The sequence below is a fragment of the Tauraco erythrolophus genome, chromosome 6, assembly GCF_009769465.1.
Source record: "Tauraco erythrolophus isolate bTauEry1 chromosome 6, bTauEry1.pri, whole genome shotgun sequence".
Lineage (NCBI taxonomy): Eukaryota > Metazoa > Chordata > Aves > Musophagiformes > Musophagidae > Tauraco > Tauraco erythrolophus.
Genome location: NC_141470.1, coordinates 28477571 through 28538518, shown reverse-complemented (window position 1 = coordinate 28538518; position 60948 = coordinate 28477571). Strand labels below are relative to the sequence as shown.

Below are 60948 nucleotides of genomic sequence, written 5' to 3'. Positions count from 1 at the left end.
GCGCTTCTGCACTGTGCTTCAACTGTGACACAAACAGGAATAAAGCTAAAACGTTTTAAACGTTTTTGGTACTTCTTTCATCACAAAAGGGACAGAATGGGGTACAAGATTAGCACCACTAACTGCAGTGTCAGTTATTACTGAATGTTTCATTCATTATTCAGCCTTTTACACCGTTTAAAACTCTTTTACGAAAAAAAAAAAGCAATAGACTCTTGAACAAAACTGCTTATAGATAGAAAACCAGCTGCTCTTCAGAGCTTTATTTTCCACTGGGCAGAGATGTGAGACCACTACAGTCCTAATGCTTTCTAGAAAGAGAAACATCCTCTTCTGCTGTTGCCCATGTTAAAATGGTAATAAAAAAAGCAAGGTGGGGGCAGGGTGAGAGGTATTATGTCTGCACAGGAATTTGCAAAAGTGCTTCAGTGTGGATATTTGGCCCCTGATTCAAAGCCGTAGTGGCAGAAGAAGCATGTGTTACAATCAGATCATCAGAAGAACCGGGATCCGTTCCTACCTTCTTGCTCCCCTGGAATGATACAAAGTTGAGGTTCTGTGCAAACAGGTCTGGGAGCTCCTCCTTCAAAGGAGTGTCCAAACAACATGCATGATTCACAACCAAAAGCCAGGCAGAGTGGTTAAGAAAAGCTAAATTTATATTAAATTATCATCAACCCCTAAAATACTGAACACAGTGGTTAAATAACTCCAGAAGGTCCAATGTCTCCAGTGAGTAACGTTAAAACCATTACACGGGAACAAACGGAAATCACTGACATTAGCTCGGGACAGACAGGAGAGAGGTTTGCTTTTTACATAGCAAATCAGTGCTCAAGAGACCATCCTCCAGTGGCCTTTCTACATTCGCAACAGCCTAAGTGCAACGAGGGTCTTCTCTTCCCCAGAACGGGGAACCATGATGCACCCCCCCCCACCCTGGGCAGCATCTCACTGGAGCCGTCTCTAGGAAAAGGAAACTGATTTATGCCCACATCACTGGTAGAGGAGAGGCTATGGGATGTTTTGTTGCTGCTTTTCACCATAATCATTTGAGGAAGGGAGCAGAGAGCAGTTATGAACGGTTGTTAGGCTGGAGCGTGCAGGATCCCTCGTAAGAAGCAGCAGAGAATATTTATCAAGGTGGAGATCACAAGCACCATGAGCTGTTAAAAAGACTGACTGGGTTTTCCTTTCCATTCTGCACTTGCGACTCAGACAGCAATTATTTTGACAGGCTGACAGAACCTCAAATGACAGGTCTGGGCAGATGTTTCCCTTCACCCCTGTCCCACCTCAGGATTCTGGTGCACACTCACATAAGCTATCGGGGCAAACTTCCTCCCCCCCCAAACCCAAAGAAAATCTGCTCTCCTAGAAGTCAGAGCCTTCCTCCCCTATCCACCCACTCACTCCCAGCTCTGATGCCTCTGCCCCTACATATGGTTTCTGTTTGAATCTATTCTTCTGCCTATGCTTGAGTCCTCAGGTGCTGTCCCTGCATGAAGCAGCTCAAGCAGACAAGGTCCATGTCAGTGATATGCACTCCTTTCTCAGTTCCCAGTTGAGTCCACGTCTCAATCCAAAGTGCCTCTGCCCAACAAAAACAATGCTTCCCAGGCTGGAGTCAAACAAATAAATAATTAAATAAAAATCTAATAATAATTAAAAAAAAAAATCCCTCTGGGAGTAAGGAAGTGTCCCACATCAACACAGGGAAGTTTCCAAGCCTTAGCTCCAGTTCATTTTCCACAGGAACATACACCAGTCAGCCCAATGGTGCAGTTATGGACAGTTTCCAGCCACCTAGCCAGGTCAAAGCTGCAACCTTCCCCTTTCAGCAAAGCTATCTCTGCTGTAAAAAGTACAGCCAACCCACTGGCAACTGTTGTGTTTTTCAGGGGTAGCAGGACTGTTAGTATACGAACAAGGTTAGAGTAGAGTAGGATGGATTTTCCCTTTTTTTTTATCAGCTGGAAAAACATTGCATGGGAGATGCATCCTCTCCACACCTCTAAGCCACACCACTAGCGTATGCTTTGCTCTCTTTATATCACAGGTGGGAATGTACTTGACCTCTTCCCTGGAGATAAAGAGGTTACAGAGTTTGCATGAGAAATTCTTCACTGTAAAGTTCTGCTTCCAAGTGTCTGGCTTAACACTTAGTATTTTACCATGATAGTATCTATATGACTTGAGGGGTTAATACAAATATCATTTTTGAAGAAGCATCAAGAGATATTTTCTCTGTCCTTTTTCCCTCTGAACAAACAGACGACAAGTCAAATTAAGAGAATATGAAAAGGTGGCAATAGTCTGTGGGAGCGTGCAAGCCCCAGCTCCAGATGCTGCTGGGGTGTAACTGCAAGGATAGGCTTACACCCTCTAGGGGATAAAGGCCTTGGAGGCCAGAGAAAAACCGAGGCTCATGCAGCTGATGGGAAAAATGACTTTGCAAGGAGAGCTATTTAGTGGTAACAGAAGAGCTTAAAGTGCAATTCTATCTGACAAACAGCTATTTTAAATGGCCCTTACAGCTCCCTGATTATTGTCTCCTATTCTAGGTCAAACAGGCTTAGCCTAGTAGTAAAGCAGTTCCTAACTGTCAGCACTGAGCGTTCCCCTAAGAAAGACTCAACCTAGGAGCTCTCTCTTTTCCCCTCAGTACAGTAATCAAAGGTCCTAAAGGCCAAGAGAATTGGGGACCTTGCAGAACTGGGACTGGTGGGGACTTGGCAAATTTTCTTTTTTCTTTTTTGTACATCAGTTATGCAAAGACAAGAGTAGAATTTAGGTCTTACTGAGATCCATTTCCTCCCATTTGCTCTGTAGAGCTAAGAATAATACCAATCTCTTCTTTCCTCAAGTACAGCACTCTGACTCCAGTACCCACAGGGAGCAGTTCTGAAAGGGCCATTTGCTGACTCTTGTTCTTCCAGAGTAGAAACGTGTTTTAACAGTAAAGGGGAGAACAGGAGCAGTGTCCACTGCCAGCAACAGACACAGTGCTCCGATCTGAGCATTCCTGAAAGTTTTTACTAGCAGATGGGAAAGTAAGCAGTGATGCTCTCAGGAAGCGAGTCACTGCAACTGTGGTTACCCTCTTTATGCCCTTAAAAGGTAACTGTGTCAGTGTCCCCTTGAGCCCCAAAGCACACCCCATCTATTCCAAGACCTCTCTTAAGTCAGAGACCCCTCAATACAAAGCCTCAAAGAGTGCTGCTAGTGCTGGAATGACTAGGGCAACTTCTGTGACTGGGAGCTAGCAATGAGGCAGCTCTGCTCTCTTCATGGGCATCGGCCATGAGCTGGACGGCACAGGACTTGCAGGTTGCCAGAGAACACAGAATCTGAAGCAGATTCAGGCCAGAGGAGTCACTGCAAAAGTTAATGTGGCAGCTTCCAGGAAAAGGGAACACATAAATAAACCACAGACAGTGAAAATGAGCCAAAAGGGTCTCTGGATTCCAACCCGCCCATCCTCCCTCTCCAACCACAATAGCACAGCTGCCCAAGCTCCTTGCTGAAAGGCAGTCAGTCTCTGGGCCCCTCACAGGACAGGCTGGTCTCTGCGCCCTTCCTTGCCTGGCAGGCAGAGTCCTGTGTTTTTTGTGCAGAGCAGGGGCTAGGGAGGGCACGAGCATTTCCAAAGTCATGTGTACTTTAGACCTCGCTCTCCGTGGAGGGCTTGCGTTGGTGTTTCCAGCCTGTGTCTGAGAGAGAGCCACGCCGTTCAGGAGTGGCTGCTGCTGTGTTAACGCTGCTGCATTCAGACTGTTCTTCCTGTAGCAGCTGCTCAGTTTCGGTGTCATCCAGTGAACCTGAACTAGCCTGGATAGAGACCGTGTCTGTCTTCATGCAGACGTGGTCCCGGAGGATCCCTCCTCGGGAGCTCCGAATCTGCTTAAGGTCATCCCACTCGGAATCGTCACTGGATAAAAGGCATATCCCCTCCACAATCTTGATCTTCTCCTTGGTGTAGCTGTGGTCAGGACCAGTCTAGGGAGCAGACAAACGAATGAAAAAACAACAATACATCTATGGCAAAACATGGCAAAGAGCAAAGCAGAGCTGCAATGTAGACAGTGAAGCACACAAAAGGCTGTATCTCCATGTAAACAGCCACTGGCTTTGACTGTCACAATGGCAGAACCCATTCTAAGTTTCCCTTCAGTTCTTCACCCCCTCCAGATGAATCCTCACTGCAAGAGCTCTCATTCCAACTCCAGGAGCCTTCAAATCATGGAAAGGGAATGAGGATGAGCTGGCTCTTCTAATTTAACTATATATTCCCTGACAGCAGGGAGCCAGAACAACACTGAGCCTAAAAAGGAAGGGAAAAAAAAACCCAACCCAAAATGGGAAGCAGGAACAGCCAGATGATTTCATGGTAAAAGTAGGCAAGGAATCAATTCTAGGTCTGCAATATCTTTATATCCAAGTCATTCTAGATTTGCCTCTCAGGAAAGCACAGCTGGAATACCACTGTTGAGTCTGAGTCTTAGAGTGATAAAGGGGAAGGAGATTATAGAGAAACAACGGAAACGATCAGAGGCTAAAGGGACCACACTGAGATTAAAGTAGTGAATCTGTCTAACTTGTCTCACTGACAAATAAGGAGCATTAGAACATCTGATCTATCCCTGGGGAGAAAGTGGAGGGAGTGGGGAAATATACATCTGGGTATATCTAGGAGCAGCAGAATTAAGAGAAAAGTTGAAAGGATTTAGATTCCCTGATAAATAATCCTGGTTTATCCTTAGTAGGTAAGGCTAAAACGGCAGGAAAGTTTGGGAAATCTATTGGACAGCACCTTTGAAAAACAAAGCCAAGGAAAACTCTTCTGTGCATAAGTCTGGCTGTGATCCTTGCTAGGGGAACTAAGTAATTGTAATGGTTTGATGTGGAGGGGGGGGTGGTTCTGGTGGCAGGAGAGAGATTTTGCTCCCTGCGACCTCCCCGGTTTGGATCCGGGTTAGGCTTAGTTCTGGCCACCGGATCAGACTGCCATCCCCCTCGGGGTTGAGCCAATAGGGCACCTCTGCGAATTGCCCTATTTAAGTCAGGACAAGGGAACCGGAAAAGGTGCTTCGCCCAGGATCGACCAGAGAAGGGAGGAGGGCACTGCCCCCGCTCCCTGGCTCCCGGCCGGGCGGTTGCCTGCGTCGGGCCGGCGCCGCCCACGGAGAATGGCGGTGGCGGAGCCAGCTGGGGAACTCGGGGGCACCCCACTCCCAGGGTGCCCACTGGGCTGAGTTCACCTGGAGAGGACTGAGATCTGAGAGAAACAGCTGCATCGACAGCAGGTCAGTGAGGATGGAGCGGGAGGAGGTGTGCCGGAGCCGAGTTTCCCCTGCGGCTGATGGTGAGATAGCAGGCGGCCCCCCTGCAACCAGGACGGCCTCGGTGGAGCAGCGACCCACTCGCAGCCCGTGGGGAGAAGATGCCTGAGCCCGAGGATGGTCGTGTTGGGGGCACGGCAAGGCAGAAAGGCATCTGGAGTCTCGTGACGACCCACGCCGGAGCGAGTGGCTACAGCTCCCTAAGTACCCGAGACTGTGGTAAAGCCCACACCGGAGCAATCTGTGGGGAAGGATTGTTTCCAGTGGGCTGGACTCACGTTGGAGAAATTTGTGGATTTTTCCTCGTGGGTAGGGGATCCATTGGAGCAGGGGAAAAGGGTGTAAGGACTCCTTCTCCTTTAAGAAAGAAGCAGCAGTAACAGCAGGGAATGAACTGACCTGCACTCCCCCAGTCCCTGCCCCCTGTGCTGCTGGGGGGAGGAGGTAGAGCCGGGAGGAAAAGGAAGGTGGGGGGGGGAAGGTGTCGGTTTTAAGATCTGGTTTTGTTTCTTTCTGTCCTCTCAAGTAATCGGTTTTTATTTCCCTTTGTCCTTCTAAGTAATCATTAATAAACTGTTTTGCTTTGAGAAAAAAGCGCTGCCTGTTTTGCCCAGGACCATGGTTGGTGGGTGCTCCCTCTGTTCTTGCCTCAACCCTCAGTCCTTTTGTTTTTTTTTCCTCTCCTCTCTACTTTATTGGAGAAGGAGAGACTGTGTGAGTTTTAGTTGCTGGATCAGCCTAAAACCACGACAGTAATCTAACAGATTATCATAAATAGTCCTACAGAAATTGTCTTTTCAAATTGCACATACTGAATATGAGTAGCCAAAGCCAAGACCAAAGCATTTGCCATAGACAATTACCTATACTTTCTTGACAGACAGTAGAGCTGGTTTACGGACATAAAAGCAGGGGAAAAAACAAGGAAGAGCAATTAGTACGGGACAGTGCTCGAGCCACACAGCAGAGCTTGAGTGAGGGAGGCAGGATCAAACACATACATAGCGTAGTGATACCTGACGTGAGGATGTGGACGGAAATCAGAAGAGGGAAGATGAGAAGCTATCTGAGTGATAAGAAAGCTTCTGAGGAGAAAACAGAGGAGAAACTAAGTGCTGCAAGATATCGTATTAAACCCTGTCCATCCTGTGCCACACAGGGTGGACCTCCGCGGGGCCTTTAAAATGCTCCAATTAGTAAGAGCTCCAGTTCTATTACTATCCCACCCCTCCATGCAGTGCACAGCTGGCAGCCATGTTCTTGTTACCAAATCCCTTCTGCCTGGCCAGTTCCCTTGGTGACTGTCTAAATCAACCTTGGTGTAACAGTCACTTACCAGGACTGTTTCCATCAAAGACAATTCCCTCTGACTCCTGTACTTCATGAGCCAGCACCCAATGCAAATGAAATACAAGACACTGTAGGAGTGGGGAAGAAGCACAGAGCTAAAGACAGGTCTAATTTACTACAGGTCATTGGGGAAGAAATACTGCTGGTTGATCTCCACAGGAGTCTGAGCAATTCACTGAAGCTGTCCTCCTATGTCCTAGAAGCAAATGCTGACAAGTTGCAACATTTTCACGTTCTAAGGCCTGTAAAACTCAACAGCAGCTTGAGCTGGGGTCCCATGTCCTTAGTAGCAGCTCTTACCTCTTTCTTATAGCACAACTGGTTGTACATGGTTGGTTTGGGAATCGCTTCAATCTTCACCTCCTGGGTAGATGTCCGATATGAGGGATTACTGTAGGTTAGGTTCCCCAAGCCAGAGTCTGTAAACTTGGACTTATTATGCCTAGAGGGAGAGAGCTGTCAGAAAAGACACAGGGCCCTACTGCCAGCATCCAAAGTTCCTAAGTGCTCAGTGAGAGGAAAGCTCCAGCAATCACTGTCCCTCAAAGAGAGAGAATACTGGCTTCACCTGGCTCTTCAGCTACCAGTACATTCACCAGCTACCAGTACTGCAAGGCACTGCCACTGTAACCACAAAAGCCATACTGACAGTAACCAGTATAGCTATCTGGCAGAAAGCACGTGAACTCACACACGTACTGAGATATGAATTATCTCACATGCCTGTCCATAACTCATAAGCCCTCTGCAGAAAATTTAGCCAATAAGGCTTCAAATAACAGTCGCATGCCCAACACTTCAAAGGCACAGGACTCAAACCTTGCAAATAAAATCATCGAACACTGCTTCCAGAGAGAACAGAGGGATTGTAAATGACAATAAAGAAAGATGAGTGCTTTCAGGAGCTTTCTTCTCCTACAACACCAGATTTTACCATTGGCCAGGAGAGAGGGGGAAAAGATCACTTACCTATATATAATTAAAGCAGCAATAAGCAACAAAATAAACAAGATGCTGAGAAGACTTCCAATAATGTAGCTGACATGCAGTCCTTCTCCTGAAAGTGAACAGCAAGGGTAATTTATGCATTCCACTGGATAATACTGACCTCAGTGTAACACCTAATACAGAGGTTTATACCATACGGAATTATGTGAAGTAAAATGTCAGCACATCGAGGTTTAGCAGAGGGGTTGGTCTGGCTTCATATGAAGCCAAACATACGATAATCCTTCCTCCCACCGAGGCCCCAGCAAACCAAGGAGCATGAAAATCTTTGTAACGGGGTTGGATAAAGATGAGTTAGACTCCCTTGCTGACAGGTTACTCCTGCAGTGGGAAACAATACCCTAGTCAACCATCCTCAATAAACACAGAGGATGGTGGAGAAGTGTACCATTAATGGGAAGAGCCCAATGGATGTGGTATGGATGAAAGAAAACAGAACTGCTTTTCAGACCAAAGTGTCATTTGGAAAAGTCCCCATGCAGTCTAATGAATGTGTATGACTGATGTTCATCCTTAGACACCCTTTCCTCTGCTCAGAGAGCATTTGAGTAATTCAAGTCTGTGTTTCAGAAATTTGAGTTTCAAAGAGTATGGACTGGAATGCCCTGGGCACATCTGGAGGAACAATCCTGGTGGAGAAGAGTTAAAGAAAAGGAACTCACCCGTGGTTGCCAACACTGCCTCGTTGGCATGGGTACACAAGCCTCGCCTGGCATCTTTGTCAGAGCAGCTGAATGACAGAAGGACGGTTAGTTACTGAATGCAGTTTCAACAGTATCAAAAGTATTAAAAGACAGGATGGGATAGGCTAGCACTGATATCCGTTCCATTTCCAGTTCAACAACCGGAGCCTGCCTTTCTCCAGCCATCCTTCTGTATCCAGAGAAGAGAGGAATGTATACATATATAGGGGTGTGTGCATGCATGTATCAATTACAAGTCTGCAATATCTTTATATCCAAGTCATTCTAGATTCACCTCTCAGGTACATAGGTGCATACATACATCTGTCTATCAGAACACAAATTTAAGCATCAGTGCTGAAGCAAAAACCAGAACATCCTAGAGTCGGCTAAAAGACCTTTCCATCCAATACATCATACTCAACAAAGAGGCAGTTTTGCCTTGTAAATAACCCAGCCATATATTACAGAACATACTTTTTTGCTGGGCAGTAGGAATAGCAGGCTGTAGGGAATTAGCAGAAAAAAATATCTTAACCACCTGCATTGTAACTTAAATGTTAGAGCTGCAAGGTTCTGTTCTGCCTCAAACAAGCTATCCCTTTGTTGCCAGGGCAAGAACCACTTCTACAGATGTCTGGGTCAGGTCTGAGATGTCTCAGTGAATTAAAGCAACAGACTCCTCTCGCCTCCTGTCAGAACTAAGTTCTCAAAATTAGGAGTTTAGAAATTAATCAAATTGTATGGTCTCAGGAGGATTTTAACACTTCAGCACAGTCAGCCTAGACACACATTTCAATAGAAGAGAAAGATCTCTGCACCTCTTGCTCAACAGTGGTCTGCATTCTTTGTCAGAATGGTTTTCCTCCATTATGCGCATGAATTCTGGAGCTGGAATAGTGTCCTATAGCTAGCGAGAGGTACATTTGGATGATGACAACCAGAGGGGGCTTGCATGTTGCACCTTGCACAAGCTGTGACTTTCACACCACAATTCCAAGAGAACATGAGCACTTACTTTCCTTCCACTGCTTCCAGAGATGTGAGAGGTTTGGTTGTTGAGGTACCTACTCTGCCAGGTGGTGTCTGACTTCTCTCACTTACACTGGTGGGTTCAGGACCAAGGGGCACCACACCAGGAACTAGAAAAACATAGAGAAAAATAATCAGGACTTCAAATTTGTGGGACAGATGAACAAGTCTGGTAAGTTATCAAGAGTTTCTGAAATGGCCTATATGAGCAGCTTTCCCATCTCAAACACAGTCTGTCAGCAGAAAGGACAGAAGAAGCCTCTGTTGATCTACAACTGCCTTAATTCCAGTATTCAACTCTGCCTAAGTTTTTATGACTGGAGAGCTTCAGATGCCTCTGGTTGCCACTATAGTGGCAGTGACATACTTAGGGAAGCTACTACCGAAGTGACACTTGGTAAACTCACTAGTAGAACAGGGCCGACCGTCTGGTTCATCTGGACACGCGCAGACAAAGTCAGAAGCCCTGGCAAAGCAGAGGTGAGTGCAGCCTCCATTGTTCACATCCGCAAGGGTTACTACCTGGAAGGAACAAACAATTTTCTAAATATGTTGCAGATGACCGGGTAGATGCTTAGAGCAACAACCTTTTGTCCTTCTCAGCCAGAGATACTTCCTAGAAACCCAGCAAGTTACTATGTTCTGGCACATGCCCTTCATCTGATTGCTAAGAAAGTAATGACAACAGCCAGGCACTGGTAGGATTAGGGTAGTCTTGAAAGGAAGGCACTGGAAATCATTAGACAGGACCCCAGTCAACAAAGCTGCACAAATTAAAGAAACCCAAAAAGTTCACATTCTTCCGTTTTAACACAATGTCAGATGAACAACACAAAGTGACATTTGCTAATCAAAGCTGTAACAGAACACCATTAAGATGTACTTGACTGAAATGTCACAGGCAGACAAGGAATGCGACCAGGGAAGATGCGTTAACAGTGTGAGCGTAAGAAAGGATGCCAACCTCACTTGACATCTACAATAGCGCAATAGTTCCAGAGTTCTTTTTGTCTCCAATTAGCATTTGCCGGAATCAAGGTATTCCTATTTACCTGTCTGTCTCTGAGGGGAAACCACAATGATATCCATCAGTCCCTCAACATTGGCCAGGACTGTCTCTTTGTTCCGCCAGGAGTATTTGTCCACTCTCTGGATAGATTTGGTTTGCCAGTCAGTCCAGTATATCCACCTATCCTGCTGCTCAGGCAGCCAGCAGAGAAAAATCATAGCCATTAGCATGTTTAGCCACGTAGACACAGGATATTCATAAAACACACATCTCAGCAGCAGAGGCCCCAAACAAAGGACCTTTTCAGCCCCTTGCCCTCTTATCATAAAGATGACGACTGTCTACATCCCACAGGAGCTCAGACACATTCCTTTTTAGCTCCACAGAAGAGTTAAGTATTATCCCCTCAGCCATCTTGGTTTCCCAGACATTCCTCTGTCCCCAGACTCCACTGTCCAAACTCATCTAACACATCAGAGAGGAAGCTGGCAGCAGGAAAATCTTCTTACCTGTGTCAGAGCAAAGGGATGTGACACCTGGCTGACCAACACTTGCCGTAGCTTCCCATTGAGATCACAACTCTCTATACGATCAAGATGTGCATCCACCCAGTAAATCCTGAAGGAACAGGGAAAGAGATGAGCTTCATCTATACAATCTCTCTTACTTTCTAGTCATTCGCTAGCCAAGATGGATCAGACAAAAAAAAAAACAAAACACCAAAACCCACAACCCTACTCCACTAAAGCAAGCTAAGAAGGCTAAAAAAAAATTCATTACATTCCTTAACCCTACACAGGTGTAAGAAAATCTTTCACTGACCTCCTGGTGTCATATCCAAAGTCAATCCATTGGCCATCCTAGGTCAGTGTTAATCAGGATTTTACGTTCAGAGCCATCCAAGTTTGCCCGTCAATTTTAGCAATATGACCCCAATCTGTCCAGAAGAGGTACCTGAAGAGATAAAAGGCAAGTATAAAAAGAAGAGAACATTTCATTTAGCCTAACAAAGTTTTAGTTATGAATTAAACTGCCATATTCTTCAGGTTTAAAAAGATCATGTGTCTGTAGCCTGCTTCAACCAACTATCTGCCCAACCTTCAAACTAGCTGTCTGCTTTATTACGTCTGTCCTTCAGTCAGCCCCTTGCTGGTACCTGCAGATTCACAGGGCACATCTCTTCTAACCTACCTCTGCGCAGCCCTTTTTCCCTGCCCCATACCTACCCCTTCTTGGGAAACACAGCAATGGCTCGAGGTTCATCCAGGCTGTTATTGATCAGCACTTTCCTGGAGCTTCCATCCAGTCTAGCTACTTCTATGGTATTGCGTCCTGTGTCTGTCCAGTAGAGGTTCCTGGCAACCCAGTCCACTGCCAGGCCATCTGTAGTCTTCAGACCCTGACCAATAACAGTTTCCATGTTGCTGCCATTCAGATCAGATCGCCTGGATGGAAATCAATGACAAATGCAGTGAGGAACAGGTAGCTCCTGGAAAACCTTCATACCTCCATGTGTGATCCCCCATCAACCACAGGGCCACTCGTCATACTGCTACCTCCCTAATACCTTTCTCCTCATAGTCTCTATGGCACAATCAGCACAAATACCTGGTGACCTGAGCACTGGCCAGCAGATGACTGGCACCCACCTGATGACATCAAGAAATACATCTGTTGTAGTAAATCTTGCCATCGACACTATCATAGTCCAGAGAAATGACGTTGTTCAGCTCAGGAACAGGTATGTGCACATCTGTATGGTCACTGGTGTCCAGCGAGATACGACGGATGGAAGCGCGGCTAGAGAAAAGTAGGTAGGTTCTCTGGAGAAGAGTCACATGTCTGCTCATCTCTCTTCAGCTGGATGCCCGTGGGGCAGGCACAGGAGAAGCCAGTGGGTGAGGTAGCAAAGGTGGGAGCAGCCACCATTACGAACTCCACATTTATTGAAGCCTTTAGAAATACGGAAAGCATAGTTTAAGGATCATTGCAGTCCCACAGACCAAAGCTTTATTTTAAAGGCTACATACATGCACAAAGCATGCACACTGGCTGCTTGCTAGCAGCTGAATTCATCCTTATCATCCCAGCCCTGCTGGGACAGCCCTTCCCTCCAAGATTCGTGGTGAGTACGGGCATGGTTGGGCAAGGAGAACAGGAAGGCACAGAAGAAGGGTGAGTGTTAGGAGCAAAATCTTGACCTGTGTTACTTGCTAATCATAGTTTTCCCATGGAAAAAGTAACTGCCAAATGCTGATAGATTCACACAACTGCAGTTTAGCTTTATTATGGCTGCAAACGGTAATGCTGATGGAAAGATCCCACTCTGTGGGGAAGCAGCGTGACAATGCACCAGAGGCCAGGCTGACAAAGAGGTTTCTGTTCCAACTGAGCTGCACACAGTGGCAAGTAAACAAAGGCATCAGAGAAGCCTGCTGAAAGTGCCTGACATATTAGGGTCATACCTTTTTTCTAAGAATTTTTAAAAAAAGGCATACATTTACTAGGAGGGGATAAACCCAGAAGACAGGTGCAGGGAGTGGAAACAAGACAACTGGGATATGATGGCAAAATTTTTGGTTAGCCTTAAGATATATCGTAAGTTAGACTCTCAAGAGTGATGTTCTGTTAGTAGCCACAGGAGAAGCAGCACAGAGTTTTCTGAAGAAGTATGTATTGGGGAAATTCCACCGAAACGAAGCCACAGCACAAAGCAACAACTCCCACAGAGGAGCAAGGAGACAAGATGGCATTGTATACGATCCCCAAAGAGTAACATAAGGCACTTGACTTGGGCACAAAGTAGTTGGAGAGCACGATATATTTAGAGCAACTAAAGAAGCAGGGGTTTTGTAAAGCAAAGTGGCAGACAGGAAGATGAAGCCTGCAATGGCTAGGGAAAAAAATGACTAGAACTTGAAATAAGGTTTCAGCAATTAGCTTAAGAGGAATTAGTGCCTTTTGGAGTTCAAAAAGGGAAACTGTCCAATGCCAGTAGTCTCTGATGAAGCCTAATAGGGCATGACTCATTCAGTCCTCCTAAGAAAGTGGGTCTGATGTGTGTGAGAATGAGGTTGTTGGTGCAATCCAGTGAAGGAAATGGGATGAAGGAGGTCAAAAGGCATGCAATAATAAACAAATACCAGACCTACAGAGCTAGGTAAACAGGGAAATGTGCAAAAATAGTTAAAAGAAGGGGGAGAAAGAGAAAAAAAGCCGATTTTTGAGAAGTTACTCTACCACTCATGCTTTACACCAAAAGACACTTTCAATGACAGTTCTGAAGGGCTCCCCTACTCACTACAGACAACTGCTGATTTGGGAGCAGCCTAGCAACTCACCCAGGGGCCGTGCCCTATCAACAGCTTGAATGTCCATGAGGCCAGGCAGGTTTGACCTCACCAAGATGACATTGGCACCAGTGTCCTTGTCAGCCCTGTGAATGCTGCGAGTTTGCCAGTCAGTCCAGTAGATGTAAGAGTCCAGCAAAGTGAGGCCATAGGGATGTTGCACTGGAGACAGCAGAGTGCGGCGGTTAGCACCATTGAGATCTGCAGCCTCAATACGCTGAAAAAAGAAGTAAACATCAGCCTCACAGTCGAAACTGATCCTCTTGCTAGCAGTTACTATCATAAGTGGGAAACAGAGCCTAAGCAAGTGACGTTATTCAAGTTCACCCTCCCCATTGCCTGTACTCTCAGAAAAGCTTATGTTCCCCTTGTTCTTTTGATAGCTTGCACAAGAGCTTCAGAACAGCCTCCAGGCTACCAAAGACCCAATGACAAACAATGCTGAAGAACAGAATCAGACCTCAGTGTGCGCATCAGCCCAGAGCAGCTGGGACCCAGCCTTATCCACTGCCAGTCCATTAGGCCAGCCTAGGTTGTTGCTGATCAACACCGCACGTCCAGATCCATCCATCCCAGAGCGTTCTAGCTTGGCATTCTCACCCCAGTCCGTCCAGTACATATACCTGGGGAAAAGCCAGCAAGTATTATGGAAACAGATGTCACCAGTCCTGGTCTAACCCTTAGATAGCCTCTTGACAACACTAACCCCATCTCATGGTATAAAGCTATTGCCCGAGGGCTGTCCAGATTCTGCCAAACCAAGACTTTCCTCATGGAGCCATCAAGGTTGCCCACTTCAATCCGGTTTGTTCCTGTATCTGTCCAATATATCTTCCTGCCAATAGCATCCACAGCCAGCCCATCTGTAGTCAACAGACCTGAGAAAACAGAAAGATGTATTGGTCACTGCCTGTCCTCCCAGCTTAGTCAGGAACTTCTGGTATTCCCCTTGTGGACGTCATCTGGCAGTTGCTTTAGGCTTTGCTTGTGCTTCTACTGAAAATTTAAAGATTATTCTACCAGGATATGAGAGAATCTCTTTTCATGCTGCGTGGAGGTGAAAGGCTCCTAGACCAAAATCTCTTCTTACCTGTAGTGATGATGTCCTCAAACTGTGAGCCATCAAGGGCAGCCCGGCTGATTTTCCGCAGTGTGCTATCTGACCAGTAAACCTTTCCTGGGTGGAAGAAGAAAAAGAAACTGTAAAAAAGCCCACAGCAAAACCAAATGAAAACAAATCCCAACAACCAAACAACAAAGTCCTCATAAAACAGGTCCAAGTCTCTTAACTACCAGCTACACCATTCAAAACAGATCTGACTGCACAAGAATAACAGCAGCACAAGACTATTAAGCTAGAGTGATAAAACAGTACAAATTATCTTGTTCCAATCCTCCTCAGAGCATGTAGGAGCACTGGCACTCTGACCTTTACACAAGGCCAGGTGTCCTGGTTTCAGCTGGGACATGTATGAATGTAAATCAGCTCTTCTTTTTAGCAGCCAGAAGAACGTGTTTTGGTTTTAGTCTGAGACTTGCTCTGAAAAGAACGCTGACAGCACACTGATGTTTGTAGTTGGCACTGAGGTCTCAAGGACTTTTCAGCTGCCGTGTTCTCGCCAGTGTGCAGGAGCACAACAGGATAGGGGGGAGCATGGCCAGGACAGAGGGTCCACGACTCTCCTTATGATTTGTACTTAAGACTTCGGACTGAGGGCCAAACTGGCCAATTAGTATTCCATATCATGCAGCATCCATGCCCAGTATAAAACTGAGGGTCAGCCGGAAAGAAGGGCCTTTGCTCTTCCGGGACTCTCACTTTAGGACTCTCAGAGTGCTCTCTGTCTTGCTCTCTATTTTCGGGCCTCTGCTGCTTGCCTGGGATTGCGGTATCGGGACTTATCTGTTTCAGGATCGTTAATTTGGGACAAGACGAGCCTCAGCCAAGGGGTGGTGAGCAATTACACCGTACATCACTCGCTCATGGGTATTTATCATTGTACATATCTGTATATATTTATATATTAGTAGCAGTAGTATTAAATTGTTCTTATCTCAATGCACAGGTCTCTTTTCTTTTCTCCTTTAATTCTCTCCCCTCATCCCTGGGGGTGGGGAAGGGTGAGTGAGCAGCTGTGTGTGGTTAGTTTGCCAGAGTGGCCTAAACCATGACACCAGAAAACACATAACACATTATCAGCTAGTAGTACAGAGTTCCATATCTGATTTCTCAAATGTCCCAGACGACAGTAATCAGATAATCTACCTTTCTGTACCACAGTGGGTTTACATCCAGCACAGCATCAGATGTTTAGTATACATGAACAGCCAGAGTCTCAGCTCTACTGCTGCAAAAGGCTTCAGCTGGAAGAAAGCTTTCTTATATCCAAAATGCACAGCAACCTCAGTCAATACAGCAGGCAGCTTCTTCCACATAGCTGGGGTTCTCTGTTGTCCTATAAGGACATTCCTTTCCTTGATTGGAAAGGAATACTTGCAGCACATACTAGAAAAAAAAACCTACCCAAATTCACAACCTACAGTAAGATCTGCACCTGGGTATTTACTCAGACATTCAGATATGAAGTCACTCGTTGCCTTTCAAACAGACAGTCGGACACACTAAGAAGCTCAGACCTTCACGAGGATCCACTCCAATTGCAATGGTGTTCTTCATGGTGACATTGACCGAGACAACAACATCTGCAAAGTAGGGAATATCCAGAGAGACCATGCGGATGTCAGTCCTTCTGGCAAAGATCAGAAAGCTAGTCATTCCTGCAGGGAGATGGAAATGGACAGATATCAGTGAGGAATAAGTTCAGTCAACTGTAGGCATCATTTATTGAATATTCTGGAGGGTAACATCCACTTCAGTGGAAAAGGCGACGTCTTAGGCAGATCTCGGCTTATGGAGAGTCTGGGTGCAAAAGCTTTACTGGGCGGTATTGAACGCTTCTTTACATCCAAGTTGGAAAAGGAGTGCACTGACAGAAGAGCTATTTCTGTTAATATGTGTGGGAAATGGGCATTAGGAGTCATTTTTTTTCCTGCTAAGGAGAAAAGTGGATGTACCATGGCCAGAAGCCGAATGTCTTCCACAATCCTCAAAAGAAGGTCCATGGGAGGTGGGTGTACAGACCTCTTAGAGACTATGCATCTTGTCAAAACAGTTAAAAAAGAATCCAACTCAAGATCAGAGCAAAAGTATGGGGAAAAATGCGACATCTGGTTTAGTTGCCCAACATAATTTCAAGAAAAATTGCTTCTGCTTTGATCCAGTTATCAGTAAGTTTCTTCGGAGTAATTCCCACTCAAATTGAAGGTACAGGCATCAAGTGAGTTTTTCAAGGGGTAAAGCAGATAAGCACATAAAAGTGAATGTTGTTCTCTAACAAGGCAGGAGCAAAACGTAGCTGTGATACAAAACTGCAATAAGGATCCTACAAAGAGGACTCACCAGGGGAGCAGGTCTTGCCATCAGATTGCAGGTTGATCCCAGTAGGGCAGGTACAGCTGTAACCTTTTGGAAGAGGTGCCAAAAGGCACAGGTGACTGCAGCCTCCATTACTAACTTCACATGCTGTATGTACTATAGGAAAGAGGATGAGAAATCCGTAAGCCAGTAGCACAGGCAAAAAAAAAAGGGGTGTGACAGCTATAGAAATGCAGTCTAGAATGCCCTTAAATACCAAGCCAAGAGTTAATTCTCATGCTCTTATGTTCCACCCAGAGACTTAAGACATTGAGGGCTGACAGATAGGTCAGCTCCTTGCAGGAGAGCTGTGCCACATACCAGAGCCTGAGCAAGCTCTCAGCTCAGTGTGGCTTGGGGCGAGCTCTGTACCTGGTGGCCTGTGCCGGTGGAAAACATGAATATCCATAAGATTCTCCAGATTGTCCTGCAGCGTTTCCCGAGCCTGCCCAGTCCTTCTATCTGCGCTCTGGATGCTTTTGGCCTGCCAGTCTGTCCAGTAGATTCTCTCGCCATAAAGAGTAAGTCCAAAGGGGTGAGGCAGATTGCTCCCAATCAGCACCTGGTCAGATTACCCCCCAGCCCCCCAAAAAAACATTACTAAAGTCACTAAGGGGAAGAGGCTTCCCTGCCCCTCTCAACATCAAATGTACAGTTATAGCAAAAGGAGAGTGATGGGGCAATATTAGCCCTTCAAATGGAGGTTCCCTCACACACAGTTTGCAACTGAAAGGGAGCTCTCCTCTCCCAGTGAAAGCAGCTCAGCATGTTTTGATTTGGACATTTCACTTTCAACTGGAAAGAGAGGCAGGGGCCATCAGCACTCTGTGCTCTAGGACTTACACCTCAGGCTCCCAGACTCCCTCCTCAAAGATGGCTTCCTTACCTTCCTGTTGGTTCCATCCAGACTGGCATACTCGATGGTCTTCATGCCTGCGTCTGCCCAGTACAAGCGCTGTGACTCATAGTCAATGGCCAAGCCGTTAGGCCATGTCAGGTTAGAAGAAATAATCACCAAGCGGTTTGAGGCATCCATACCAGCACGCTCAATTTTTGGGCTGGCTCCCCAGTCAGTCCAGTACATGAACCTGAACACAAGCCGAGACAGAAGTGAATGCCTGCATTCCTTCACTGCCACTAAGGCCAGGAAGAGTTACAGAGAAGGAAGACAGCCTGGTGCCTTCAGGCCCTAACAGGAAGCAGCATTAGACTAATATTGTATGCATGTCCAGCCTTGGGTTCTTGTAATGTACCTAAGATCATACTCAAATTTATATACCTTCTACTGCCCATGTGCTGGCCTAATTACAACATGGAGGAAAAATTTCAAGATAATAGTTCAAGGTCTAAAAATTAACCAATTATTTACCAGTTTCCACCATTGGCCCTTCATACTCTTGCTGCATTGTTCTTCCAGTAATCCAGTCAAGGAAAGAATACCACACTTTTATTCAATATCTTCAACGCTTCTAAAGCAATGGCTGGCAGGCATCTTCCTATCCACTCTAACCCCAGTTCCACAAGGTCTTATGATTCAGAAGCAAAATCTGTTATTGAAACCATTTGCTTCTGTTACTCTACTCAGGTTTGCTTTCCATGGCACAGCTGATCCCTCAATACTCAGACACAGGTGCTTTGAAGCTAAAAGCTGCTAGTGTACAGCTTTCTTGAGATCAGTAGTAGTTTACCTGAGGAGATCCCTCTGACTGAACTCTGGTTGATAAGCAGAGAGCTTGAACACAAATTCAATATAGATGTGAAATAAAGAAATATGAAAGATCTAGATGGCCTCATTCTCAACTTTTTTTGTACCATATCTTTAGTTATTACATCCCAAATGAACAAAGGAAAACACCAGCCAGCTCCTGCAAGCTCTCCATCACAACAGGTAATTATCCCTGCTTATGTTGTTCCACTAGCATCCAAAATCAGGTCTCTAATTTCAGTCTTTGGCAGGATGTAGAACAATGGCACCAGAGAGAAAGACAATTGCACCAAAACCAAAGAACCTGAACATCTTTAGACACACAAGAATAGGCATATCATCCCAGAAGAAAGAATCTCTCACCCTCCAACAGGGTCCACCACGATATCTCTAGGTCTGTCTAGGTTCTCCCAGATTAGAACAGTTCTCATGGTCCCATCTGTGTTGGAGACTTCTATCCGATCTGTTCCTACAAAAGTCAAGAGAGAGAATGAGAGAGAGATCGAAGACCTCTGGATTGGAAGAGCTAAGGCAAAAAACATCCATATAACAATGCATCCTTCCCCTCCATCCACCTCTGTTCATAGCAGGAAGAGAGGTAAGAAACATGGCTCAAAGTGTCACTTTCCATTACATCTCTCAAATCACCTCTGTGGCTGTCACTGGTGCCGAATGAAATGTATGAATGTAAATCAGCTCTTTCCTAAGCCCTCAAGGTATCTACACAGGCATGAGAGAACAGCTAGAAAAGAATCACCTTCCTTACATCTCTCTGAACTATGACTGCAACAGGGAACATCTCCAACTACTACTGCTGCACCCCAGATACACTGTTGGAAAATATGTAAACGCATACATATCTGCAGCAAGCCAACAGTTGTGCTTTACTTCTACTACAAACCTTTCTACGGAATTAGTATTGGGGATATTGCCAAGAGAATTAAACTCCCATTTTTTGCTATACAGAAACAGACAAATTTGGAATGAGACAGCTAAAACTACCCAGCTGTTTTTCAGTTTCATGACTAACAAGGAAGACAGAAGCCTAGGTAAACCAGAGGATCCCAGTACCTGCATCTGTCCAATATAGCTTGTTGGTGACCCAGTCATTGCCAGGTCCAGCTGGACTTTCCAGGCTGGTGTCCACCACAACCTAAATAAAAATAAAAAGTCCTTAGTGAGATTAGACCTTTGAGAGAAAGCACTTGTCCAATGCAATACCCATTCACAAACAACATTAACTTTCAAAAGGTGAAAGCCCAAGCAGAACAATCCCATACAAGAGAGAGCATTAAGGACTTAAAAGTTCAAACAAGTCTGACATTTGGAGGAATCTATTTTTCATGCCTGTTCAAACTTCAACTCCAAACTTGGAACTCTATTCCCCTCATTTATGGCAACATTAGCCTAAGGGCATGTACAAAAAGCATTCCAAGGAGCAAGGCTCTTGTTCCAAATGGTACAACTTTGTACATAACAAAGGGTTTAAAACTTCCTTTCAGATTTTAGGGCTAAAACAAAGGGAATTGACCACAGCTTACAAATCAACATGCTTCGTTCAAGGTTTTCCATACAAGCAGGAATGCACACCAACTTGTATATGAAGCGTTCAGTCATCTCAGGGCTCTTCTGAGCCAGAACCAAGAAAAACTAAAGAACAACAAATCCAGCATGAACTGCAGCTCCTTAGAAGGCAAATGTATCCCAGGGGCTTCAAATCTGATGCTCAAGGAGTCTCCTGGCTAGATGACCTCCACATGTTGTTAACACTGTACCTCCTGGCTTGATCCAATCCCATTTTGCTCGGCTGATTGAGTCCGTGCTAACATCTGTCCAGTAGACATAGTCATCCTTGAGTCCCAGTCTAGAGCCACAGCGCTGCGAACATCAGCAGGGGGATGACATCATCTGACAGTCATCTGTGTCAAAGCTGATCCGAAGGATGTCCATCCTTCGGGCAAAAAAGCAGGAACTTGTCAAGACCCTGATCAAAGGTCGAAAGGTCTTCTTTTAATTTTCTCTAAGTTCAACAACACAGTGACAGACACAGACAATTCCCTGCTACATCCAGCCTTAACCACTTACATCATCTCCTACTGGCAGGTCACAGCCCAGATTTTACAGTAGCAAAATATCACTGGGGGGGTTGGGGGCAGGCAGGGAGGAAGAGAGTAGTAGGGAGCTGGCTCCTGGGTGTAACCTACACTGAGGGAACAAAGTCAACCACATTCTTCAAAGAATGGCATAGACCCTCCCTCCAAATCAAATAGCTATGCCATCTCTTTGCAAATCTAGGAGACAGTTGGCCTAATTCTTCCCCATGGTTGCAACCAAGAGAAACTGTGGCAATTAAGAGGACTGAATTTTTGTCCACCACTGACACAGCTCCTATGGGAGCTTTAGGGAACGATCAGCTGTGACAGGTAGCATGGTACCCACAGCAGCCCTGAAATAAGGGCCCAAAGATGGAGCTTCTCTGCACCCCTGCCCATCAAGGCTAGTAAGGGCAATGGGAATGCAGAACACGGGAACACATCAAAGAGGTTAAAGCATTCTCTGGCAGGTGAATAATACTACTTAATACTACACTCAGTCTATCCAGCTGCATCTCCTTGGACGCAACTGCTGCTGCTTACTCCCATTGCCAACCCTCTGCCACCCACTGAACATCTGAGCATGCAAGCTGTGGTCCCACCTCACTTACTCTGGGCGCAGGCATGGCTGCTGGTCTTGCGGAAGCCCGTAGGGCAGGCACAGGTTTAATACTTGCTGCTTGGCAGGCAGAGGTGAGTACAGCCCCCATTGTTGACCCCACAACGGTTCTCCCTGCTCAAGTAGCCAAAGACAAAAACAACCACGTATAAACAAATAGTAAACAAAAGAGGAAAAACACCAATTGAGGTGTCATGACGCACATGGATAAGATACTTTGTCTACACAGAATTTTATTGAAAATAAGAAAACATATAAACTAAAGCACTAACTCCATTTGTAGGGCTCAATTTTAAAATAAAGCATTTACTCAATCCACTTCTAGTGCAGATTATGGCAACCGAAGAGGATACGGGAGGCGTCAGTCATTACTAGTGCCCACTTACGATTTTCTTTCCTCCTCCCAAAACAGCTCCTGCACAAACAAGCCACGAGCATTCTTACTGAAAAGCCTCCACTCTAAGGTGTCAGCAGGGGGAGCTGTGGTAACACCTAACATAAGGTTACCGGGGCTGAGGAACCTCAACTAAACTGCCAGATGGAGCAAGTTTCTTCGGCAGCTCTGGACAGAGGTGGTGGATGTATCATATGCTGAGCTCATGCTTGCCATCTCCCTGCTTTGCAGGGTGATGGGTGGCAGCAGATCTTCTAGTGGCTCAAAATGGCTCTCTACCCTCTCTGCAGTTACCTGCTGGCTGGCGCTGAGGATGCAGTGTGTGGATGTCCATAGGGAAGTGGAGTTTGTTGCGGATGATCTCCTGGTTCTTGCCTGTGATTTGTTGGCACTGTGATGCTCTTGGTGTGCCAGTCTGTCCAGTACAAACTGTCCTCAACACGGTGATAGCAAATGGGTGCGGAGGCCTATAACAGACATCCAATACAGGGATATAATCATGTCCAACAGGACTCAGGCTAGCAGGGAGACAGGGAAAGCTCTTTCAACGGCCCCTTACAGCTTGCCACAGTCAACCCACTCAAATCCACCTTAAACTAATACAGCAGACAATTCCTCTCTCATGTCCACCAAGACTGGGTAGCAAACTCCGTCCCTCAGCAGTGGCACAATTCACTGCACAGTGAAAGAACAGGAGACAAGCACAGAAGCAGAAGCCAGTGGCTCTGAAACTCAAGAGTAGCACCGTGTTACTCCGTCGTCTTTACTGCAGAGAGTACTCCCCATACGTAGCCCTGTTATTTACCTTGGCTATAACAGCTTTCCTATTCCGCCCATCGAGGTCAGCCCTCTCAATGACATGATGTTTGGCGTCACCCAGTACATTCGATGTCCTGCATAGTCAATGGTCAGTCCATTGGGCCAGAAGAGGTGTGTATCCGCAATGATGCGTCGGTTAGAGCCATCCATGTTGGAATATTCAATGCGGGGAGTGTTGCCCCAGTCAGTCCAGTAGATAGTGCTGGAGGAGGCAAGAAGAGACAGGCTAGAAACTTATGTTCCACATAATGCACCCAGCATTGCTCCCTATCAGGGCAAAACGGTATCAGTCATAGGACCATAGAATGGTTTGCGTTGGAAGGGACCTCGAAGATCACCTAGTTCCAACCCCCCTACCATGGGCAAGGACACCTTCCACTACACCAGGTTTCTCAAGGCTCATCCAACCTGGCCTTGAAAACTTCCAGGAATGGGACCTCGAGCACAGTCACAGTCATGGAAGAAGCGACAGCCAACAAGGTAACATCCAGCACTTTCAGGCTGGTGAAACCTGAAGAGCACAGAATAGGGATTGAGGCTCTGAAGGTCCCCCAGCATTGCCAGGTTCCTCAAACTGGCAGTACCAAACAAAGGCTTGAGCCCAGAGGCAGTCTTTGTGACCAAGGATGGGGTTTTCAATGTTCACCTGGAAGCACCTGTATGGAGGGCTCACTGGGAGTACTAAGTTTTCACTCACCCCTCCATAGGATGTAGGGCAATCGCTCGGGGCTCTCCAGTTCTGCCACAAAAGCACTTTCCTGTGAGTGCCATCTAAGTTTGCTACTTCAATTCGAGATGTCCCGGAGTCCGTCCAGTACAATTTGTCATGGATCCAGTCAATGGCAAGTCCACCTATCTCCAGGTCAGAATTAAGCACACAATGAAACCAGGAGCAGGATCTGCTCAGAAAAATAGTTCTCTTTCTCTCTCAGCCTAAGAAGCAGCCCAATTCAGTCCACCTGTCTCCTTCCCTATCAGCCAAGATTAACTCCGGGGTACACTGATCCCACACCCATTCCATTCAACCCATACCCTTGCTCAGGGATGCACTCCATTTTGAATGCTGGGTACCCACTTTTCTCCACTCACCCATCTCTATTCTCACACCATGGTCAGTCCCCAAGCTTTCACCTTTTTTGTAGTGACGCACCTGGCTCTCCAGTCCTGTGGAAACCACCTCTTCCACATTGCTACCATTCAGGTTGGCCCTCATGATGCGATCGAGAGTGACGTCAGACCAAAAACACCAGCTCTTTGCTGTGGTGGAAATCAAGGGCAATGGCATTTCCAGGTTGTTCAGGAGCAGCGTATACTCTGAGCGATGAGGCAACACTTGTCGGATGTCAATTCGATTGGCGAAGAGCAGCACTGGCTCTGGTCCTGAGAATATATGGGAAGACAGCATTAGAATACTTTGACAGGGTCCTGTCTACCATTCCTTCTGTGTCAAGTCCCAGAACATAGTTTTGCAAGTGCAAAACACTTCAGAGAGTTGTTTTCACATCCTTAATACACAGTCCTAACTCAAAGATGAGCAGTTTTAAACCTTTTGGCAAACACTCACTCAGCAAGAAGTGATCATCCATGTCTCACCTAAGCTCACCTCAGCCTCTGAAACCATACCACTAGGCAGCCACTTGGAAGCCGGACTACAGCTTCCTTTTCCTAGATCCATCTCCTAGCCATATAAATACATGTTCTACCATATCTTCTACCATAGACAAGACATAGTTAAAATCTGCCTCAGACAGATATATAAACTAAGCAGGTACTTCCACTGCAGAGAAAATAAACAGAAAAACAGTATCAACTTCCTAATGGGGAATTCCTAATGAATCTTAATTCTTTAAATGGAGTTTCTAATTCCTCAGCTCCTACATTAGGAGAGCTGACGAATAAAGTTAACAAGTGTATAGACGCCCTTAAGAAAGGTGTGATACAACCTCACTGACTGGAAAGGTTAAGACACTTCCTGAACAGAGACAGTGGCAGTAGGCTGTTTTTGTCCCAGGGTCCGGGTCACCAGGAATGACAAGGGACTAGGAAAAGAAGGCAAGGGCTGTCCTGCTGGCAGGAAAAGGAAACAGTGAAGTATCTCTCCATGGTGAAAATCACACAAAATTTTCACAGGCATTCACTAACAACCCGGGCATAAGTAATACAAATCCAGGTACTTCATTTTCCTCACGTTGGCTTGGTGAACAGCATAATGCTGCCAATGAAGCATTAGAGACAAAATTATTAGAACCAGATCAACACACACAGCCCAGAACAACGTCGAACTCCTGTTTACCTAGAGCTTTGCAGCTACGCTTGTCAGGTCGTAGCTCATAGCCTTGCTCACACCAGCACTGGAAGCCTCCTTCACTGTTGGTACAGCCTTGGCTGCAGTAACCTTCCTCAGAACATTCATTCACATCTGCACGTTACAGACAAAGGCAGAAAGTTACCATTAGATCATGAACGAGCCAGGCAATCTCACCGATAGCTTGCTTCTGTTTTCATGCTCTGGTTTACACCCTATCACAGCCATCAACTTCAAGCACATCAAAGCAGCAGGGAGGAGGCTACCGCTCCAAAAACCCACCTTGGCATGATCGGCCATCTTCCAGGAGCCTGTAACCTGTGTGGCAGGTGCACTGCACCATCCCTCGTACCATCTGGCACTTCTGAGCACAGCCACCATTGTTGAGATTGCAGTTCTCCTCCCCTGTTCGTGGACCTGTGAAAGGAACACGTGAAGATAACTGAGCTGAAACACAAGGCAGCTGTTTGCGTCCTCAGCTGTTAGGCAGCACGTCACCCTTCAGAACAGGCTGAGCAAGAGGGGGAGGACATAGGCTGTGCTGGAAGCTGCCTCTTCACAGTCAGAACTGTCCCCTGCAGGACACAACAAAAAGGGATGACAAAGCTCCAAATACTGTGCTTTTCAGATTCCCTGTCTCTGCAAACAAACTTCGATACCTGAGGTCATAATCTTCTCATTGTTCCTTGTCTGCAGTATGTAATTGGCAAAACTACCATTGTAATTTTCCTCAGCCTTCAATGCTCTCCCATTACCACAACCTAGACTTTATTCCTTACACACATCCTTCAGCAACACCAGACAGGCTCCCACACATCACAGTGCCTCCATTTATGTTTAAGACTGAACTTGGAAAACTTACGGCAGTTTTGATGTGGGCTCTCATCACTGCCATCTCCACAATCATTTGCTCCATTGCACAGCTTCCTCTGGCCAATACAACGCCCGTTCCCACACAGGAACTGGTCTGGAGCACACTGAGGGGTCCCTAAAATAGAAGAAGGGGAAAGAAAGCACACCACATCTTGCTGATGGAGCAACAGTCACTGAGCAGAAAATGAAACAGAAGAACATTTTCTAAGATTTGTTACAAACTTTACATATGAGCACAAATTCACGACTTCCTCTTTCTTTGAGTTCGGCTCATCTTGCGCTCCTTACTGCTCCACATATATTTATGCTGATTTGAAAGACTGTGAACTCTCCTCCAGACTGAGTCCAATGTTGCTTTATTGGGAAGTTCAGCTATTCAGTTTCTCTCAGAATGACTGGAAGGTCCTGGCTTAGTTCCCTTTGCTTCCAGATTCCACAACCCTACTCAGTATGTGCAAGACAGGAGTCAGTTCCTCACTTTAATTACCTGATATGTCACCCTAGCATGGCTATGGATCTTAAACCTGCCTAGGAATGAGCATCTTGTCCAGCCCTAACTGCACTGTGACGGACTTGGAATGAGATTTACATGCATCCTTGAAATCTGAGCTCAGGCAACAGGATTTCACACATGAGCTACACGCTTTAACTTCTGCTGTTGGCAGGGAGACTCCACAGAATTCTTGTAAGTAAAGTAATACTGTTTGTAGGGACTTTGCCAGTCTGATTGTTTCTTCAGCATAACTGCACTGTCCTGTTGCCTCTTATTTCTTGTACCTCTTAAGCTGACTTGGTTAGTGGTTTCCAAATCATCACCCTCTGATAATCCTAGGAAGACAACAGGACAATACAGTTATCAGCAAAGAAACAATTAAATTGGCAGACTGTCTATAAGCAGCACGGAAAAGGGCAGTTGTGAGATTAACAACGATCACAAATAAGAACTAACAGACACACCAGCTGGGAACATAAAACCAAATCACATGCAGATTCACTTTTCAGAGCACAGGAATGCTTTATATGAAGGATTCTGAAACTTGGACTGCATTTTTCATACCAAACATAAAGATCCTTACATCAGCTGATCTTGTAGAATTCTAGGAATCTTCTCTCTATGGCCAATAAAAATATAATTCTGTTCTAAATCCAAGAGGTGATGCAGGATTTTAACTCCTGCTACAGACATTGGGACAGCACACTACTTCGCTTAGATGAGCCAGTGGACATTCTGCTTGGAATCCCTGAGTTAGTTTTTACCTGCTGACTATCACCATAAACCTAATGCAGAACTGCACAACAAACCTTACCGTAACAACAGCTGCACTCAACCACCTTGGGTTTGGTTTGAGGTGGAGAGGTTGAATTTCAATGGCTCTGAAAGTTTGACTTGGCTTCTGGGCAGCAGCTGTTCTTTCAATACCTCTAAAAACCTTGTTATCAGGATGACGAAACAGGGTTACCAGCTTGCCTTTAAGCATAATGCTTTTTCCTGGATCACCACCATCTCCTGCACACTGATGCTCATGACAGTTGATGGATCTAGAGCAGCTGCTCTGAAATAGCTACAAAGTATGCCTCTGCAGGTCCTCTGAGCTCAGCTGTCCTTGCATAACACCCACTCCCCCCTCCTCAACAGGTCTAAAGAAGGTGTACAGTTTCACAAATCCTACATCCACTGTTTAAAATACACTGCTCCAGAAGGGTCAGTGCGCACAGCTGGGCTCCACACTCACTGGGATGAATTCATGGACCAATATACACTACTCGTCAAGAAGGCTTACAGACAACCTGAAGGATTTAAGGACCATAGAAGATTCTAGACATTCCTTGAACTCTATCATAACAAGGTCTGTTGAAACCCTCCTCTTCTCCATAACCACTGTTATATAAAAGAACGGCTATACGCGAAATTATTACTAGAGAGTCTCCTGAGCAAATATCTAAGGGGGAAGCTGACACCCTTAACCACTAAAACAAGGGCTTTATCCTTCACTTCCACAGAATGCCCTTCTTGATTCCACTGCCTGCTAGAATTGCTTGGCAATTTCACAAGGCAACATGAAAGCTATCCAGAACTATCTAGAAGGCATGAGTTAGACATAGTCCGCTTGACAAAAGGTAGCAACTTTGCACACTATCAATGTTTCCAAGACCGAATGGAACTGTCTCAGAGCTCTGTGGTAATTCATACTGTAGGGACAGGATAGGAAGATACAGGAATCTGATATTTAACCAGAAAACACCATCACTTGAGTTAGTTTAAGTACACAGACCTGCTGTTTGTAAGCATATAAGACAGCCTATAAATCCTATTCTTTGGGAACAATGGAAACTCTAGGCTGAACTCAGTGAAGCAATCTAAAAGAGACTTCACTACCTATTATCTCCAGGATGGAAACATTAGTTATAAGCAGCAAGGCAGCAGGACAAACCTGTGTTCTCACAGTTCTCCTCATCACTGTTGTCAGAGCAGTCATCTTCCCCATCACAACGCCATGACAGACGGACACAACGGCCTGATTTACAGCGGAACTGGTCAGCTGTGCATATAGATGTAGCTGAGGGACCAAAATAAGAACATTAGTTGAGCAACAAGGATCACAAGAGGCCCAATTCTAAAGCTAACAGTCCCAAACACTCTTTTCCATCTGCAGAAACTGAACACTTCCACCAGTTCCCAGCACTCACTGCAGTTCCTCTCATCTGACTGGTCATCACAGTCGAAGTCTCCATCACACCTCCAGCCAGCATTAATGCACAAGCCACTGTTGCACATGAACTCTCCAGAGCGACAAGGCTGGTGAGATGCTGCAGAGATGAATATAAAGAGCAAACTCAGACCAATGTAACATCCCCTAAGTCCCTCAATGCTACTCTTATACTCCACTACAGTGGAACTTGGTCCTGAATAGACTCTTCCTCTAAACTGCTTTAATTTCTGAGCAGCAGAAGCGTGCTGACTACAGAGTGACTCCCACTGCTATCTCACTTTCCCGAGTTAAAAAAAAAAAATAATGAAAGAGTCAGCCTATGTATGAACAATTAGATTGCTGTCTACATTGCAATCCATCTCCAGTCAACGTAAAATCCATTTAGGTTTGCAAGTCAGACACTTGGATCAGGGTATCACCATGCTTTAACTTACAGCAGTCAGATTCATCAGACCAGTCCCCACAGTCATCGTCACCATCACAGTGGTAGATGTCCAAGATGCAGCGTCCATAAGCACACTGGAACTCCTCCAAGCTGCAGGTGGCAGCTGGAACATCTGATGCTAACAAGGGAATCAAAGAAAAAATGCCTGAGGTGACAGGGCACAATTCAGTTTAGATGCAATCTTAATAATGGACTAGCAAGTATTCAACGGAAAGGTGTTGGAAATTACTAGCCACTGTTGCATGTCTCTGCATGACTTGTATTACCGAGAGGAACTTGAATGCTGTTTGTGCTTCACCAAGGGGCAAGTGAAGTTGTATATAAAGACTCTCATGCAGACAATCCGTTAAAAATAAAAACTAAAAAAAAAATAAAAATACATAAGATGTTTGTCTATAAACACTAACTTTTCAAGAGTCATTAAGTTCTAGAGAAGGAAACAGCTATGAAAAAGGAAAGGTTGATGAGAAAGCAACAAAAAGGATCCAAGAGTGTCATCTTCCATCTTATGCTTGAGACGCTATGTCTTAGTGTCCTCCAGAAAGTGTTTAAATTGGTTAATAAACCTGAAAAAGGTTGATAAAAAAACAGATCCAAAACCAAGGATACCCTTTGGGGTAGCTCTATATTAAGGACTGAGGTACGTTTGAATGCAAGGTTAAAGTATGGAATGATTCCTTTAAAAGTTTCACAAAAATAAGCACTTGAAGACGAAAGGAAGCAAGCAAGCAGCAAGGTGCCCAGGTCTGCACCTGACCTTTGAGGATTTCCCCCTCCATTTCTTCTCAAGCTGTCACCAAAACAAACTGTGCCTTATCAGTAAGGAGCACTGCCAGACAGATGACCCTGGGCAAAGCCCAACAAATTTATAGTCAAGGATTTGTCCACTGTTCTCTGTTCAACAGTACACTGTGTGGGAAGGGATGAAAAATATTTTGAGCCCCACACAACAGAATCTGACACCTCTTCTCCTACTGCCCAGAGAAGAAACTGCATGTTTCAGGCATACGAGTCTTTCAACTGAAAAGCTCTGAAAACAAGTCCATTAAACAAAAGAGAAAAGACAGACTGACAGTCTGGGCAGTGAACTACGCCTGGCACTCCAACCTGAAGTGGTGGGCACAGCCTGCAGGTATGCAGTAAGAGCTTTAGTTCAGTGAGTATCCAGCGGCTAGATACTAAAACGCGTGTTAAAGTGTGCCTCACCGAAGGAGCCTGAAAGGAACGTATGGGTCTCCTTGAGGAGCAAATGAAGTCAGTGACTTCATTTCAGTTATTGAATTTCAGCCATTTCAGTCAGTGAATTCTCATATAGCATAACTCAATTATAACACACATCTCCAAAAGAAACACAAAAAAAAGAAAGAATAAATTGAAAAAAAGAACATCATAGTCCCACCTTGTCCTAGATAAACAACAAGTAAGATTGGAGATAAGGAAAATATGACAACCACATGGAGGAAGATAAGAGAAAGGGAGGTAGCCAAACTGAGCTCCTTAGTGAGTTACTTAAAACGCCTTATCGACACAACTGCCAACCAGGACTAGAGAAGCGTTCCAGCTCAGAGAAGCAGAGGCACCAGTTCTGGGTGCCCCTCCACTCCCATAGGAGGCAAGGCTGAAACATCTCTCCTCCCTTCCTCAAGGTCTATTCATGGCCTGCCAGGAAGCGACAGGCAAGGGAGTGAGAAAGGGAGAGGGGGAAAAGAAGAGAGAGAGGGGCTGGCTTCCTCCTAGAGCCCTTTCCTGGCTTAGAAATGTTTGCAGCCCCTGGCTCCTTGCCAACTCTCATTATCTGGAGAGATAAAAGACAACTCCCCATGCATCCACTCCCCCTGCCCTTCAGGAGCTGGCAGCCCTGATCCCCCTCCCAGAGCTTTTTGAAGTTTCCCGCTATCTAGAACAAATTTTGCAAAATGCTTTGAGAGCAGGGTGGGGGAAGGGACCACTGCAACTTCCACAGACACCAACGGCACTCACAGACATGGGAGAGGCAGTGGGGGTTAGGAAGGGACATAATAGACTCCTGTCCCACTTGCTTCAAGCCTGCGAAGGTGGAGGAGAAAACAACTGTTGTGGTCTTTCACAGCCCCCATTCCCCATCAGTCAAATCAGCTTCCAGCTAACTTGTCCTATCAGCCTTTTTTGGACAATGTCTTTCCTGTACTGAGCATCCAAGTGAAGAGAGGTTGGTCAAGCAGGCAGCCCCTGCGCGTGCCAGCTGGGGACTTGCAGTCCCTGAGGATACTGTCAGTGGGTGCAGTCCCCCCGAAATTTCAGGCAGGAAATGGAAGTGGAAAAGTGCAGAAAAAGTGGAGAGAGTGGAAAAAGAAGAGAACTGTTTTTTCCCCTTGCCCCATGCCATCCAGCTCCTATAGTTTTATATAAAGCTGTATTCAGTCTCAGTATTCAGATCCTCCTGCTCTGACTCAAGGTCACACAGCCATAGGAAGGAACAGAGAAGCAGCCAGGCACTGAGGTGACACAAGAGATATACCATCCTCTTGTGCCCTCTGGGGTAGGCAACAGAAGGCAGCATAGCTGCCCATACAGGCAGGACTAACTTGTTTTTGATCTCTGCTGCAGAAAACATGCCAAATCCCAAGACAGAAGCAGGTCCAAAGGGCTATTTCCTGTGGTTACAAAGCAAGGAGAGCACTTACGGCAATTCTCTTCATCAGAGCCATCCTTGCAGTCTGTGTCACCATCACAGAACCAGTGCTCAGCTATGCAGCTACCGTCACTGCAACGAAACTCCTTCTCTGAGCACTTTCTCATATCTGCAGAGACAGCAATGCAAACAAAGCCTTGGCTTTTCTCAGAGGACCCATGAAACAACCGCATTATGCTCCAGAAGCTCCTAGGGCACCCACAAACAAGACTGCTCATTAAGCCATACATGCACATGTCGTGCAGTGCCTGAGCAAAACCATCGTTGTCCATTTAACTCACACAGAGCTGGATTCAAAAGGAATCCAGAGGACTTCACAATGACATGTCAAGGAATAACAGGTCTCAAGGGATTTTTGCCTAGGAGGTAAACCGCACAGCCTGAGATCCCAAGCAGTCACCCCTGGGAATGGAATATCCCACAAGCTCAGCCCAGACAAGCACGCTGCGAGCCCTTGCCATGCTCAGGGATCCTAGAACTGCACAGGTGGGAGTCTGTGCAACCCCTTTTAAAGCACTGGCAGGGCAGTATTTGTAGAGCCACGTTACTCACCACACTGCTCATCACTGTTGTCGCCACAGTCGTTGTCACCATCGCAGTGCCACAGGCTACGGATGCAGTATCCATTTTGACATGAAAACTCATCTTCCTCACACTCCCGTGGAGCTGCAGGGACACAATGGAGATAAGGTGAAGGCAAGGGAACAAGATTTACCTTGCAGAACACCAAATCAGTGACATGTTCTAAATCGAGCAACATCGTCCTCCAAGGACACTGCCATGCTGGAAAGCCGATTTCTCTTCCTCTAACAATACCAGGAGGGCCACCATGAGATTCCTTGAGTGCCTCTCTTCTACTTCATCTTCAAGTCAATAACTCAGCAGACTCTAAAACTTGAGAACATGAGTTGGAGGAAGTACCTGAAACAGAAAGATGGAGCCAGCCACCACCCTGTGCTGGTATTCTAGCAGAGCCCTAAGCCAGGTCCAAAGAGATTTCTGCACAGAAAAAAAGGCAATCCAGGCCTCTTTTTAAAGCCATTAATAAGCCCTATCATTATGTAACAAATAATTGCTGGTAGAATTATATCTCCACGTTCTTTCCACAGTAACAACAATGCTACCTTCAAAGGAAATAAAACGTTCATTGGAAAGGGAGAGAGAAATTTAAACTTCCTCTTCTGAATGCCTCAGCATTTGCAGCCTCATTCCAGTCTCTTTGCCAGTCTTCTAAGGAAGCTTGTCTGCAGACCAGTAAGGAAAGGAAAGGGACTGCAAAACCAGCATCTGAGGACCTCAATCCAACAGAAACCCTCCTATGGTTATATGCTAGTCTGAACAACCCCCTAGGAGTCTCTTATTCACAGAACCTTGCCTTCCTCCTTTCATTAGTCTCTAAATCTTTCAATCACACCCTTCTCCATTGTTGTCTTAAATACAAGGGCATTCCAACTTTTTCTGACAAACAGAAGACCAAACAGACCCAGACCTATATACCTTTTTCTTTCATTATTTTTTTTTAATAGAGACTGGAAAACTGAGCTTAGTCCTGCAATCTAGAGCATCACACAGGTTGTCAAATCCCTGAGCCTTGCTTCCCAGCCCTTTGCCCAAAAGGGCACACAAAGATCAGGCGCATACTAATCAAAAAGTGATTTCATTTCCACACAAGTATTGGACACAGAATACTTTACAGCCAAAAGCTTTATTTTTGCATTTCTTGAGATGTGGTTCTTCCATCAGAGCCACTCTGGAGCACCACGCACAGAACTATCGCAGAATTCAAGGGCTGCAGAGTGATGCTTATTAAGCAACTGCAACCATCTCAACCAGACAGCAAAACAGTTCTGCTCCTAACTTCAGCCTGAAGCCAGCCCTACCAACCAGTGCAGCTTCGGAGAGGCTGGAGCTCCAGTGCTACGTAACACGCTGTTTCTCTGGCACGTGCTGCTGATTACAGATCTGACAAATTGTTGTGGAGAAGGAACAGTTGTACTCTTGAATGCCTTTTGCTAATGGAAGCCGACCACAAGTAACCCTTATTCTCAACACAAAGGGGGAAGAAGGAGACTGAACTCCAAAGACTCAAGGAAAATTCCCTCCATTTTAATGATCTGTAGAAGCACAACAGCAGTGCTCACAGCCAGAAGCCTGCCACAGCAGGTCTTTTGAAGACGGCATCTCACATAGCAGCAGTCAGCTTTCAGGGTAACTTGTCTTTGTGCGGACAGCATCCCTACAGCACCTCCCTCTCCTCAAGGAGCTCTGTTTGAAGGGAGAGGATGCTGGGGACAGCACAGCACAGCAGAAAAGTCAGACAGTGGAACCTGAGGCCACAGGAAGTCAGCCAGACAGGCAGTTCAGCAGGATTTGGCAGAGGTTGGGTGTTTCCACGAACAGGGGAGGACACGAAGAGCTCAGCTCAGGGAAATGCTTCATGGGACATTAACTAGCAAGGCTGCAGGGCATAAACGGTTCTCCAGCTGGATAGAGAAGCATCTCCTCCCCCAGGACACGAAGCTGAACAGCAAGCCAGGTGCCAAGGTGGCAGGGGTTACAGACATCAGGTATACACCTCTGTCAGAGGTAGGATATACCTTTTTACAAGCCAAAGGTCTGATTCAGTGGATAAACTCTTACATTCCTGTAATAAAAAGGGTCAACTTTCCCCAGCCACAGCAGGCAGGCACTGCACTGACCCACTCCCACCTAAGAGAGATGACTTACGGCAGTCCTGCTCATCAGAATCATCCTCACAGTCGTTGTCTCCATCGCAGACCCAGGACCGGCGGATACACTTCCCGTTGTCACAGTGGAAGTCCAAGGGGGAGCAAGTGGGCAGCACTGCAAGAGCAAAGAAACACCTCATGGAGCTGCAGCCAGCTTCCTTCCTGAAAGCGAAGTTCCTTCCCTCCTGAGGGAGGAGGGCTACACATCTTAGAAACAGAAGACATTCAATTTAAAGTCATGAGGAAGAGCTGTCCCTTAGATGGGAGGTCAGAGTAAGTCTGTAGCTTGGCAGTCTCTCCTCCCCAGAGAAGCACTGACCTTTCCACAATAAAACAGCCACAATTCCCCCACTGAGCTCCTTTTTTCTTTCATCCCTGAGCCTGCTGTCCTCCCATAACTGCACTTGTCTTATAAGTAAGCAAAATTACATTATCAACATCTTACCTGCATGCTTCCCAGTGCAGTCCATCCTGTTTCTATTACACAGCAAGTTCTTTAGAGTGAGAAGTATAAGAAGCAATGTTTTTGGGAACAAATTTTACAAGGTACGTGCTACAGCATGTGTTCCAGCACAGTGACTCTGTCAGCATTTTTGTCTAACAAACTTGCAAGGAGAAACTCAGAGGCAGGAATCCACTGCTGGGGATAATCCACTGTGCCTCAGGTAAGGGCAACAGAATCCAAACCCTGCTAGAGGTCTCCAGAAGGGACAGAGGAAGGGACAGACATGGGATGATGCTTGCCTGCACAAGAGTGTGCTGGCAATGGAGTGGAACCACAAATCCACAGTGTTCAAAGAGGCCTGGAGCCACAAAGCTGGAATTCAAGGGGGAGCATCAGCCCTGTCTTTCCCCTCACAGATGAGAGGAACACTCAACCCTGGGACGTTCATGCTTTTAAGTTCTGCCAGCTGTGGTAGGGAAGGGGCTGCACAAGGCTGTTCCTGACAGGTGTGTTCTCCAAAGAACAAGGTTAGCTCAGCAATGCGAAGGGGTGAGGGCTGGAGAGGTTAGTGCCTGAAATCCTTTCATCCCAGCCCAGCTTGCCGACAGCATCTCCCATCTGTCACCAGGCAGGCCAGCCCTCTTCTGCTATACTGCTACTTTTTCCCCTGCCAACGCTGTCCTGGAGGTGGGAGGGGGAGTGAAAGAAGGTGGTGAAGACAGCAGCCACACACACAAGGAGGAGGATTTAATATGGAGAACCAATAGTCACATTTTCAGCTTTTCCAGCTTCCTCAACCCCGCATTTCCCCTTGGGCCAGGACTGCTGCCAATGTCCTGTGAAAGCATAGATTACGCTATACAGAATCATTCATGCTCTCTATACCAAGTCCTCCAACATCTCTCACCAAGGGTCTGTCCAAAAGCCTCCCACCCTAAGAACACACTAGTGCAGTTAAATTTAAGCTTGCTCTAACATCTCTTTTCCTAACCACAAATTTGGATCATGTTCTCAGCTGTTCCTGCACTATGGCGGGTGTAGGCATCTCTGTATCTGAGAGGACATCACTGTTCTCAATGCTGAACCTTACACTAGGTGGCAAAATACAGACTCTGACACTGGCCTTTGGGAAAGGATTCTTCCTGTCAGGTCTAGGATGCCCCATGCAGATTTATGTCCAGGTCAGATCCAGCCCCAAAGCAGTAAGAATTAGAGGGAAACATACAAATCTGCATTTTCACCCCACAGATTTGACAGCACCCTGGTCTTCCACTGGCTGACTCATTTCCTTATGTCATGCTTTCTCTTGAGCACCCGTGCACTGCTGCATCAAAACTGAGAGGAAACTTCCTTATCTTCCCCAGGGCAGGCAGAAGGGGAAAACACTCCAGTTCCCAGATTCTGCTTCCAAACAAAACCAAGACAGATTTTTTGATTCAGCGACTCAGTCCCACAGATCAGCCCTCGCTCCCCCAAGCACAACTTCCATAGGTTGCATGCTGAGCAAACTTTCCCTGGCCTCAGCTGCAGTTTCAGGACTAAGACCATCCCCCCAGCATATGCTTTTCTGTCTGCTCTCCCGGGTCCCAGCGTGACTAATCACCAAAGGACTGCACAGGAGCCGCCTGGAAGGGAATTTGCATGCTGACTCTCCAGGGGAGAATTCTTCAGGCTCCCAGAGGGTTAGGCCATTAGCGCTGCTTCAGAGCTGATACCATTATCCCACTGAACTGCTGCATCCCTTCATGAGGTAAGGACACAAAATGAAATTCCACTCCCACAGGGAAGAGTTCAGCCAATTTCATACTCCCCCTAAATATAAAAATTGAGCTTCAAGCGCAGGGGAGGGGGAGCAGAGGGAAAAGTGTGAAACTCAAACTACCACATACAAAGGAGGACCTAATTCCCACCCCAGCAGACAGCGAGTGTGTGACAGCCCAGACACCACCAGGGGGGAGATAAATCCCCTTCTACAGGAACTCTCCTTTAAAGGAGGAAAAAAACCCACAAACCCTCTTAAGACAAAAACTAATGAATGAAGGCTGATGTCTCATAGAGCAGAGGAACTGCCAATGGGATCAGTGCAGGGATCCACATAAACTTGTAACCCAAATCTAATAATGGTCACAAACAGATGCTTCAAAGGAAAACACAAGAGATTCTGGCAGCAGCTTTCACATGGGGGCAGTCTCTTCCTAACCCCCTCCTCCCAGCTTTACCCTCCCAATCCACAATCCTTCTCCCCATTAGAAAGCAAACTGCCTAGACAGAAACATTCCTGCATTTCCTTCTATTCGTTCTAAACACACCAGGCTTCAGTTCCACCCTACAGCCCTTTGCTGTATGATTGTTATTATTCAGCCCTTCTGTTGGTCATTTATTACTTCATATTTTGATGAGTTTTATTCCTACGGAGTTAAAGCCGAGGGCGTACCGTTAGCCTAGAGTTAATGTTTAGTACTGTTGTAAATATATCCAAAGTGTTTGGAAATTTGAAGTTAAGAGGAAATTCAAAAGTTAAGAGGTCACACTTAGGACTTTCAAACAACCTCCACTATATTTTGTCCTGACATCATGGAACAGCTAGACAATTTGGTAAGCTTATTTTATTAACTCATTTTAAAAGCCACACTTCCATGTTCTTCTGACAATGGTCTGAAAAAGAGTACATGGCAATAAAAATGAAGCACTAAGAACTCCTTTCACTGCCAGTGATGGAGCAAGACCTCTCCAGACAAGCTGGATTAGCATCTAGAAGACTAGAAACAGAACTCCTACATTCTCTTCCCAGCTTGATATTGATGCTTGCATGACCATGGGACAGTTCTGTCTCTTCAGCCTCACTTCCTCAACCTGTAAAATGAAGGATATTTATTACTTCCTAAGAAAGCTGCAAGTCCTTCATAGGCACTGTTTCCGCTGATGAGAAAGTAATCATAGATTGCACTAACATGCCTTCACCACTACTCACAGCAGGATTAGGTAATGCAACAGTAAACACAGTTAACCCTCATCCCTCCTTCCCTGTTCAATTCCAGCTTGATCTCTCTCTATCTGTGCAAAGAAACAGTATTTTCCTAAAAGGGATAAGCAAAGGCAAGTCCTAGGATGGAGCTGAAGACAGACATATGCCCAGACAGAGAGGGACTAGCCCACCTCCCTAGGCAGAGCAGAGATGCAGGATGGGGAATAAACATGAGGAAGGGGAGCCAGTGGAAGAGCTAGGCTGGGCAGCGACAGCCCAAGAGAGCACATCTGTCAACTCACAGCAAGCAACACAAAAAGGCCTTTGAACTTCCAGCCACTTCCCTGAGCTCATCCCTCTGCATGGTCACACTGGACATCATCCAATGTTTCAGCAAAGCTAGGTCTATCGTAAGCCTGCTATTCCTCCCCCTCTCCCAACTCCGATTACACAGGGCACTCTTTTATGGTTGAGCAGAAGGGGAAGGGGGAGGGTGGGGGAAAAGGGAAGTTTATAAGGTGAAACGCAGACTGAATCACGTCCTACTGTCCTTTGAACACTTTATCCCTGTTGCCTGCAGTAAGCAGGTTGCTTTGTACCCAAGGACAGTGAGCAGTTGGTGGTTCAGAGCTCTGGAGTGCAGCGGTTTGAACAATACTGCTTGTTTAATTAGACAAACTCTCAGTCATGTGAAGAATGAGAAGTTAATTTAGAAAATAAATACAACCTAAAAAAAAAATTCATGCTATCTACATTAGAGACAACTGCAGCCTGACCCCAGCTCTGTCCGCACCAATGCATGTGTTTGAGCACATAAATACACACACGAACATAGATCTGTTTGCTGCGATTTGTAGCACAGTGGACAAATAGTCCAGAAACAAGAATAAAGGATGTTAGTCCACTCTCCAGAAGAAACAGGAGACACTACATTTTACTAACTAAATTTTGGAAAATCTAGCTCCAGAATAACATAAAATGTTTCCAATGGTACTGCTGAACTGTATTTAAGAATGCTGCTAGTCAAAAGAAGAAAAAAAAATTAAAGAGCACCCTGTCTTTCACAGCCCTTTGATCAGAAGCACTCTGCTTGAGGGGGCACTGCTTAACAGGAACTGCCTAAATTTCCCAATGAGATGGGAAAACAGACCACTTTCAGTAAGCTTTAGGGTAAAAGGAGTAAATTTTTCTTCAGTCCCTTTAAATGAAGAAGTATTGTACAACAGTGCATGGAGCTAAGCAAGCAAGTCTATGTCTCAAGGAGCTACACATTTACAAGCTGATTGGGTCTGATACAGATCCAAAATTCAGACTAAGGCGGCTCTACCGGAGGATGGTTATAAGGGGATTTGGCGTATCTTATGAGAAACAGAACTATTTATCAATCCTCAGGCCAAGTTTACTCAGTTGTCCTTTCACCTTTGCCACAGGAAGTAAGACTCATTCACACCACACCGGACTTCAAAGCGTGTGCAGGAGGGCAGAATGAAAACCATTCCTTCGCTCGCATGCGGCTTTCGTTAGGGACAGTCCAAAGTAGTCTCTGTTGGCACACGGCAGGAAGGTAGCTGAGCTACTCTGTACATGTGCAGCAAGGGCTTCCAAGTCAGACGCTGTCAGCAAGCCAGAGGGCTGACACCAGAGTAAGTCTATGAAGCTGGCATGACAGCTGGGAGGTTGCTTATTACTATTATTACTACAGCACTCTGGCTTGTAAACATGATCCAGAGCAGGAAGCAAACATGTCACGGAATAATTGGCTCCCATCGCAGCAGGGCTTCAGATTTGCAAGAAAAACAGTTCCTGTCACAGCCAGGTAAGCAGAGGCAGGGCTCTCCCAAAAATGACGGGAAAATACCTATGAGAGGTAGACATTCGAAGGACATCAATACAATTGGAAAATATCTGGGATGTGCAGAAAGGGTAACAGTTGAGGAAAAACTTAGTGCAAATTACTCAAAAAGTGGGAATTTGTTTAACAGTTTGTAACAGAACATTAAAAAAAACCCAAAACACACCACGTTTTAAGAATTTATCTCAAAACTGAAAATCTCTCTCAAAAGGAAGAAATGTTCCCTGTGTCTGCTCTTGTTTTTCATAGCTGCAATTCCTCGCACTCGCTGCCCAGTATGTTGCCTTCCCCACCCCCCCCACCCCCTTTTTACACACAGTGCATTTCAAGCTGTCATTCTTTAACTGAATGATAGATTACCAGTTCAAGGCTAGAAAATGGCATTAATATAGAATTTAGTAAACTCTAATCAACTACTCAAGTACATGCAGTGTTACATAGACACAGATGCAAGACTGAATCTTGACTTGCTAAAGTAATTTTCACCTTTTCCCCCAGCCCACATTTCACTCTCTTGCTTTATTAGGAGTCCAGCAGTCCAAAGTCTTCCCATTCTCCTCTCCCCTTCCCAAGGAAGTAGACAGAACTCTCTCAGAAACTCATTCTTGTCATCCGATCGGCTTATAGTATACATATGAGCTAATACACTGAAGGAAAAGCAGATCTTAAAACAAGCATGGCTGCAGCTTTATTTCTCTGGAAAGTTAGGGTATTTGCAGCAGAAAAAAAAGAAAATCCTGTAACTCCGTAAAACTAGCTTGCAGCAGACCAGTGGAAATGTGGGATTTCTTGCAATCGTATCTGTTCACTCATTGGATCAGAGACATCTACTTGATGATATAACAATTCCTGTCTTTAAAACTCAGAGCTGTACTTCCATACATTACTAGAAAAGAATCCTGACAGCTTTAGCATCTCAGAACAGTCCACAGACTTAGGTTCGTGAGATAGAACAAGCCACTGGGCTCACCCCAGCATGAAGATTAGCCCTATGGTTTTTGACAAATCTCACTGATTTTTTGACTAGCTCTTTAATATATTCAGGGCTTGTAGGATGACTTCATCAGGACAACCCAAATCTACAGCTCAATATCTGTATTAGAAAGAAATTGACAGATTTCAGACCTTGTATAAATCAATAAATAAAAAATAAATAAAGCTCAAAACAGAGAAGTTGTCAAAAATTTCACTCCAACCAGAACACTGTATGCATGTCACAGACAGACAGGGAAAGAAAGTCTGAACTGACCATTCTCATCTACTATGTGCAAGCATCAGTGCTGATTTGTGAGAAGCTTAAATTGATTTAAAATTCAAACTGCTGTTTCAAGGGGCTCACAGCCTACCTCTGCTCTTGCACTCCTGCTGCCTTCTTTATGCTTGGCACAGTCAGCAAACAGATCAAATGGAAAGTTAACCCCACAAATGAGTACACCTCCACAAGGCTCCTGTATGCCAAGCAAAAGAGGAATTTAGCAAGAAATCTGCTCTAGCAAAAAATTTCAGTGCCATAATGACTAAGCAAGATAGGAAATAGCACAGACAACCACTACGGACTTATGGTGTAGAGTCCATCTAGTTCTTACAAGCTACCAATAATATCACATACCTGCACTCATAACTAGCAGCTACTCAGAGCAAGATTCAGCAGGCTTCTGGAATCTTCTTCCCAGGGCCCCTTCACCTCACGTGCAGCCTCGCATGTGTGTGCCAAAGCCATGCATTTAACATGTCCATAGAGTCCTTAGCCCCGTTGCATATTTTTGCTTTCTTCTTTCCACTAAATTGCACTTGGAGTGCTTCTGGCTGACAGATGAAAAAATTCTTCTCTTTGTACTTACTCTACTACAATGCAATATTTAAAAAGGCAGCTCATTTTCTAGTGCTTCCTCTTGAGTCATTTTTCTACTCTGTATAAATTCAGCTCTTTATCCATCCTCCCAACTTGTGAAACCTACCGTCCTTCTCTATATGCGTTAGCTCGCCTCTCTCACTAAATCGCAGAGACTTACAGCACAAATCGTATTCTGAATGAGACGTTTAAACATTCCCATCTTACACGTGCTGTTTTCTAGACAGCTCCCTTTGCTTCAGTCTTATTCCTCCCTTTGCCTTGTTAGAAACTGTAAATTTAGAAAGGCAGAAGTCAAATCCAGTTCCTAGATCCTCTGCCTCACTTGGTTGTCTGCTTCTACTTCCCAACCTCCAGTGCCTGAGCGTATCAGCAGACTGATCACAGTTCACTACTACTCCCTAGTTTGCACAGCTTCCATTCAAATCCATTCAGGCCAGATTTCCTTAATATATTAGGGATACACCATAAACACAGCTTTACTGTGCAAGATCAAAAGGTTCGTCTCACCCAGGCCATGGAAAGAGACACGATGCAACAGCAGATAGAATCATAGAATGGTTAGGGTTGGAAGGGACCTTAAAGATCATCTAGTTCCAAGCCCCCTGCCATGGGCAGGGAAACCCTCCACTACACCAGGTTGCCCAAAGCCTCATCCAACCTGGCCTTGAACACTGCCAAGATACCAAGAGAAGAGTGTAAGAACATAGCATGCAAACAAATGTTCTTCCTCAGAAGACAAAATCTGCCTCTGTTTGGAAAGTCTTTGTATCGCAAGAGGTGGCATACTCATCTTTAAGAGCCCTCAGCAGATTTTACACCCATAAACTTGTCCATTTGCTTCCTGAGAATGTTAAATTTCAGAATCAACGTTTTGTGGCAAGTATCCACAGCTTAAGTACACGTCGTGTGCACAAGCAACTCTTTGTTAGCTTTGAACCATCTCCTGCTAGTTTCTATGGAAGGTCTTAAGCCTCCCGTCTCTCAAACCTACTACGCCTGCTTAGTTTAAAAACTTTTGGTGCCTTGTACTTGTTAAAGTACAAAGTAGACCATATCAACAAGTATCTTTTGCCTAAATTGTTACTGACTTTTCCACAGCGTTTCAATAGATTTGTGAAGCATGACTTCCTCTTACAAACATCCCATCACAAAAAAAAACCCACCAAAACCCAAAACAAAACCCAACTACCAACCTCTCCTGCCACAAAAACTCATCGAAAAAAAATCATCTTTGTCTGTGCTCAGTAAGAAGCCACCAAAACCAGTTTAGTTATTGGATATGCCTTATCTCCCCAAGCCCCTTATTTCTGCTCAACTTCTACTTTTTCGGCCTGTGCAGCTGAGATCTCTTTTGAGATTTTAATACTATTTCCCCAGTTCCCAGATTTTCATCTCCTCTTTCTTGAGCATGGTTAAGTTCCCAAATTTGCACTTTTCTTCACTGGACATAAACATGCAGGTTTTCCTTCCACTCTCTTTGATTTCTCCAGTTAAGGTCACTTCCTTGACCAATAACCCTTTCACTAATCATCTTTAAACCAAACACGATCACCTCAGTTTGCAGGTAATCTACTTTATAAAACCCCATTTTTTCACCCAAGGTCTTCCATGTTGCTCACTATTTGCAAAATTATAAGAAACAAGAAGAGAGGAAAAAACCAAATTTTCACAAAGCTAGGTTGAGTTCTCCCACACTTACGGAAGAAGAGATTCTCCAAAATAGTATTTCAAAAACAGGAAAGCTCCTTTCCTTAGAGCAGTCAACTGTGGAAAATCCAGGAAAGCTAGAGAAACATCCAATAGAGGAAGATAAATTCCTCAATCATGTTCATTGGCAGAAGCCTTAAATCTTCAGCTCTAGGGAAACTTTCAGGAAACGAGTTCCACAAAATTTGGCTTTTTTTTTCCACCCTTCAATTCTATCACAGCCTGTGGAATCCAAAGAGATGAGGTAAGAAAGCAACTTACTTGTAGCTCCAGGGAATGAGGCTTTCTCTATTCATCTAAATTGTGCTAAACCCACTAAAAGTGATGTCTCTTATCGCTTCTCACCTAGCTGGGCTCAGATGCTGACACTATGCAGCTACACAGTAGCTGCAAGGTAACTTCTCTCAGCAAATCCCAATACCAACGAATATTGGCTAAAGTGCTTACCTTTCCCTCCCTTCACAGGGCAGCCAGGACAGAAACTAGAATGTTACTTAAGAGGGGAGACACCCTCAATACACTTCTTCACATTGCTTATCCAATAGTGTTTATAGCAAAACCATGTAATTTAGTTCACAGATAGTGCTTTCACAAGGGTGGGAAAAAAGAGGTATTTCTCTCTCTCCCTCCTCTCCCTCTAAAACATTAGTGTCCAACAGCCATCTAAAACCAGCTGCAAAAGGCAGAGTTGGGCTTTCACTGTGCTTTATGTCAGTGGATACGGGCTCTGTTAGACTTCAAGTACTGAAGTCAGTCAAAAGTATGTCATCTATAATATTAAAACATTTGTCATACGAAAACTAGGATGTTCCTGTAAAACAGAGAAGCACCTGCAGAGAATAAGTTAAGACACTCAGTTTTCACAAACACAAGTCAAGAATGGCATTCTTACTGCAGCCATCTTCATCGCTGTGGTCCCCACAGTCATTGTCTCCATCACATTGCCACTGAGCAGGGATGCACGTGCATTCACCAAAAGCACTGACAGCACATGTAAAATGATTACGTCCACAGGAGCATTCAGAACTACTCATAACACCTGTAAAGGAACAAAACAAAGAAAAAAGGTATTTTGAAGAGATCAGTCTATTTTAGGGTAAATCCATTCAATACAAAGTAACATCACAATTTTTCTCCATGTACACATGCATGAACACACTCTACTGCAAAGGAAAACATTCGGTTCCCTCGCATTGTTGAAATAGGAGATCAAGTACTATGCAGTTTCCTGGAATGGGGCTATTTGAAGGCAAGAGCAAATAACAGCCTGCCGAAAGAGATTTGGGAATCAGTTAGCTGAAAAAAAACTCAGCACCAGTCACAATCAAACTCAAGGAATTCCCGGTATCAGAACACCGTTTTTATTTTACAAATTCAGCCTTCTCCTAGAGCACAGTGTTGCTGCTGCTCCACTTAGTTCTAACACCACAACAGAAGGGATAGCAAAGATTCTACTTCAGAGAGTCATCTGGGGTCTTCTCCAGACTGTGAGCTTTCCAGATGCAAATTGTTTACATGTCATTGCTTTAGACATTTCAGACTTCAGTGGAAGAAAAAAAAAGAAACTACCAAAACATCCTTTCTTATTTATCTGTAGAGATTAAACTGTGACATTATCCTGTGCATAAGTGACATTCATGAAAGCAAGAGAAGATGATTTTCAACTCTACAAACTGACCAACAGAAAACGCTGTTGAAATGTTAATATATAATCTGATAAGAACATTTTTTTTCCATCCTTTAAGTTAGCTTGAGGAGTTCCCAACCCTTTCTCCCCTCTCCCAGCTGCAGAACAATACTCTGCACAACTCTGACTCTCATAGCTGTGCAAATGCAACTATTTATGATGTTATCCCACATAATCTCTTAATAAAACTCTGCCTTGAGAGAGAACAGGCTACAGCCCACCTCTCAAAAGCAAAAAGGTCATGCCTGAGCTTCTGTCTGACGTTATCTAGACAATCTATATAATCAATATCATGGTTAAACAAATGATTATTCTATCAATCAACAATCCTCTCAGGCTAGTCTGTGACTGGATGCTTTTTACACGGGTCCTTCTTTCTGCTTTCTGCCATTCAAACGAACCTGAAGATCTCAGATTAAACAATAGATACAAAGAAAGTAGAGAGGGATACTTGCCCCAAGTGGTAATTACATACATCCTGAACTATTTACAGACTTTTTGATCTCATCTGTTACACTTAGTATATCTGTGATGATCCATGAGCTGTAGCAACTTAACCACAAAATCCTAAGCAAAAAAAAGAAAAAAAAAAAGGAAAAAAGCCTCATAATTTCATTATTTTCCATTCTAACTGAGAAAAGCAGTTTCTGCACAATTTTATGTAACTGTTCTGTAAGCTCTCTCAACAGCAGAATTTCCTCCAGTGAAGACATCCAGTTGTGAAAGGTAAGCCAAGATTTAAGAGGGGATGCACTTCTTCCTCGAGGAACAATTCCATGAGAAGGTTTTTGTCAGCCTCTGCTGCCTGCTCCCATTGCTAGACTGCAGGTTGCAAGGCCTATTTTCCAAGCACCTCCACAAGCTTCTGAATTAGGACAATCAAACTGGTTGTTGTATCTCCCTTCACAGCGTGCCATGGGTGCAATGAGCTTTTTATTCTTTTCCCCCATTGCCACTACAAGTTATCTTTAAAAGATTTAGTTGAAAAAGTACATCTCAAGACATCACTATAGAAGCTAGAAAATGCAGCCCATATCAGTTGCAACAAGGGATAGAGGTGGGAAGAACATACGGTGAATAAGAAACAGAAAGAAGGAAAGTCAAATTAAAAGGAGCAGAGTGGTCAGATCTTCAGGTACGGCCGGGGCAAAGGCTGACTCAAAAGACAGCAAGTAGGTGATGTAGAGGCAGAAGGCAAACAAAGCAGCAGACATGTCTAAGGAAAAGCAATGCATCATCTATGCAACATATCCGACTATTAAAAATAAACACAAGGAAACTCCGAAGAACCATAAACTTCCCCAAAAATCAAACAGGTTCCTTCAAACTGGCAGCACAGGAAATTCAGGACAAACTACCTTCTGCTGTTGCCTATCACTATTTAGAAAGGCAGAACTAGCTGTATATTGTACCCAAGGTAGTTGCTGTTTAAATCACCTTTTCTAAAGCCATTTTTCTACCATTTTCCTCAACAGTACCCCAAAGCACTTATCCCAACGACTTTCAGCTCCAATATCTCTTCCTGTCAGTACACAAAGACGACCATCATCCTCATTACCCTAGAAAAAGACAAATATGAGAGTACTAGTGACTGGCTCTATCTGGCTCAGGCTCCACCATGTCTTAGGGTAGCTTCACCAACAGAAAAGGATCACACATCAAGGCAATCAATTCTTAAACTAGGGGAATATATTTAATAATTTGTTTCTGGACAAGCACAAATAAAAGAAAGAGGAAAAAAAGTAAAAGCAAGCTCTTTTAGCTCCTCAATAGCAGCATGGAGGTACAGCTCTGCAACAACAGAGAAAGAATTAGTGCAGCTGTCCCAGTCTGCAAACTGCAACTTAATCTGCTTCATTGTCAAACACAGAGTTATCTTCCAAAGTTGCTACTAATATCAGGTTGTATATATATATACACACACATATATACACACACACACGTATTAAATCTGTTCTTCCCACCTCATTAAAGTTGCTATGTTCAATCATCTCTGTCTTGTTTTTACCATGCTGCAGAAACTGTTGGAAGCTGAAGGATACATTATGACCCAGATACCAACACTCTCTCATATGAACTAGCCTATATCTGTAGTACTATTATGTAAGCATACTTTGCTAAACTAGCCCAAATTATGGCCGTTGTGAGTCTAACGCTTTGTAATTTGTGACCTTTAGGGTAACTAACCTTCTAGTCATTATGATGATGCATTTTATAAACCATGATTTCTCTAGTCTTACACTTGGACAAGTAAAGCACATTATTGTTTGGAGAGCACACTAATTCCAACCTATAAACGGTATCAGAAAAACTAATCCTGGATTAATAGTCTTTATCCAATAAAAAGAAGAGGCTGAATGAAACTTGGGACTCCCTGCAGACAGTAGGAATTTTCTCAATGATTTCAACATGGATAGTATTTCACCCTTGCTGTCCCATGATTACTGCCCAGTGCTCCGAGTTCCAGCAACATTACAATGTAACCGTATCTGTAACAGTACAGGGCCAGGAAGGATAAGGATGAGAAGCATGTTTTCTCCAGCTCCCTCAAAGACAAGCAGAAGTAGCGCATTTGGTGTGAGAAGCCTCAATTGAAAACTTACTCTTTAACGTCAAGCTCTCATTAAACATCAGGAGTGTGAGACAGAAGACTAATCAAGTGTGCATTAGGTTGGAACATATACCTCCGGTCTCACGTTTCAATCCCTGTTAGTCAGGGGTCCAAGAACAGGACGGAAGTCAACATTTGCTGTTCAGGCAACTGGACCAACAATCAAAGCAGACATATCTGCTTACACTTCTGCACATTCTTCTGGAGCAGGAACAATGAAGGGTAGCTCTGGGCTTAGCCATGACAAGCATTTTTCCTAAAACTTTCCATCACGCTGTAGGCTTGGATGTTTTACCAACCCTCTATATTCAAAAAGCATTTCACTTACGCAGAAGGCAAAAACCTGACATATTTTAACAATACAATATGTACAAAACAATACATAAAAGCTAAACAGAGGCATTGCCAGGTGCTGAGCTGACATCACTCAACTTTCCTGGCCTCTCTTGATACCTCATACAACCGCCACGCGCTTCCCACTCTCTCACTTGCCCGTGGGTACAAGCAACCAAAAAAATCATCTTCACTATCTGTAGTCTGGTTCCGTCCAGATGCGATAGCAGCAGGATCCAGTAAGCAAACAATTTTCAAAGCAAAGTATTATACAAACAGCCTCCAGATTTTAAAAACAGGAAGTTAGTCTAAACACAGGCCTCATAGTTAACATCTGCCATCACCTTAAATTTAGCATGGTATGCTCAGTTTCTTCAGATTCCTTCCAAATACTCTCCCCATCTTCATGTTTATCTGACAAATGAAATGTCTCCTGAGAGAGGGTGGGGCTTCCCTCCCACCTCCCCGCTTAAAAAGACAGTTAGAATCTTAGTAATTTTATGGCTTAAGTTGGCAAAACAGTTATGTCATTTCTGGCTGAAAAGCAAAAGTCAATTATCGTCCTGTTATTTCTGCACATCTTTTTTTTTGGAGGAGGGGTGGACAGGGTTGCTTAAACAATAAGTTGTTACTTTGATCCCCCCCACCCCAGCAAATCTTCATTTGGCCAAATAATACAGCCCATAAAGGAAAATCTAATATACAAAGCTCTACTCTGCTGATGAGGTCACTTGCAACCCTCAGAGCTATTACATAACAGTCTTGTATTTGCCACAGATTCACAGAAACACTGACATTACAAAGGAAGCTGAAGTAGACAGAACAATTACCAAACTGAACTCTGTAGCCTTTGTTTTGTTAGGGACAGCAGACTTCTAGAGGAGAGTGAAAACACTGTTCTTTTAAGTCCTGATGGCATGCTTTTTTCAAAAAGAAGGGATGCTAATTCTATTTTCAGTAAAAATAATGACAGATGGCAGCTCTTACCTCTATTTTGTAGCAATTCAACCTTCCACAGGCTGTTGTTTCAACACAGAACCATATAACAGCCCATGTTGGAAGGGACCTCAAAAGACTACCTGGTCCAATCTTTTGTGGGAAAGGGAGCCTAGATGAGATTATCTAGCACTCTGCCCAGTGATACATTGAAAATCTACAGTGACAAGGACTCTACCACATCCCTGGGGAGATAGTTCCAGTGAATGATTGTTTTTACAGTAAAAAATTTCTTTCTTATGTTGAGATGAACATGTTCCTGCTCTTCAGGGTCCATCAGTTCTGTCAGGCCCTGGCAGCATTCTAGCAATAGCAGGATTTCCTCCCAGTCTCATAATATGGATGAAGTTTCCTCAAATGGATGATGACCAAGAATACTGCATGAACAACTGCCAAAGATACTGGCATCTATGGTCTACACCATGCTGCCTTTCCACATTTTCTTTCTCTCCAGGTACCAAGAACTGAATATATAAGAAACTCTTTCACTCCATGCCACTCTGTTAGTTACATCTTTTCCCCTTCATCCTAACACAGAAATTCTTACTGTTATCATTTAAAGTAGGCTTATTAAATTCACAGCCATCAGTTCGTTTGCACCATCCTGCAATTCTGCATGTACCTGTAACCCAGAGTAGCGTAGCTAACCACAGCTGAGTATCCATTTAGTTCTTCTGTACTGCAAGGCAAGTAGCACCAACAGGTTTGGAAAGCCCAGAACTACAAAAATATTTGGCATGATTTACAGTTGTAGACTGTCCAGTTGAGAATCAAAAGCCTTTGGAAAGAACACTCACTCTTTCAGTCCAGGACTAACACATGGATCTAGGTTCCTCCCCCTCCATGGACAGGGACATACTTTCACATTTCATGGCATACAGAAGACCTTCAATGGAAGGTAGAGATCTTTCTGCAACCTCATGACTGTAAGAGACAAAACCAAACAGATGACAGTACCAGCTTTTACAATTTCAATTTTACCATATAAAATCCCTGGCAGAGGACATAAGATGTAAGTAGATATTGAACGGATGTGAAAATACAGTACAAATATTTGACAGTTGCAGTAACAAAGAGAAGAAATCCAGGACTGTATCAAAGAAGTGGAATATGAATAATGGAATCAAAGGGAAAATGAAAGCAAGAAAGTCCTAATAGTGACAGGCATAGGCTGTGTGAAAAGGTATCGCCTGAAGCATTTTTGAACAAATTCAGACTACACATCAAAATATTTTGTCCCAGCTTGAACAGATCCACTTCATTTCTTATGTCTGTATTTTAAGAACCCATGAGCATCTGACTGTTTATTTGAGGTTAAAATTAGTGAATTCTGTAGGATAGCCTTTAATAGCCTCTTTAACATCTTGCACACCCATTGTTAGAAGGCCTGTCAGATTCCATTTTCTCTCTTTCGCCACTTCCAGGCCAAGCTCGCTTTTGCATTCCCATTGCGTACACACCTTGATGAGGGCAGACCTTGGACACTTCAGATGACCTTTCACATAGTTCAGCTGATACATTTTCCTTCTCCATCCAGCACTTCCCTGAGTGTTTCTACAGCAAAGCAGCTCAGCTTTCTTTGCTCGCCTATCTTAAGGAAAAACGAAAATTCTGGATTCCTCTCTCTTACTCAAATAGCAGTTTCCACTGAAGGAAAGTACAGTTAATCCAGCTTTAGAAGAGGGATTTGCTGACCATTGTTTAAGCCTAGAGCTCTGCTGGCAGGGACAGCAAAGGCAACATTACAGCACAACAGTCTGATGTCAGAAGGGGCACCATGCACTGATAAAAGCCAACCAGGTTTTTCTTTTCTTACTCCTATTATGAAAGTACCTGAAGCAGTTCTGACTGGATACCCACATGGTCTCCAAGTATTTGATGCCTGCCTAGAGTAAAATTAACCTCACTAGGAAAAGCAATCCAAAAGTTTTCAAAGTTTTTAACAGAACTGTTTCAGTTTTGTTTGAGGAAGAATGTGATAGTGGCAAGTTTTTTAAAAAAAAAAAAAAAAATTATTGAAAAAAAACCAAACTCAAACAAAAACAAAACCACACCAACCGGAGAAAAGAGTTGGAAGATGTTACAGCTTTTTTGCAATTGTGTATTATGTCTACTTTGGCAGTTTCCAAGTGCGGATGAAAGTTTTCCAGGCTTAGAGGTTCCCCTCTCAATTTGCAAAAGCAGAGACATTTCAGTCCTGAACCAGCTGGTTCTCAGTTAAACACGTGGCTGAAAAAAGTTCTACGCAGAGGCACAACGTCAAGCACAAAGCCCTTCAGTACTCATTTTAAACTGCACAATTACGCAGGTTAGACGTGAAAAACATCACACTTGATATGACCAAAAGGAATAGGAAGCACAAGGAAGATAAATTCCACAGGGCATCTGCTAATTATGACCTAAAGAAAACAAGGGGTGCAACAAAAGTGCAAACTGAGTTAGTGTTTGATGCAATGCGTGTATGCATGACGTAGAGGGAGACAGGAAAAGAAGTTGTATTTTCAGAAATACTGCATAGGTCAAGAGATACGAGGCCTTTAAAAACATGTTTGAGTTTCTGAGGTCCAACTCTGATACCACAGAAGTAAAGACTACCAGCCTCACTGAAAACCTGGCACAGCACCCAGGGAATAGGAAAGCATTTATAGAAACAAATATTGGAAAAGAAATACTAAAGAAGAATTTGATTTGAACATAAAAAGATTCAAGGATCAGGAAGCAATTATTACAGTTCCTTCTCCCAAATCCTTCAAGTCATAAACGAACACTTTGCAATAAATGAAGTCACTATAACCTAGTGACAGGCCTTTAGGTACCTGTCCCAACTCTATCTGTATCATAGAATCACAGAATCATAGAATGGTTTGGGTTGGAAGGGACCTTAAAGATCATCTAGTTCCAACCCCCCTGCCATGGGCAGGGAAACCCTCCACTACACCAGGTTGCCCGAAGCCTCATCCAACCTGGCCTTGAACACTGCCAGGGATGGGGCATCCACAACTTCTCTGGGCAACCTGGTCCAGTGCCTCACCACCCTCTGAGTGAAAAATTTCTTCCTTATATCTAATCTAAATCTCCTCTCTTTCAGTTTAAAGCCATTGCTCCTTGTCCTATCACTACATGCCCTTGTAAAAAGCCCCTCTCCAGCTTTCCTGTAGGCCCCCTTCAAGTACTGGTAGACTGCTATAAGATCACCCTGGCGCCTTCTCTTCTCCAGGCTGAACAGCCCCAACTCTCTCAGCCTGTCTTCATAGCAGAGGTGCTCCAGCCCTCGGATCATCTTTGTGGCCTTCCTCTGGACTCGCTCCAGCAGCTCCTCTACAGCATTTGACAAAATTACTTCTCCTCCTCTAATAGTGGGGATACTGCTATTAAGTCAGCACAGTGTATTAAGGTTTAATGTTTAATGTGTGTTTCTATATAACCAGAGTCTTTGAACAGAAGGTGCAGCTGATGGGACAGTATTATTGCCATGAAATCCTACTCAAAAACTAATTCAAATTGGCTTGGCTGCCAGCACACACAAGATCAAAAAATCAGCTGAAGGACCATAAACAAAAGATAATGAGAAATGGCAGCAAGTCAAGCTGCAGGAGGTAGAGACGGCTAGTAAGTATCAATACAGATCAGCATTAGATCCAGTCCCATTAAATAACTTCATTAATGATCTGGAAGAGAGAATAAGTATCATGTTAAAGGGGCCTGCAAATGATACCAAAATAGGAAATATTCTTCCACAAACACCACAGAGGAAAAAGAAATAATATAGAAGGGACCTCTGAAGATTAAGATTATGGGCAGGAAATTAAGATTCAATCGTTAAAAAAAAATATTTTTAAAAGCTAGTGCATCTGGTGGAAAATAATTTGAAACAGATACTCAAATGAAAAGAAAAATCTGGGATGTAGCAATGCCTAGAGAAATGAAGGAGCAATAATAAAAGACAAGCTAGCCATTGGCTTAGGTTATGACACAATATGGCAGCCAAAAAACTACTGTAGGCTAAATATGCATAACTGTCACATCAGGGAGGAAGAAGCTTTCTCCCTGTGCAGAACTGAGGTATAAGATTGAGTTCCACACTGGGGCTGATATCGGGAAACTAAACAACATGTTCTGACTACAGCAACAAAGTGTTTATCAAAGGTGTGTTATGGCACGCTGCTCCCTGCAGACTTGAAATAGATTCTGTTTGAAGCCTGAACCAACGTGTCTTTTTTTTTTTCCCTGCTGACTATTTAGTTCTCAAAATCAGACAAAAAGCAACGATCATCAATTCCATGCATTTTTTTTTTTCCTAAATAGGACTTTTATTAACTTGTTTCCCGAGCAACCCCTCAGTTGCCTATGGAAGTAGCTCAAGGTGGACAACCCATGAACTCCTAGTATAGGAACGGGAACCTTTCAGCTACAAAGCACATTAAACACATCAAAATTTCAGTCCAAAGTCTCCATCTAAATGCAAGCAAGAAGTAATAGCTAGACGACAACTATTTCCAAATGACTGAGGAATTCTATCAGTCCAGGCCAGACAGGACGAAGTCGTATCTGAGTGACTTTTCCCCTCTTCCTATGCAGCTCTTTCCTAGTAACACCAGAACTACTCTATAAGAACTTGGTAAAACATCTTGACTCTAATTTCCAGATCTTTTGGCTGAAATATGACCATATTGTGATGCTATTTGCATGTTTACTTGCCATTAAATAACAAACGTCCCCTTTTCCCAACTACAATGTTTCTCAAACATTTGCAGCTGGCAGAGGAATCAAAAGTATGATTTTGTTCTGTAGCTCCACCTGCCTGCCAATCACTGCTGCCATCCAAGAGACCAAGCACCATATCAGCCTGCTTCTGGTGTCATGCCACACGTCAATACAAAAAGACATCTTTTAGAAAGGGCTTTGAGCCTTTCAAAAGATCACAATTCAAGACGATGGCTCTCCCATTCTCTCTACCAGTGTGTTCAAAACCATTAGGTAGTGGGAGCATCTGTTTTCACCTTCACAGATTCTCAGTAAAACAAAGACCACAGAAAGTCATGAGCTGCAGTATACCACCTCTGATATTCTGCTTCTCACCTCCAAGGCCCTTACTGGAAGAGATTCAGCCTCCTAAATCCTTTTAACCCATGTATTTACGTTTTCTCTGTGACTAATTCATTTTTTCTACACATAAACTTAAGATTCCAAGGAGCAAGAGCATTATGCTTCCCACCTTGTGAAATTTTCTTCCTGTTACTGTTAAAAGCATCTCTTCAAGCCTTGGCATTTCATTGTCTGCAGATTTTCTCTATTAAACAGAGAGCATTTCATCCATACTGCATTATGAGGTGCGGAGCAATATCTGAAGGATGCCATCAAGAAACATGCTTTGCTGATTTTAGCCTGGAGTGGCATTTCCTTATGTAGCTTCAAGCTCCTGTGCAATCGTATGTCAACAGAGATCTACAATGAAGAATCTAAGGGACAGATACAAAGTGCTCAAGGACAGCACTGAATTACTTGTCATGCAGGACCGTTCCACTCAAGCACATTAAACAGAAATGAAACACCACTCAGAAATGGACAGAATAATAAAAGGTTGCTGCTGCATAACATCATTCAGAAATACCATCATCCACTCTAGAGCAGTGCGGGAATGTTTAGATGGACCACCAGGGCCTGGCAGGCAGAACTATGTGACTCAAACCCTTTCAGAACACACACATGCTAGACACTTCAAAATACTACCTTAAGCCTACATTACGCTTTGCAAGAATTAGTCACCTCAACAACATCAGACACATAACTTTCCATTTCTTTCACTGTAACTTTTTTTAAAAAAAAAAAACCACACACTAACAACCTCTACCCTTTGCTGTCCCGTAAGGGTTGTGAACAATTTACTGCTCATTTACCATGAATCATACCGTACAGAAGACACTAAAATTTAGAAAGTAGTGACACAACAGCAGAAATGTTACCAGGAGACCTTCACAATACCAGACAATCACTAAGTGCCAGCTAGAAAAGTAATCTGCTTAAAGAGATAATCCATAGGAAAAAGGTACTTCTGATTTATTCCACCCACTTCAGTCACCAAAGAGTTTCACCAGCATGACAGTTCTTGAGAATGAAGCTCACTGAGCAGTCAGAAATCCTTCTAATATATCAAAGTTCATGGAGATAAGCTACAGACATTGATCAGGACTAGCAAAACACTGAAGTTTGTTTTCCCAGTTACAGGACAGAAAATGTTGGTATTTTAACTTCCGTAAGCTTTCTTTTAACTTTTCCATTACTACATAGACAGAGGGATTTCTCTCCTTCTCTTCTGCAAATAAATTAAAATGAGGAAACAAAGGGAAAGAGGCACAGAGGCATAAGAACACTATTGGCATTTGTTGGAGAATATAACGAATAGTCCAAAAGGAAAAACTTAAGCAGTTTTGATTCACATACATCTTAGAGGATATTTGTGTGACAGTAGTTGATGTATGAATTTGGGGCAACCATGAGATTCATATCCTTGTTTTTAAAATTTTGGACAACCAAAGTGCACCTACTTCCCTAAAGGCAAAGCATCTCTTTAATCAAACGTTGCACAGCCTTCGGAAGCAAGAATTTGGGCAAAGCAGGCTCTCACCAAGTCCCTAGGAACAGATCCCTGCTCTTGTTGATACAGACTGTTTTGCAAAAGGTTTGCTTCAATCACTGCTCTCCCTACACTGCACCATCAATCTACTCAAGCTAGCTTTAAACTAGCTAACTCGGGTTTTGGTGGCAGCAGACGACAAAAGCAGAGAACTGCAATCCATCTGCAAAAGTCAACAAAAGCAGCAGAGTACATACCTGAAGCAATTATCCTACAGTATCCCTTACTTTATCTCAGCTACAGGAGCACCCAAGGTCTACTACAGTCACAGCAAGCATATGCTCTGTCCCTTCTGGGAAACGACCTATAAGAATCAGAACTCAAGAGCTACTTCAGAAATTCTGAAGCTTTACAGTCTTCTCTCTTCACTGAATGGAGATGAATGCAAGCAGCCTACATCACCTAATGAAAAACAGCTTGGCATCTGTCACCCATAACAGCAATATGAGAAAACAAAGGTTTAATCTGCATCCATGCATTCCTCTCTCCTCTACTTCACTTCCCTTAGTTTAAGTAACCCAAGTATTAACTTTTAAGGCAAACAAACCTTCAGTATTTTTTCAGCATTCATTCTGTTTCCACTCCCATCCCTGTCACGTCTTCTTCCAAGCTGTGAGCACCTTTGAGATTTCACTGAATCCCTTGCTTAACAGCTGAGAAAGACGTAGTTGTCATCTCAGTGTGCATGGACTAACTCAACCTTACTCAAGCGAAAAACCAAGCAAACAAAGACCCACTCATTCATATAGGATAGCTATACATCTTCCTGTCTGCTTATACTCTTGAACAGCAATGGCCTTCAACCCTGGCAGATGCTACTGAAGAACCAGTTACAGGTCACAGCATTAAGGAAAACGGAAATTAATGCCACATTATTTTAGTCTACTGTCTGCAAACTGCATCTGTTCAATTGCAGCTTCACAGAAGCTAAGCTGTCTCAGGGCAGGGGCAAAGGGCTAGGAAAATGGCACAGTCAAAAGAGGACAGATAGGAGGAGGAAGCACTACTGCCATCTTTGCTTGAAAAGCAGCACTCAGAGGCTTTAGGGAATCAAGAAAAACTAAAAGCTTTATTTTTCAATCTGGGTTGCAAGGATTAAAATCTGGAAAATTTATTTATGAAAACTCAGAACACAATCCTATCCAGCAACCTCCTTACCACAGATTCGCTGAGAAATTGGCTCCTTTCTCTTCAGATTCAGAAGCTTCTTGAGCTTTAGCTTCTTCTTCCGCACTACTTGTGATCTTTGTTAATTACTGCATCAGTGCTTGCCCAGTGTTCTCTAGATTTACAAAGCACCCATAACCTTGCTGATAACACATTCGGAAGCCACTTTTGACCCAACCTTCAAGTTTTCACCCTTCACTGGCTCTCTGAAATATGCCAAATAACTTTGTCCATCAGGAAAATATCAGCCAGCCTCTTTCATCTTTCAGATGTTCCAGGCACTGGGCTAGGTGTAAGGACACTTTGCCCTTCAGAACTTTGCCAAACTTTTCTCCAAAACTAGACCTCAGAATATTCTTTTGTTCATTTAACCTATTCAAGACAAAAGCCAACTCCCTCTGTCTTGATCAGTCCCTGAACGCATCAACATGGATAGTCATATACTTCTTTTCCAGAGTTAAACACACAAGCATTGTAAAGTCCTCCTTTTCAGGGCACCTAATGTTATAGCTGGACTGCAGTTGTCCAGGGACATAGTGCAAGGAAATGAATTCTACCTCTGAAAAAAACATATTTTGGCTTTTGTGGTTGCAGTCAGATTCTTCCCATCATTATGGCTTGATACAGAAGAGGCCAAGTTCCTGGACAAGATAGAGACTGTTCTCTTACAGGGTCATTTTAAAGAGTTTATTTTGGTCTTCTATAAAGAGACCATCATGTTAGCGGTGGAGCATCTGAGCTTTGTAGCTTTCCAGCTCTCTGTCACACAAGAGACTGGGAAGCCAACCACACAGCTCTGCTTAGCAGAGGAGCTCTCCAGGGAAGGGATAGGATATACAGTGTGGTTTTGTGGCAATAAGGAGGCAGAAGCTTGTTTTTGTAATCCTGCAGGCAGGAGGACTTCAAAAGCATAAACCACAAGATAAACGGAGCTATCTTGGGACAAAGAGAGTTGTTCTGTACGTCGTTTTCTAAAAAATAACCCCACACATGAAATTATGTTGCCCTCAGAGGATGAGCACCAAAGGGGCAATTATTAACTGGCCAGACTATGCTGGAAAAACAGTGTTGGGCCTGGCAAAGAAAGAGGTACCACACAACCACAGAGACATTACAGCAACTGTGCTGTCTACCAGAGAACTGGATTAACTTAAAAGTAAAAAAGAAGCCTTCACCAGTAACATTATATATATATGTATACACACACACACACGTGCACTCAAAAACACAAGCTTAATACAAACATGTTTTATGGGCTCAGATGAGATAAGTTCTTTCCAATAGGATTGCCAACAGGAAAAACAGGAATGACAGCATTGGGGTTACTGCAGCACTGCTATGCTGTACATCAGCCCCTGTTCAGCCCACTTGGATTCATTTGCTTTCTAGGTAGCTCATGAAGCACCGACCTATACCTCCTACAGCACCTGGACTTCACGCTCCTTTTCAACACCTAGAAAGTCGTCACAAAGCTCTTCCTTGGCTTCAACTGGAAGTCTCAGGTGCTGCCTCTACAAACCCACAAGCTCCACAGTTCTTTCATACTCAAGCCCCATAAAAATTAACCACAACAGAGAAAAGCACCATAGGATCCCTTATAGCCAATTTCATACCATTCACATTGGGTTTCACCTTCACCTTAAATGAGATAATAACAATAGCACGGAAGCAGGGAGAAGAAGCTGCACAAAAAGAAAAATGGCCTATTTACGGAATCACGTCTTTGTAGGTAGGCGTGTGGCCTCCACTACTACAGTGTCAGAGTGTCTGTTTCTATTAATGAACAATTTCAACACCTCTTAGAAGCTGCTTCAATTCAGAAGCAGAAAACGGAAACCCAACAGCACAGATCTGTGAGTATTTGTGTGCCTAAGTCATTTAAAATCAGTGGAAAATTAGACATTTAACTATCATTACACATCTGCCCAAAGAGATTTAGACCTGACTCCCAATATTATAAAGCACTCATACCTCCCACTGCAGGCACTCTTCGTGCCTGGAAACCTGAGCCCTAAGTGACTTCCCAAAGAGCTTGTGGCCAAACTGAGGAATTAACGCAGATGCTACTCGGTCCCAGTCCACTTCTTAACCAGGGCACAATTTGCCCTGCCCTACGTAGGTCCTTACCCCAGAGAGCTCGTTAAAACAAACTTGCAGGAAATCAAAGTCACTATTTCACAAATGTGGAAGGATTTACACATGCTGCTTGGGAAGTCAAAATAACACCTCCTGCTCTGCTTCACCAGTCTGCTCCCCCATGCTCCCTGACCCAAATTAAGTTGGATCCAAGTCCTGCTTCCCAAAAAAAAGGGTCAGAGCCAGGCTTCTAAGACCCTCCTGGGGGTCCAAAGTTCTTGTATTAGCCTTACAATTATTAAAAGGCCAACATTAAAGGAAGTCCAGCCCTGAGGCCACTGTTGATCTAATAAACAGTGGAATTAGATTTCTTCTCAGTGAAGAGGCTGCCCGCCTGATGGCACAAAGCCAACATTTAAATGCTACTGTTGCTCAGAGCCCTAAATTAGTTTTGGATCTGGGGAGTTTGCCTTGAGCTACAGCCAAAAGAAACATAGGAACTGGAGGGAAATTTGTTAAACGTTAACAGAGCTGCAGGAAAGGACTACAGCAGGGCTAGTAGGTGGCAGGGAGGAAGGAGGGGAAGCCACAAACAGAAGAAACAGAAACAAGAAGCTAGACACGGGAAACGAAAAACAAGTAAGAAGATTTTTGTGCAGAAGTGACTCTGCCGTCCAACTCCCACTTAGTTGCATGAACAGCAGACTTTTTAGGTCTCGTTTGCTCAAAAGTTTTTTTTTCAACTACAGTGGTTCTCATCTACCCTCTTCTCTCCAAGTTCAAAATGCAGAGTAAGAATCTGAGGAAACTGTAATTCCTGATTCCTTGGCTATGTCAATGCTGAGTTACCATGAAACTTGACTCTCATCCTTGGTCAGCTAAGAGAAGACAGATATTTCCAGCCTCCCCTGCTGGGATCTTGACAGATCCCATGTTCTCGGAGGGAGTGGTACACAGCTGCCTGCAGGAGCAGCTCTTGCAGCAGTCTCTTCACAAAGAGGATGCAGTAAAAACAGTGCAAGATCCTGTCTGTTCATGCTGTTCTCCATTTTACTGATGAATTGCAGGGACTTAGCACAGTGCCCTTCTTCCCTTGAATACTCAAACACTCAATCTAATACAAATGTCTATGTGTCTATGCAAAGAGAGTTTAAAGATACTCCCATTTTGACTTTTTTTTCCTCTCCTTTTCCCAATGGAAACAGCTGAGCGTGAAGACTCTTCCTTTCACAGTTGCTTCGTGTGAAGTCATGCCAGTGAGGGCACAACCTGCATTGGTAGCTTCTGATGGAAGTCATCAGAGATGCAGGGCAAGAAAAAAAGATGATCAGCAACTTTCATCTCAGAAAGCTACTACTGCTTCCACAACTACTTCTTACTTGGAGAGATGAATGGGAAGGAACGTGGAGCTTTAGATAGCAAAAAACAAGCCCTTTATCATCTTCCCAGGGCCCACAATGGACCTTTGTTTGTTCCAACTGTATCTCCACCCTTTGCACCTCTCTACTGAAACATTTCTGAGCCAATGGGCACACATGTTCACAGGGTGCTATAGAATGGGATAAAAAAAAACTGGAGAGCATACTCATCAGCCACCTCATGTGCCATCCTTTACTGTGTGACACTGAAGCTGAACATTGCTGGGGGCAAGAATGTTTGCCCCCACCCCCAATCTCCTCACACTGCAACAGAGACCCCTTTCAAAGCCTGAAGAGTCTGTTTGAACAAATCATCTGTGCTTCTCAACAGAAGACGCAAACTACAAACATGATATTAAAGAAAACAAGAGAATGAGCAGAGGGCATTCAACCATGTCAAGACACTAAATCAGCTGAGTAAAAAAATGGGTTAAAGAAAACCAGAAATATCACAACATGGATTTTTTTTTTTTTTCCACACGTTGGAAATGAAACCAAAACACAATAAAACCAAGAGTTTTCAGGCATAGAAAGGGGTCTCTAAGCATCTTTAAATTCCATCCTATCACTGCTGAGATAATGTATGTCC

General features: G+C 44.2%; 1 protein-coding gene across 1 annotated transcript; it reads right to left on the bottom strand.

Moving 5' to 3' along the window:
* Nucleotides 1-3663: 3663 nt before the first annotated feature.
* On the bottom strand, nucleotides 3664-46074 carry LRP4 (LDL receptor related protein 4). The gene is given in 55 exon segments (XM_086613595.1): nucleotides 3664-3999; nucleotides 6993-7134; nucleotides 7662-7749; nucleotides 8363-8430; nucleotides 9402-9525; nucleotides 9823-9919; nucleotides 9921-9937; nucleotides 10468-10612; nucleotides 10934-11042; nucleotides 11247-11276; nucleotides 11278-11338; nucleotides 11341-11378; nucleotides 11651-11869; nucleotides 12074-12099; nucleotides 12101-12244; nucleotides 12246-12330; nucleotides 12332-12377; nucleotides 13766-13991; nucleotides 14235-14397; nucleotides 14481-14652; nucleotides 14865-14951; nucleotides 16412-16552; nucleotides 17235-17366; nucleotides 17622-17811; nucleotides 18136-18337; nucleotides 19318-19423; nucleotides 20026-20107; nucleotides 20730-20744; nucleotides 20746-20810; nucleotides 20813-20848; nucleotides 20851-20868; nucleotides 20871-20938; nucleotides 21655-21780; nucleotides 22274-22283; nucleotides 22355-22455; nucleotides 22457-22499; nucleotides 22502-22528; nucleotides 22865-22936; nucleotides 22939-23081; nucleotides 23577-23615; nucleotides 23617-23735; nucleotides 24030-24122; nucleotides 24124-24167; nucleotides 24170-24259; nucleotides 25173-25298; nucleotides 25467-25601; nucleotides 26047-26172; nucleotides 28490-28615; nucleotides 28746-28865; nucleotides 29203-29331; nucleotides 31877-31993; nucleotides 32437-32550; nucleotides 34612-34728; nucleotides 44330-44476; nucleotides 45978-46074. Coding segments are annotated over 55 exon segments (5739 nt in total).
* Between the last annotated feature and the right edge of the window lie 14874 nt (nucleotides 46075-60948).